The sequence below is a fragment of the Daucus carota genome, chromosome 7, assembly GCF_001625215.2.
Source record: "Daucus carota subsp. sativus chromosome 7, DH1 v3.0, whole genome shotgun sequence".
Classification (NCBI taxonomy): domain Eukaryota; kingdom Viridiplantae; phylum Streptophyta; class Magnoliopsida; order Apiales; family Apiaceae; genus Daucus; species Daucus carota.
The window spans coordinates 9,577,577-9,649,665 of NC_030387.2; the positions used below are offsets into that span (position 1 = coordinate 9,577,577).

Sequence of the window (72,089 nt, forward strand, 5' to 3'; positions counted from 1 at the left end):
CCCAGTGGCATGCCATTGCAATATATGTACTCAAATTGTAGAAGTTGTCATGATTTGTTCCGGTTGCATTGTATCTTTTTGACAATCAAGAGAAAGGCAGTTCTGCCTATATCATATTTCTTTTGTGCTTAAAGTTGTATGTTTTTTTTACTTTCTGGTTTAATATAGTTGGACATCTTTCATTTTTATGTATGAGCTGAGATTTACTTAATGTTTTATTTAGAATTGTATTTCCAGTAATCGTAATTGCATGTATGAGTTCTTTTATTGCCCATTAGATATTGTAAGCTACAAAGTGATGACGTTAGAGAAGCCATCAGGCAGATTACTATTGATGCAAAAGAAAAAAGATGCAAGTTCACCGAAACTATTGAACTTCGGATCGGACATGATCCTCAGAAAGACAAGCGTTTCAGTGGTTCGTTTAAATTACCTCACATCCCTAGACCTAATATGAAGGTTTGCATGCTTGGTGATGCTCAACACGTGGGAGATGTATGTGTCTGTATTAATTGTGCTTGAATTTGCATCTCTGCAATCTAAATGTATTGCTAATACAACTTTAATTTTTGCAGCCTTATATATTGCCATGTAGTGAAAATTATAACTAAATCTCAAATTATTGTTTGTTGTTTTGCAAAAATTAAAGTTGTGACTATATTCTGCAAAAGGTGTTAACATTTTATATCTACACCCAGGTGTCATGAAAATAAATGCCCTGTTGTATGGATCAAATGACGTGAAGAAAATAACCCTTCCACTTTATCAGTATAAGTGATATGTCCAGTATCAGGTTATGGTGGCAAGATCAGGATCAGGGTACGAAGACAAAGGAGAGGAGATGTGGTGCATCCTTTAACAGTTTCTCTTCAGAATTTATATAGTTGTATTACAAAGAAGCTGTTATTATCCTGAAATATGATTTGCTCGAAGGGAAATGAATGATTTAATTACTTTTGATTCTATAACTGGCTATTGTAATTTGATTTTTATGTATGTGTTATTAATATGTGTTCATGACTCTAATGTCATTTTTATTCTTGACAACAATGGATCAAAATCCGGAATTTCCATAAAGTGTACAGATACTCAAGAATTTAGAATGAAAGTATTAATCAGGCATCCGAGATCCTCTAATTTATCAGATACATCCTTACATTTTAAAATTTGAGTTCAATACTACTCATGTGTGTAAAGAAGAGTTAGCTTCCAAATCAATAATGTTTTAGTGAGCTATACATGTAGTCAATATGTACCAAATCCAAAAAATATAATTTGTCAGCGTATTAGATTAAATTGTAATATTGAGAAAAAACATAATCCTAATAGTTTGTTCCTTACAAGCAAACATTTTTATTTTGATATAACGATGATCGTAAAAAATATATCTCACAGCTTTATTTATTGGTCTTACAGCCATCTGTTTATTTTTTAGGAAAAATTTTGGATCAATGGTTCGAATAAATAAAGATATTTATTTTTTCGGACCACTACAGATATATGTGAATTCTTCGTAACAAGGAAGTATTCATGGTCATCCTCTCTTATGCAATTGCTGATTGCTGGTATTAATATTATTAATTCACATATTTTTAAAACATATTCAGAATGCTTGATTTTATTTATTTTAAACAATTTTAACGGGAGCTCGCGAAACTCTGGCATAATTCAGAAGTTCAAACCAAACTTCCGAATCAGAAAGAAAAATTGAAGCCCAATAAAATCCTTAACATTGTAAATTAAAACCAAACCACTTTGAAAGCCCAAAAACCCCTTTTAAACCCTAAACTTTCCTTACAAAACCCTCCACTTAACTCCCGCCGGATCCCAGCAGCGCCTCCGCCTCCCAAGATGCAGATCTTCGTGAAAACCCTCACCGGCAAAACTATCACCCTGGAGGTGGAATCCTCCGACACAATCGACAATGTCAAAGCCAAGATTCAAGACAAAGAAGGCATCCCGCCGGACCAGCAGCGCCTCATCTTCGCCGGCAAGCAGCTCGAGGACGGCAGAACCCTAGCCGACTACAACATCCAGAAGGAGTCCACTCTCCACCTCGTTCTCCGCCTCCGCGGCGGCGGCAAGAAGCGCAAGAAGAAGACCTACACCAAGCCCAAGAAGATCAAGCACAAGCACAGGAAAGTCAAGCTCGCGGTGCTGCAGTTCTATAAGGTGGATGAGAGTGGTAAAGTGCAGAGGCTCAGGAAGGAGTGCCCTAATGGAGAGTGTGGGGCCGGGACCTTCATGGCCAATCATTTTGATAGGCATTATTGTGGAAAATGTGGCCTTACTTATGTCTACCAGAAGGCTGCCGGTGGTGATTGATGTATTCGACATCGAATTGCATTCGGGGTTCTATAGTTGTTATTTTCTCATTTACATAATTTGGATTTTGTTTTCGTAAAATTAATTACCATAACCTGTTATGAATTCATATTTTAGAGGTTTTGGGTTTACAGATACTTTGTTTTTTTTTTTTTAATGTTGAAATGTAGGTGCATTGTGATAATTGCGGTGGTGAACTTGATAATTAGAATTGGAAGACATGATTGCTTGCTTAGTTTTGTACTAACTGGATAATACTAAATACAGCTGAACATTAGTTAGTCTGCTTAGGAGAACAGGACAATTATCATCTTTGTATGACTTTTAGCTCAATGTTGTTTTGATCAGTGTTTTTGTTTTGATTGCGTGTTACTAGTTACGCCCACATAAAGTGAATTTGTTGGTTAATTGTTTTGACTTGTATGTCTGAAAAGTTTTGCATTTTAAGTTCAAACGCTGCATTTCCGTGATTACTTGGATGAGTGGTTATTGGTCTTTCATGAAAGGTATTTACACAGTAGTTGATTAACTTGTTCCATTGCTTATGACTGAGGAAGTAAGTTCTTGTGGTCTCTGTGTACAACTATATGTAGTAATGGGTCGATGGTTGAATAATCAAATTGTTATATGATGACTAGGACAAATTATCTGTTACCAATAGTTTATGAGTTGTTAAGAGTTTTAAGTAAATGATATATAATAATTTGCTGTGCCTTGGACAATTGGGTTCATCTATTTGAAGTGTATTCATTTTTGAAGCCTCTTTTCTATGCTATGTTAGATTGTAGCAAGGACAGTTTGCTGAATGGTTTTTTTGCTAGTTATAGTGTTATCAATGTTATACTTCGTTTTTCAATTTATTGTTTTGTTCGTCTCAATTTATATTTATAGCTTCCTTTTAAAGTTCGAATGAAGCTTATACTTGTTATCTTGATTTTTACCAAGGATATCTATGTGATTTAGGTGCAGAACTGTATTTGATAATAGTGGACTAGTGGTACCTTGTGGTGGTATTAACACCAGTTGTTAGTAGTGCTGGTTTTGTCAAGTTTTCAAGTGTTGATTACAGATCTTATTATGAATTTGCCTTTTGTTTTGCTGTTCAATTGTGGGATGTGTGATGTTAGTGTCCAAAAATTTAGAGCCCAAAGTTTGGTGATAATAATCTTTAAAGACCATATGTGACAAGCTCGAAACTTACATCATGTTCCTTTAACTTGTTTTCACCCTTAAATGTTTAATTGGAGGAAGTTGTTGAATGTCTGTTTTAATTTGGCAGTCAGAATGGTTTTAGTTTACATGGGCACTTTGCTACAATCTTCTTTCAGCGATGATAGTTGTTACTTGAGTACTCTGCTCTTGTGGACGGTTGCCAGACTCTAGCTGTGCTTTCCATTCAGAAGAGTGCAACAACTTATCTCACTAGGCAATCCATGTTAGTTGTGTTCAGGGTAAGAAATCCAGAAGAGTAATTTCTTTGTCGCTGGTTATGCACTTAGAAAGTGATTTTTTGTCAATTAATTGAGTTCTTTGTCGAAAAGATTTTGGGGGTTTGTTATCAAAAGCTGCATTTGCATGATTACCTGTGCATTTGCATTTTCGCTGTTTTGATGCTTGTTCTTCTGCTTCTTTGGTAGTAAGATGATGTTTGTGAATTGCATGTATAACTGTGTTCGGTAATGGTGGTAACTTGTAAAATTAGATGCAGTTAATACTGGTGCTCAGGTCAAAATAAGATGCAACTGTTATATTGCTATATTAAAGGCCTGATTTTCTCAGTAAATGCTAGAAACAATCATAGCAGTAAAACTTGTTGTAGCTTAATCAACACATTTACAATAGAGAGTATGGTTTCTGGACGGTCGAGTCCTAAACATTTTGTTAAGTGGAACGCTTTCGCGGACAGTATGCATAGCAATCTGCAGCACCTGAAGCCTGTATAGTGCTCCTGCCATTGAAATAGATGGAAGAGAAAAGGAACGACTTATAGAACTGAATTACAAAGTCATTTGAAGTTGATTTTCAGAAAGCAATTGGGCATCTTATTCCAATCTTCAAAATATTTGAAAATCAACCCCGCCTTTTCTACGTTTCAAAGCAACAATCATAACAACCGACTTTTGTGCAAGCAAGTGCTAAGTGCTAACAAACATTGCATCGATTGCATGAATGATGAAACAAGAGATTGTTTGCTTCGGGAAAATCAGTAACTGCGTAAAAATGTTTGGTTTTACCTAAATTTGACAGCTAGAGAATTGGTCATGTCTAGCTTAGTCGAAAAAAAGATAGTGGTCGAATATAGACATAGTTAAATATGACTGGCTATATTCAACCAGCTGAATTCGATCGTTAGTAATCATTTTTATCCAAGTTAAATTCAAATTAAACCGAAAGGGGTCTCATTTTAAAAACAACCGCTTCAATTTTACTGGTTTTAAGTTTAACTGATTAATTTGGTCGGCCTTAAATTTAACCGATCTCGATCGTATTTATGTGTGACTAAAAATTTACTATGGAATTTAAAGTCGTTAGAACTTCATCGGTTATTTTTACCAGAAGTTTCTTGCTTTTACCAGAGGTTTCTTGCTCTCGAGATTAGATCAGAAACTTAAAATTCGGGAACGCATACAATTGAAAACTAGAATATCATTCTAAGAAAAGAAGATTATTAGAGCAGATGCAATAATGTCCTACTATATGTCTTATAAATATAATAAAATGTAGTGTGTTCTAGTGATTTAAAGCATTATTTTTGTATATTGACTCCAACAATATGACTTACAATTGTGTCTCATAATTAATATAATATTATATTTGAATTATAAATTTACAATTGGAGGGAATTGAAAAGATGAGAGAGAAGAGATGTATAAAATGTGACTGAACGAATTTTTTATTGACATAATTGAAATAGGGCATGTCTAATGAATAGTGATGCTTTAAAAATAAAACACTTGATGAATGTCCTAATGATTTAAAACGCTACCATGACACTGTTAGATCACTCATTTATATAAATATTTTAAATTTTAGTTTAGAACATTCGTCTAGAACAGTTTTGAACTTGCTCTCATGCCTCCGATGAATAGTTTTTCTGGTACCAAAGTGGAAAATATCATTGCATTACTACCTTGAAAGCATCAATTACGATCATTGGAAGTTATCAACGACTATGAGAAGCTTTCATCATGAATAGGTTCTGTGGTAGTGAGGACTGAGGTTAAGTGAGTTACTTTCTTCTGAGCATAAACTACAATGATTGGTCCTATCATTATCCTACATTAGTCATATCATTATCCTGCGGGGTGTAGGTACCACTTACCAGGTTTTAGATGAGTAGATTATTTAAAATCACATCATCCCATCCACCCGTTTAATTTAAGAGTAGTGCTACATGCACAAAATTGGGTATATAATTTTACACAAAATGACATGACAATCTAGATGGGAAGTTTTAATTGGTGCTATTAATGCATGTACAGGAGGCCCATTTCAATCACAAGTTGACACATACTCATTCTGTGAATGTTTTTGTATTCACTTCACTTGTATGTCCGGTTTCGTGGTTTGCTGTTTGTTTTTTACAATAAGTTTAAATGTACACAGTATTTTGTTTTCTTTGATCACAGACCCTATTAGAAAGACGTCAATAAACAGCAGGAGTGGATGCAACATTCATTTTTTGGAAATTTCACACAAATTTTCAAAAAATACTTATATACTTTCAAATTTTCTGAAAAATGTTCATAATTTTATAAAATTTAAAACGACGAAAAATTATTAAAATATTTTTCAGAAAAAACATATGTCCCGTGCCTTTTACGAGATCTGTTCCGGTAAAAATAGATGTTAAAAATGCACGCCAAAGAGAACCGGAAGATTGGAGTTACAAAGCAGCAGTGTCAATGAGAACACTTGATACACATCGACATATATGCATGAACAATGAATTACAGAATAATCTTAACCATTCTTATTGTCCTACCTAGCTAGTAGCTAACCTGACATATACGAGGAAACACAAATACACGCTCTAGGCTAACTGCCAGTCTGCAGCTGAGTACTGATGCAAATAGCAGCTGCATATATACCACTACCACCTCCCATATGAACATGTAAATGTATCATTCATCGTCTCACTTGTTCATCAGTAAGAAATTTCACCATCAGTCTGCACTTGCCCCTTCACTTCCAATAATTCTTTCTCCCAAATCGCGACACCCTCCGTAGATAATTACCTGAATTTAAGAAGACGACATGAAAACTCAACATTAGCATTGAACACTCAGTCACTTCATTTCAAACATGTTCTTTTGTGTCTGTGTTCAGCTCAGAAGCTTACTTGTACGGGGCTTTGGAGAGTATGCATGGAAGAATTCTCTGTTCTCTTTTAGTAGCTCTCTCCATACTGAAATTCAAATATATGCCACATCTTTTAACGTGCATTACATAAATCAAACCTAAACTTAAACAAACTCTGCATGCATGGAAATCAAGACGGAAATTTGAGTTAAATTAACCTGTAAGAGTTACCAGAGGCCGAATGCCAGCGTGCCTGTATAAGGCATCCATGCATTCATCCCGGTCCATGCGAAGAATCAAACATTTTTCTATCAGGTGCTGAACCTGAATACATAATCGAATCAAGATTATGCATAAATCATCTAGCTAGTTATCAAAATTCAGATTCGGAGATTATAATGAAAACCAAGTAGCTACCATTCGAATGTAAGTACTAGGATGGCAATGGAGACAAGGGAAAGTCTGTTTATGATACATCTGATCTACTAAAACTTAGATAAAGGACAAAAAAAAGGAATGTAACTAATGTATTATATATAGAAAAGAGATCTAGCTAGTGAACTCATCAAAGGAAATGATTTAGTTTAATTGCGGAAAAGATGAAGAGAAGAAAGGGAGATATATGTAAGGAGAGGGAGAGGACGAGGGAGAGTGACTGTTATCCACAGCTATCTGAGTGAAGGGCTAAAAAACAAGTAGAAATCCAAGGAGGAGATTGACCTCATCTGGGAAGAGGATAAGAGAGTACTAGATGGAATTAAAGAACTGGTCATGCTCAGAAACTATTTGAGATGATGATGAGGGGGACTCTGTATTGTTCGTGGCCAATTCTAGAGCCACTTGAACCTCCCTCTCATCAATCCTCTAGGTTTAATTGCTATCTGTTGGGTCCCTCTTTCTCAAGTGTTGAAGACAATGACCCTTCTTTTAACGTATCAATGCTCGTAACATTTCATTTTGAGCAATTAACAATTGGAAATTTACCAAATATATTAATCTCTCTATTTTTTATTATTTGACATTTTGACTTTTGGCATACATTTTTAGGTGAGTTGACCGGATAATAAAAATTATTATTTTTGATTGAATTTTTTTGTGAATTAAAATTTTGATTATATATTTCTATTCAAAAAAAGAATTTAAAAATAATATTTTTAACTACTCGGTCAAAACACTTAAAAGTACGTGCTCAAAATCAAAGCGTTAAATATTAAAAAACAGACGGGATATTTTTTGAATCTTACTTATAAATGTATTATCTTATCTTATTTGCAAATATACTACCTTCTCTACTTCACCTTTTCATTTCCTTATTAATTATCTCTCCTCCTCTCTCACCTCACTCTCTCATTATCTCCCTTTGGACAAGACTCGATAACAAAAATAAAGGCAGCGAAAAGATACTTACAATAGGTAGAAGATTAATTTAATATGAGTCCTCTGCTTTCGATCACGGATCAAGCTAAGGCAAATCAAAATGCCGAAAACGAAGTCTTATGAGTCTTCGAAAGTCCATGCGTCTCCTGCTAAGAATAGTGCTAGAAGAAAAGGAGATCCTGATTTCGAGTTCAATTCAGCGATTGATAAATCTGTAAAAAATGCTTCAAACAACAATTCCTTGGCGAATGTTCTGTTTCCAATGGTCATCTCGTACCACAAGCAAACCAGTTACAAACTTATGAATCAGCGGAGCTAGAGTATGAGGTGAAAGGACATGGGGAAGGAAGGTGTTGTGAGTATAAATAATTTTTAGTTGGTTGCAATGTTTGTCGGCAGGGATATTTATTTTTCTGTCTTGGAATCAGTTGCAATTTATAATACAAATAAATATAATTTTTAATTTTTTTTCGAAGCATAAAGTTGCTAGCAGATGTAGATATATTTTACAAATATTTTCAGAAACATAATATTTAAAAAGTAACAACATCTTTATAAAAATTCTTCTAAACTTGATTATTTATAAAAAAAACCCGGAAACAATTCAACATATCAATGCTGGTAACATTTCAGTTTGAGTAACGATAGGTTCATGTAATCAAACAAATACATAAATATGAAATACGGATAGAATAACGTGGATTTTTATATTTTAGAATTTTTTAAATATATATTTTACTATTCATATGTGAATCTTAGCAACAAATTTATAATAAATAAAATATACTTATATTATGGAATCATAAAAATACTAATACTATTAGTTAGAAATTTGTAAACTTATTGATATTTATGCTACACAATGAAAGGAAACTTGTTGTGGTAAATAGCTAACGTTGAAATTTTTACTTGTAAAATATTAAAAAATCTTAATTTAAAAGTAATAAATGTCATTAAAAAGATTATAATAGCAAAAGAATATTTCATTTATAACAAATTTATTGTTAAATTTATATTTAAAATTTTCAAAATAAAAAAGTCCGGTATAAAAGTATAGTCAATAAATTATCTAATCTAATAGAAGAAAAAAAATATCAAATTATAAAGATAATTAATAATAGAAGTAAAAATAAAAATATCAAAAATATAATAAAAATAATAAAAAATGTCAAAAAAATGATTAAACATATAAAGTAGGTATATGACAAAAAGTAGCCGAACATAGCACAAAACTAAAAGGAAAGAAGAGGAGAGTTCTAATAACATGGAATATGGCAATAAGAATGATAGTAGAATCTATGTCATTATTTATATATTTATGTATATATTTTTGTGGACCTAACATTATTCTTTAATTTTCCTCTAAGAGCTGAGCTGATTTCAATAGAAGGAGAACTTTTTTTTTTTTTTTTGTAAATATTACTAATTAATAAGTATTTATATAGCATACAATAATTTTTGAGGAATTTTCATATTTACGAAAAAAAAATTATAAAACAATGACGACTACGGCGCACATACGTCATGTAAGTGTCTACTAACGCAACACTCCTTGATTTCACGTTATATTTTTCTTAATCTCACATTTCTCTATTAGTATGATAAATTTTCTTTATCTTTGTGATGGAAAACAAGTGATGCCATCTCTGAATCTAAAACCATTCCGTTGAACAAGGATTCTTTTGCTGCCCAATCTGCGTGGCGAACAGTGAACTGGGAGCCTCATGGAGATTCAAAGAATTCATCCTTTTTATAAAATGTTATAATATGTTCTTTAATAATATAATTTTCAATTAAAATTATTGTTTTAAGTCATAATATATATTATTTTTATTTTACATAATATTTTATGCACCATTTCCAATAGCATTTATTTATTATAAAAATAAAGGATAAAACTAAGTTTATTATAACTAATTTATGTTATAATATGAAAAGATTACATCAATACAGTTAAACCTCTTTAAAGTAATACTCCTCGGACCGGGAAAAAATATTATTTTACCGAATTTATTATTTTATCGATATATTAATATTTTATTACTTTATCGATAAAGTAATATTTTATTATTTTACCGAATTTCTATATGTTTATGAATTATAATTCATTATTTTTAAAAACAAGAATCAGTCAAATGCAATGTATTTGATTTAAAATTACTTTTATAATAATTAATCATATGTGAAAACTAAATTCATGCATGCACTAGATAGAGTATACATGTTATAACATGAGCAAAACATACCGGAGTTATTTATCCTTTACATAAAATCAAGGATGCGGTTAATTTTTACCTAGGTGGAAAGAAGAAATAAGCTCCTATAGATTCATATTTTAAAAAAGACTGAATTTTGAATTCATATACATTATATATATATATATATATATATATATATATATATATATATATATATTGGCTTACTCCACTAAAAACTAAATTAGCCTAGAAACTAGAAACTAGTATCTGACCAATCTTTTACCACTTTTATTAACTGCAAATATCACTCGTTTGTACATCACAAATCACTATTTCCTACACAAGAAATCTCAGAAATATTGATATATAAATATCCATATATACAACATATATCATCATCAGCTTCACTCATACCACATTGATGAACCTCCACGCATCATTATCAACCCATTTTACCGCTAACGCGGTCATCTATACCCACGATTGACCTACCACCGCTTGTCACCATAACTTGTCATTACTAGTGATTATTTACCACCACCACACAACTCATCTCATCATTTTTTACCATCATAGACCTCCTACAACTATAATTGATCATCAATAATCGATAACCAATAGTAAACACAAGTAAATTTTGTCAATTATCAACAATAAAAATTGCTAATTTAACTGCATAAAATAGTGATAAATAGCGTACAAACGAGTGATATTAGTAGTTATAAACAGTGATCATGGTAGTGGTTTCTAGTTTCTAGAATAATATTAGTTTCTATTTGATCAATTGCCTATATATATATATATATATATATATATATATATATATATATATATATATAGAGAGAGAGAGAGAGAGAGAGAGAGAGAGAGAGAGAGAGAGAGAGTGAGTGAGTTGGGCTCAATGTAGACCAGAAACTTTGGAGGCTTTAGAGATTACAAGATCTACCGTTAAAATAATCTGGCAATTAATGGACATGATTAAATATTTTTTGTCCTGCATTTCTAGTAATGTATTATTGATATTTTTGTCCTGCTTTTCTTGTTTTAATATTAATTCAAAATGATATATATAATTTACACTATTTTTGTCCTGCATTTCTAATAATGTAATATTAATAATTTGTCCCGCATACTTTTGATATATCTAAGTGTTATTTTGTCTTGTAACAAATTCAATTCGTTGCAGGACAATGAGTTCAGTGCCAATCATAGTAATGTCCAACTACATCTTTGTTTTGTATGCAATTATCATTTTTATTTGTTAGGATTTCGATGATTGAACACCAATATTATGAAATTATTATTTTATGTTATGCAGAATTTAGAAATTCTACTTGTTGTTCACCGATTAAGAAGTGCAAGACAGGATAGGGTGAGAAAACGAATGTGCATGACAAATATCTGCAGCCCTTGGATGGGTAAGAAATGGATGCCTGTGATTAAGTCTCTAAAGCCTCCACAAAAACCAGTCTCCATAGAACTTTTCTATATATATATATATATATATATATATATATATATATAATTTATGAATTATTATTTTACATATTACCTGGACCTTTAATGAATTTCTAAATTTTTATTATCTTATGCTTTTAGCGAAAATATTACTTTACGATATTGGCTCAAGTTGGGACCGACAAAATTTATTACTTACGTGAGATTATTACTTTATCGGATATTACTTAATCGAGGTTTAAATGTACAGTGATGAGGATTATTTAAATTATACATATATTATATATATTTATATATTTATCATTAACATTTTATAATAGGCTTAAATACCTTCTTGCCATTCAAGTTTGGTTGGTTATACACACTTACCATCAAAGTATGAAAATATACGGTTCGACCATTTAACTTTGAAGAGACGTACTCTCGGACCATAACTCACAAAATAAACCAAACCCACGGTCGTTTGTTATGCACCTGCGTGAAAAGAGAGTGAGTTGACTGAGTGGTAGGTGGGTGTTTAGAACCACCTGTGCTTACTTCTCTGTTCTCTCCATACTGTCTTTCTTTTTTGTAGCCTTATACTCCCTCCGTCCCCCTGAGTTGTATACATTGGGGGACGGAGACGCGGCACGGACTTTAATGCTCCTGTAAAGTGTAGTTGTGTAATTTATTTTTAAATTTTTTTTTCTGAATTAAAGTTTGTATGTTATATTTTTATTCAGAAAAAGAAAATCTCAAAAATAAGTTACGGAACTATATTTTATAAGAGCATTGAAATGCGTGTCGAGCAGTTGAAAAGAAACGTATACAATTAAATGGGACAGAGGGAGTAAGTTTTAAGAGTTCTTATATTTTAAATATATTTGATTACTATGTAAGTCCAAAAATATTAACAAATTTTAAAATTTAATGATTGGTATTTTTTTGTTATATCATATAAAATAATAAAAATTATTATATTTATCTTTATTATATGCAAGGATATAATATTGCGTAACACACAATATTTATACATACTCGAATAAATTTATCAAAAAATTAGATAAATTTAAACTCGAAAATTAGTAATAACATATTTGAGTTTTAACAAAAAAAAGTAACAATCTAGCTCGATCGAATAATAATTATTTTGATCTTTAGTTGTGTCAAATTGTAGTGTTTGAAGTACTCAAATTACAAAGCATATTTTATTATTAATAACATATTTTATTACTTTCATGTAGCAAGCATATCTATACTATACTATTAAATCCAAAATATTAAAAATTTGGTCGGTCGGTATTTGGACTCAATTATGGGCTTTTTATATAATCAATTATTAAAAGTTTGGTCGGTCGGTAACTGGGCCCAATTATGGATTTTTTATATAATCAATTATCCTTTTTAACTAAAATTATTATCTTTTTCATATTTTCTAACTAAAAAATTCAAAATTTTAAAAATAACATTAGACAACATAGCAACTATCCTTTTTAACTAAAACCCGTTATCTTTTTCAGATTTCTAACTAAAAAACCGAATACTATTAAAACCGAGACATTTAAAGTTTGTTTGGTCGGTACTTGGGTCGAATAATGAGCCTTTTTATATAATCAATTATCTTTTTTAATTAAAACAATTATCTTTTTTATATTTTCTAACTAAAAAAACTCAAAATTCTAAAAACAATATTAGACAACATAGCAACTACCCTAACCAAAACACGTTATCTTTTTCAGATATTAATTAACTGAAAAACCGATTTTCTAAAAAATAACACATGCAACATACATGTAAAAAAAATATTATTATAATCTATACTATACTATTAAAGTCGGAAATCAGAAATTTGATCGGTCGGTATTGGGCCTAAATACGCGTCTATCTATATAACTAATTATTCTTTTTAACTAAAATATATTATTTCTTATTCCGTCAAAAAAAAAAAAATTATTTCTTTTATGTTTTATACTAAAAAAACTCAATATTCTGAAATAACATCAAGCAATGTAATAATTACTTTTTTTTAACTAAAACACACTATATCTTTTAGATTTTCAAACTAAAAAAAACCAATTTTCTACAATTAACACGGGTGAACAATGTTGTAAAAAGCGGGAATCGGATTTAATCGGTAAACACACCAAACAAGGATTAATCGAGGATTAATTTTATTGATCGGGGATTAATAGAATGATTAATAGAATAATCAGATATTTAATCAGTTCGGCGAGCTACGGAATAAGGATTAATCGTTATTAATCACCGAGTTTTAGAACAGAGCGGGCGACATATTTATAAAAATATAATATCATTATATATAGAGAAAATAGATTTTTTTGCCACTTAACTTATAGTGTTTTTAGAAACTTACCACCCAACTAATTTTTTTATTCTTTTAGTCACTTATATTAGGTTTGGTTTTATTTTTAGTCACCAACTTAGGTTTGGATTTGATTACCAGCATTATGATAATTTTTTTGTCACTAAACTTATTGCGTTTTTAGAAACTAACCACTGAACTATAATTTTTTTATTTTACTCACTAGTGTTAGATTTAGCTCTTTTTTTGTCAATGAAGTTAGGTTCAGATTTGATTATTAGCATTACATTTTATGTGTATCATTATTAAAATATAGTGGTAGTCGATAATATTTTGATGATTTGATATATGTTTGTATTTTTATATGTAGTACTTTTTATGTCTTCAAGGTCGCTTACCTTGGATGATAAGAATTTTACACGCACTATATGACCTTTAAAAGATGTAGTTTCATATATAACATTATTTTTTTTCTTCTGAATGAAAATTCAGCGTTCGAATTTTTACACACAAAAATAAGTTATGAAACTATGTTTTATAAGAATCTTAAATACATGCTAAGCACTAGAGAAAATTTGTAAACTAATGAGAGGGACGGAGGGAGTAATAATAATATAAAATGATGTATTATATATAGAGGACAATCATCAAAAATTAAGTTTTCCTCGCTTTATTTATTTATCTCGAAAATTGTAATAAGATAAAGTTATTAAAATTTTTGAAGATAAATTTAAGAAAGATCTTAGACTGAGCTAGTCCATTGAAAGTTTAATAGCGAAAGATGATGCGTCATATCACTCAATTACACTTTATCTTATGAGAGAGGGTGAATTGTTTGAAGTCATTGATTTCATATTCATGATTTTATTGAATTTTTAGAATCTAATTACTATTATTCCTGATTTTAATTTTTCATCGGCTCATTTTATATTACTATTGCTATATATAAGGATATAAACATACGACACATCATCAAAATATTAGATACTATCACTATGTATAAATGATGATACAAAAAATTATTATAATGGTAGTAATAAAATCCAAACCTAAGCTGGTGGCTAAAAACAAAACCAAACCTAACATTAGTGACTAAAAGAATAAAAAAATTAGTTGGGTGGTAAGTTTCTAAAAACACTATAAGTTGAGTGGCAAAAAAATTTATTTTCCCTTATATATAATTAATAATAAACCGGTGATACTTTTCCACTAAATTACATTAGCATTATTTTTAAATACTCTAATGGTCTCGGTTTAAAAGTAATATTATAAACCTATACTATAATGTATATTATTATTATACTATTAAAGCTCGGTCGAGTTTGGTGATCCGGTTAATATTCGACCCATAAACCTTCTTAATTTTTAACATGTTATGATATACTTTTCATTATCTATTAAACCAAACCATTAAAAATTAGATTAGTATGATCTGTCGGTATTTGGGTTTACTTGTCTTTTTAACTTATAATATGTTCTATATTAAATTATTAATTTTTAACATTTATATTAAAATATAAATGTTCGAACTAATTTTTAATTAATCTTCTGACGGACCTAACTATTAAGAATTCATTCTGTCAAAAAAAATCTATTAAGAATTCATTCAACCGTTAAATAAAAAATTTATTTAACCACATTTTTCTATCATAATTTTATTTTTACAATAAAATTAGTTAAATTTAAAATATATACGGTAAAAATAACAAATATCATACCCGCCCATGCTTTGCACGGGTTATAAGCTAGTTTATTTCTTAATTCTAAACAACGATTTCATTGATATTAAACAGAACTGAAGAGCCTTGCTATGTAGCCAATCTGGGGCACCCCCGCAGACATAAAATTTGAGAAATATTATATCCAGAACAAAGTTTTATATCCAGAGTTAAAAAAACATGAAAAGATGAAATTACCCCACACGTTATTTTTTTTCATTTGTTGTTGTTGTGTATGCACAAGCCAGTTTTGTATTTTCATACTTGTTTGCTCTGAAAATTAAAACTTTGCTGTGCTTATAACATTTTTCTAAAATTTTGGGACGACTTGGATAAACTTAAAAAGCGCTTTTTACTTAAATTAAAGAAATCTATAAGTAAGTAAGTCTATCCGGAAGACTGGAACACAATACCAGTACAAGTACTTACCAATACTTCTCTCTCGAATTAGGGTTTTGAGAGTCGACTCCCAAAACTAGCCGTCACTTCTCCATTCTTCACCTTCATCCTCTTCATCCACCAAATCAGTTTCGCTCTCCCATCTTCTCCACTATTTACCAGTTTTTTGTTTTTCAATAAAATCGAGTGTTGCTTAAACCTCGAAGATTCCAATCGAATTTTATTCTCGGATCTGTTTCGGATTTGAGTTTGGGCTTGATTGTTTTCTGAATAAATCAGATCTTTTGAATTCAAAGGTCCGATTGTGTTTTCCCGTCTCGCCTTTTGGCGTGTGTTGATTTAGTACCCCATTCTTGGGTGATTCTGCGTTGTTATGTCTTTTTGTGTTATCAATGAGAATGATTGTGATGGAGTTTTGGGAGATCTGGGTTATCGCATCATTATTACTTTCGGCATGTCTATAGCTGGCTCCCGGCATGTAGATAGCTGGGGTATGCATGGAACGGTGGCGATCGCATGTGCTCACCTTTCACAAATTATAGTTGTTCATTATTCGAGGACCCTTGTTCCTCATTGCTTAGTTTTTATAACTGAGTCGTCTGAACACCGCAACAGCCATGGAACTATTGTGAAGGTCAATTGTGAAGCTACCATTTTCGGGATTGATGTAGGCTGGATTACTCGAGAAGCTTTTGTATTCATTTTCAATTTCAAGAATCTTTGGATTCAGTTTGTTAAGCAGTCTGGAAACAATGCGGCTATTTGTTTGGCTCGTTTTATTGTTTATCAACCTGATTGCATTGTTAGTTGGGGATTTGTCCCGACTAGACTTGTTTTAATTTAATGGAATGAATTTGCATTTTGTCAAAACAAAAGAAATCTATAAGTGGCCTAGAAGAAGTGAGAATTGAATAATTTTCAGATTTTAAAAATAATGAATAAATAATTTGTAATATTTAGTAAAAAGTCAATTTGACAACTTGAAAATTAAAATGTACATGTAAAAAAGGACGGAGGAAGTATTTGGTTAAGCATATAAATGAATTTGTTTAATTGAAAATAGTATTATATTTATTGAATGAATTTAGCAATTATGTTATATCAAAATTTAAAATATTTTTTTATTTTTATCATGACATATAAATATTTTTCCTATTATAAATATAATTTTTAATATTTGGTTAAGCGTAGAGATGAATCTGTTTAATATAAATATTATTATATTTATTGAATAATTTAGTAATTATGTTATATAAAAATCTTAAATAAATATTACTGATAATAACACGTATCACGTATGTAGTGAAGGTTTCACTTCGAGAGTGCTATTAAATTCTAGAGGTAATTGCATATCGCACCTTGTAAGTATCGTTCAAAAATGATAGAGTACTTATACTTTAAAAAACTCAACTCGCATCCCTTATCTTTACTTCTCGAAACCGAGATGCACCCCCTGCCGTTAACTTTCGTTAACTCAGTGCACTCCGTTAAGTCACTATATATATAATTGGAATTTAGACCCCCTAACTTACTGTTAGATATAATTGATGATTACTAATGTTCTTAAAGTTTGTTTTAGAACAGGAGTGATCAGAGTTTAAGCTGTAAGCTGATCAGAGTTTAATAAAGTCTGACCAGAGTTTAATAAAGTCTGATCAGAGTTTACATAGTCAAGACTCGTCAGAGTTTACACGTGGAAAGAGCTCAGAAGCGGATATACTTCAAAGAAGGATAGAAGCGGAGGAGTGATTTGCTGACTATGGAAACCAAACAGAAAACAGTAGCAATCTTTGATTGATAGGATACATAGCTGATTTATAGGATATCAAATCAGAGATTGATTTTGTAACTGTGTATATATAGACACAGATTAGGGTTACTCTAGATGAGTTGAGTTATCGAGTATATTTTACAGAACCCTAGCAGCTCTTAGTGATAATATATAAATCACTGAGAGAGTTTTTGTAAACTGATTAAGCTTTGTGAATAAGAGTTTATTGCTTTCAATCTCTTATATTGTCATTCTGTGTGATTGATTGTGTTCATTATATTAATCTATATAGTGAGTTTATAGGACCTAACACTTACGTTCAAAAACGATATTGTACCCAAATTTTTGAAAACTCGAATCGCACCACCTATTTTTACATCTCAGGAACGATACGCACACCCTTCGTTGAATTTCATTAACTTCCGTTAAAATACTCCTCCGTCTCAATTTACATATCCCTTTTGCTTTTTGAGGAGTTAAATTAACTAATTTTTGACCAACTATTTGAAAATATGTATTTATTATTTTAGAAAATAGAAAGTTACATATTAAAATAGACTAAATTTAATTTTTGATGATATTTTTTTAAATTTTTTTGATCAATTTTTCCAAACAAAATAATTAAAATTTATATATTTTAATCAATAGATAAATTTATGTATTATTTATAATAAATATGGCATAATATTTATCTTTTATATTTAAAATAATGTATATTTTAAGTACCTAATACATATGTCACTAAAAATTTAAAATCATTCAATATGTAAAATCATTTTGACGTAGGGATAACTTAATTAAACAAAAATTTAAAAAAAAATATCAACAAAAAGTAAATCTAGTCTATTTGTTTTCGCAAATAATAGAGGGTCCGAATTTCGCAAATAATAGAGGTAATTGCAATTCGGACCCCCTATTATTTACCTCTATTAAAATAGGCTAGATTTACTTTTTGATGATTTTTTTAAAACAAAATCTAGTATATTTTAATATGTAACTTCCTATTTCCTAAAATAATAAATATATATATTTTTAATAGTTGGTCAAAAATTAGTGTAAATTGAGACGGAGGAGTATTTTAACGGAAGGTAACGAAATTCAACGGAGGGGGTGCGTATCATTCTTGAAATGTAAAGATAGGTGGTGCGATTTGGGTTTTCAAAAGTACGGGTACAATATCGTTTTTGAACGTAAGTTAGGGGGTCCGAATTGCAATTATATATATAGTGAGTTAACGGAGTGCACTGAGTTGACGGAAGTTAATGGTAGGGGGTGCATCTCGGTTTTGAGAAGTAAAGATAAAGGGTGCGAGTTAAGTTTCTTAAAGTATAGATACTCTATCGTTCTTGAACGATACTTAGGAGCTGAGATATGCAATTACCTCTAAATTCTACGCCTATGAAATGATTAAAAGAGTTATGGACTCTGGACCTGCTACAGTAACTTACAAGTGTATTGTGACTGCAGTGAACCGCAACTGCGTATCAAACGAGCACTGATTCGGTTTATTTGGTGAATTATGGTCGGGGAGTTTGTTTGTCCAAAAGTGGATGGTCGAACCGTATATTTTCATACTTAGATGGCAAGTGTGTATAATAGACTTAACTTGGATGGCAAGAAGGTATTTGAGCCTTTATAATATTAATAGAGAACTATAATATATCAATATTGGGGAATTTTGGGCGGAAGATACTAAATTTCAAACCCATCCCGATCCCCAAATTTTTTACCAGTCTTTTCTCATCTCTGCTCGGTACCCGGAGAAATCCCGATTCCTAATCCACGATGAGCAGATCTGATCAGAGCGAAGTGGTAGGGGAAGAATGCCCATCCCCATATGAGGCTCAATTGGCACATAAACCTACAACAAGACCATTTCCAACCCATCACCAAAACTTTCAAATGTTGTTAAGATTACACCTAATATATATTGTGACACCAAATTTTGATGTCAAATCTTCATTTAGTTGTGATTTTTATATCATTATATAGTTTTTCAAAATTTCAAGTACATCTTTATTTTGTTAAATAAAATAAGTTTTTCATCTATGTCTTATTTATATCTTATTACGCCTTCTCAAAATAAATATTCACAGAGAGTTGCAACATTCAAGTATGTCGGATTAGATGCTATCTATCAAACTCATGGCAGATATATATCTATACCAGCCACAAAAGCTCAACTAACTAAAAAATTATCAACTCATATATGGGAACTTAGAATTTCTTACATATTCTTATATCTATAAAAAAAAATTCAAGAATCCAATCATTTGTGCTTATAATTTAAATCTTTAAATGACAACATCCTTCAATCATCACATATCATATAATTTTAAACAAGGATAGCCTTTAACTCGTCTGGGTTGGTCTCGATGCCAAATCTAGAGATCATCAAACCTAGAAACTTTCTAGATCCAACTCCGTAGGCACACTTGACTGGATTTAACATCATTTTATGTGTCTTCGGGACTTCAAATGCCTCTCTCGGGTGCTCGAGATGATTAGCTTTATGTAAGATCGTCACTAATATAAAATCAACATAGACATCCATGATCTTTCCAATCAGATGCTTAAACATCTATTTAGGATTAAATGGCGTTTTGGTCACTCAACTAATCAGAAACTTGCAATTGGGTCATCCAACTCAAAAATCATTCATTCATTTCATTGTACTCTTAAAAATATTCATTCAGGTCACTGGCCGTTACACTCCTTTAAAAATTTGACGGAAAGTTGACTAAGCTTCGTGACTTGGCTTAAATAAATCCACTGTGGCATGTACACTCAGCTGAAGGGGCATTTTGGTCACTTAACTGACTACAAACTCGCAATCGGGTCATCAAATTTAAAAAACTTTCATTTAGGTCATAATATAGATTAAGTTTTTATGCGTGAAACTATTGAGTTTATGTGTATGTATTTGTTTCATTTTTTAATAAATTTCGAAATCTTTAAGAGAGGAAAAAAGGTGCTGCATGATAGCTTTTAATTCTTTTTTATTTTCAATATTTAACGAATATTATGATAAATGACCTAAATGGAAGTTTTTTGAGTTTGATGACCTGATTGCAAGTTTGTAGTCAGTTAAGTGACCAAAATGCCGTTTCAGCTGATTGTACATGCCACAGTGGATTTATTTAAGCTGATTGTACATGTGCATGCCACAGCGGATTTATTTAAGCTAAGTCACGAAACTTAGTCAGCTTTCCGTCAAATTTTTAACGGAGTGTAACGGTTAGTGGCCTGAATGAAAACTTTTAAGAGTATAATGATGTGACTGAAAGTTTTTTGAGTTGGATGACCCAATTGCAAGTTTCCGGTCAGTTGAGTGACCAAAACTCCATTTAACCCTTTATTTTCTAGGCGCTGATACGTGGCTCCTGCATTCTTAATACTGAACGGCATAACAAAATATACTAAAGCCAGTGAAGAACGGTACCTTAGAGACGTCATCAACGTGCATTTGGATCTGGTTGTATCCACTAAAGCCATTCATAAAGCTCAACATCTCGTGCCCAGCGTGACATTAATCAAAGTATTTATCCTTGGAAGAGGAAAACAATCCTTTGGACAAAAATCATTCAAGTCGGTGAAGTCTACACACATCTTCTACTTTCTATTGGCCTTTTTGACCATGACTGGGCTGGCTAACCATTCCAAATTGAATTTTCTCGATAAAACATGCTTCCAACAGCTTATTGATCTCTTGTCTTATGGCTTCTTGCCTTTTAGGAGCGAAGTTTCTCTTCTTTTGTTTTCGAGTTTCCTCTCTAGAATCATATTCAGCATGTGTGTCATGAAAAGGGGATCAATCCCTGGCATATCAGCGGCTGTCCAAGAAAAAACATACGGTTGTTCCTCAAGAATTTCACAAACTCAGATTTCAAATCCCCGGTGAATGACGCCCCTACATAGGTAACCTTATCCGGCTCCTCTGAATACAGGGAGATGGGAACCAAATCCTCAACAGGCTTTCCTCTTCTTCTCGGGCATCCAAGTCCTCAATAGGTAAACCCTGACCCCGACTCCCACGGGTCTCAACGCTTCAACGTAACAACTCCTAGCCATCTTCTGGTCTCATCTTTCTTCACCAACTCCGTTCCTCGGAAAATTTGATTTTCAGGTGATAAATGGATGCTATGACTTTGAAAGCATGCATCCCTGTCCTTTCTAGGATAATGTTGTAGGTAGACGAAGCCTTAATGACCAGAAAGTTTAACATATAAGTGGCTTGTCATGGCTCCACTCCCATCATTACTAGAAGTTGAATCATTCCTTCAATATTAGACTCCACTCTGTTGAAACCATAAATCGGCATGTGGAATGGTGTCAATTGTGAATCAGCATATCCCATCTTCTCATAGTGTCGTAGAAGAGGATGTTTACAGATGCTCGATTATCAACGAGAACTCCCTTGATAGAAGAGTTCTCAATTAAGAGAGTAAATACTAGTGAATGGTCATGTGGGTACTTCACTCCTTCCAGGTCAGAATTATTAAAGGTTAAAGCAACCTATATTTTTGTCTTCTTCAGGGGTTCACCAACGATGCTCTTCACCTCTCGAGCATAAGCCTTCCTTTAATTATTAGAAGTACCTGCAGTGGTCGGTCCTCCAAAGATAAAATTGATCACAGGCCCTCGTGGATGAGTTCTCTTATCTCGATCATCACAGTCCCTTCTTCGATTATCATTATCATGGGTGTTCTTCTCTCCATCCTTGGAATACCTGGACAACTTGCCTTTTCAGATCAAGACTTCAATCACGTCCTTCAACTGATGACAATCATCAGTCTTATGTCCCGTATCTTGGTAAAACCTGCACTATAGGTCCTTGTTTCTCTTTTCAGGGTTAGTCCTTATTAGCTTCGGCCATCGAACTCCTCTCTCCTTCTCAATTTCCATTAAGATTTGACTTCTAGGGCATTCAACCTTGCATACTTGGTGAACCTCGGCCCTGTTTTCTTTTCAGGTGGTGATCCTTCACCATCGTCGGTTTTCGAGTACTTGGTATCTACATTGTATTCTGTAACATTTCCACGTTTCTTTGAGCTGGTGGATGGTCCTCGGAAGTTCTAGGACTTCCTTAAACGCTCTTTTACCTTAATATACTTCCCTGCTCTTTTCTGGGGCTTATTCATATTATCAAGGGCCTCTTTTCTAGTGAGCGATTGAAATTTTCATATGTCGGTCCTTGTTGAAGGGCGATCATAGCTACCTTTTGGTCCAAATCTGGGACCTTGAGTGCCTTTTTGGTGAATCTGTTAATATACTCTCGAAAGGACTCATTCCTGTCTTGGTGTAGGTTCATCAATGAGGCTGAACTCTCGGTGTGTGTTTTGCTTCCAATGAACTGGCCTGTAAAAGCCCTGCTTAAGTCTGCAAATGAGGATATAAATTTTGGAGGTAATTTACTATGATAGTGTTGTGCCATCCCACACAAGGTTTGGGGAAAAGCTCGAGACTTGATGGTCTTTATGACTAGTTGAAACAACGAAGCATTCATGAACGTTCGAACATGATTGGTGGGATTACCTGTTTCATCATATGCCTTATGTTAGGCCGTTTAAAAAATGTTACGTAGGAAGATTCATTTATACATCAGGAGATCATCACAATGAAGCGACAAGGAACAATACAATTGACAGAAACGGATGGCCGCATCAGCAACTGATGGAACCACATCAATAAGCGGTTACTTGATCAATATCGAGTATAATCAGTATCTGGAGATTGAGTTTGAGAAGGAAAGAAAGAAAATTGATACGATATAGCTTATTTATAGATATATACTTCTGTTTGAGTAAATCAGGTTAGTAATTGTAGAAGCTGTGTACTATATAAACACAGATTATTAGGTCTTACGTAGAGAAGAGTAAGAAACACAACACGAGTAATATTTGTGTAACCTAACAGCTCTTGAGAACTTTTTTTTCTTGAGAGAGTATTTTAAAATTTCTTATAGTGATTAATAAGAGCTGAGTTTATTTGGATCTTGTTTGTTGTCTAATCAAGCTTATCCGACATTTGATTGATCAATAGATAAAATTCCGCTAAAAGTTTATTGATCAAATCAAGGCCTAACAAGTGGTATTAGAGCCAGGATGGTTATTTACTACCAGTAAAGATCGAATCATGTCAACAACCAAACAAGAATCACTCAAAATTCCAGTCCTTAACAAAGATGATTATCCGACCTGTAAAGTCAAGATAATATTGTATCTCGAATCCATATCCTGACTTCATCGAGAGGATTACTGATGGTCCTCATGTCCCAAAGAAACTGGTACCCAAAGAAGAAACAACACCAGAACACTATGTGGATAAGACTAAATTAAAGATGTCACGGGAATAAAAACTCGAAGTTCTCAAAGATTCAAAGGTAAAAAAATCCATTCTCCATAATAGTTTGGATTCTGTCATGTCCAATAGAATAATTGCATGTAAAACCTCTAAAGAAATATGGGATACATCAGAAGTTCAATGTCAAGGAACAGAAGCGATTAAAAAGAATCGAAGAGCACTACTTGTTCAAGAATATGAAATATAAGAGACAAATCCTGATGAAAAATCTTACTAACTCATATGAACAAATATAAAACGTAGTATAATTAAGATTCAATAACAACTTTCATTAATCACAAATAAAAGTGTTACAAAACTCTCTCAAGCAAAACCAGACGTCCTTGAGAGCTGCTAGGTTAACCAATACTCGAGTGAATTAATTACATCGTATGTAAACCTAATACCGTGTTTATATATAACACAACTACTCTATCAATTACAAGATATGCTTTAACTGATTTCTGTCCGTTTCCATACATATCTTAATTGGTAGTTACGATCCTATAAATCAGCAAAGTAAATAAATCCATCAGATGGTGTCCGTCTGGAGAATAAACTCTGTTCTTCGTTTCTGATACGCATCAATTCCTGACCAAGTCAGTTGCTGACCAGCTGCTAATACTGATCATCTAATACTGGTCAGCGGCTATCCTAACCATCTTTGAATCAGTATTCGTAACACCTTAATAGCGGGTAACTTGAATTTTCTTGAGATCCTTGCAGCCATGAACTCCTCCGTGAATGGTGGAATTGTGTTATCTAAATCACCTGTAGGCAATAAATGAATTCTATTCAAACTTGAGTTTCGAGGGTTGTTAGACCTCGTGTGAGTTGGTTCAAAATTCACGAACAGTGGGTCTTTCCCTTCATGTCCGAGCATATCTCTCCTTAATTGATCAATCTACTCTACAAAAGCTTGAATTCTGTCCAAGTAGCTTTAAATACCCATGGGCTGCCCCCTAATTGTTGTCCCTCGGGGCACGGGGTTGTCTCGTCCAGTATTGCTTTGAGCACGTCCGTGGTTATCATCGCTTCTCCTATATGGGGGAATATCATCATCCATATCCGAGTCATCAGAGGAGTCTTTGTTTGTAACCCATGCATCATACACATTCGTCTGACAAGGATTGCTTCTGTTGAGTCTACTTCTTTCAGGAGCATATGACCCAGTTTTCCACCCTAGGTTGAAGATGGGTTGAGTTACAACGACGGTTGAATAATGAAATCCTATGGAGGTGGTTGTTGCCAAGATATTGGTTAGAGGGGGCAAACTGCCAAAGATCATCGGAATTGAGGTTTGAGGTTCGGTCGTGCGGCTAGTTCTGGTGAGGGTCAACGTTACTGGTGGTATAGTGGTGAATGAATTTGAGGATATAGCCTCTTGGGTGGTGAGTGGAGGAATCGTTCCTATAGAGGTCGTAGTAGGGACTTGGCTGATGGGTGGATCCTGAGTTTCGTTTTCTTCTCCGATTGATGGAACATGAATTTCTGAGCGTAGTGTTCTTCGTAGTCTCGCCATGGTTGTTTTCTTATCCCCACAGTCGGCGCCAAATATTATGGATTAAAAAACGAGGGGTGAGCTTCGTGCTTTATGACTAATCTCGTGTGTCAGAACTCGAACCAGGTCGTTACGAGATACCTGCGTATCTTCACCGGAGTAAAGAATCAAATGAAAAATGTAGTTCTAGTTTTGAGGGGTAAAGCCCTTTATATAGAGATCTCAAGTGTTAGAAGTTCATATTTCTGTTTGGGATAGGTGATCTTTCATCATTATCCTGAGTTGTTCATAGTTATATAGGATCTTAGATAGTCATCTCCAAGAGTTAGAATCCAGGTAGAATTATGAAGTTCTGGATCTCTTAGTTGACTCCTAATTAGACTAGAATTCCAAATTCGGGTTTTGACGGGGTTGGGAGCTCAGGCTTTGAAATTCGACAGCAACATACCTCGAATATGGATATCTAGTGGTATTTTACTTAGCCTATATTAATTAATTATGAATTTAATTAATAAATAATATGTGAAATCTTTATTAACTAGGCTTTATTCTTCCTAGGCCTTTCCATAATCTAATTATTGATAACGCCAGATCCCGTTCCGGTGCTTCCGGCGCCGTGTACTGGTGTCTCGATGTGCAGCTGCTGGAAGGGTAACTGCAAAACAACGCCGGAGGGGGGTTTGAGCCCCGCGGCGCCTCCGGCGTGAGAGTATGTACAGATTTTGGAGATAAAGGGACGAAATAAGTGTTATATAAAAGTGTGGAAGGGTGGTGTATGGTGGCTGAGTATGGTGGCTGGGTGGCTTTGTGTTTATGTATTTTGGCTGAGTGCTCAGGTGTGTGCAAAATATAAGTGTGTAGGAGAATGTAACCCTTGAACCCTTCTTCCTTGGTCTATTTATAGGCCAAGGATTAGGGTTTAAAGCACGTACCTAGGATCCTAGTCCACCACGTGTAGAGGTTTGATCCCCTACACGCGTCCAGGTGTCAGCGTGGGAATAATCTTTTGGAACGTTCTTTTATTTGTCTCCATCTCTCAGTAGTTGACCGTTGTGAGTGGTCTCTATCATGTCAGTCTGAGACTTGTGCAGCAAGTGTCGGTTTGGCTTTATGCGGACTCCAGGCGAGGGGTAGGTCAAACGGTACCCGAGTCCAGGATCCTGCCCGGGTTGTGTACCCTGGCAGGCTGGGAATTGTCTGATGTGGCTTGTAGCTTTCCGGGGCTAGAGTCTTCGTGCGGGTTCGGGTATGGTGAACCCGGATTACACCCTATCCATTATAATAAAAATTTATTTCGGACCTCCATCAAACTGGTTGCTAATCAAGGTTCAAGTATATTAACTTCAGAAAATATGTGAAAAATTGAGTTGCAAAAGTCAACTAGTTTTTAATAAGACTGATGGGCTGAGTGGAGGAGCATGAACTAATACTTGCCAACAAACTTATATACTGCGCAACCACCTGCACCTATGACATACCTAACACTTGCCCTCCATCCATGCAATGCACCTGCCACCTGGCACCTGCACTCACCGATTCTCCCACTCCTTTTAGTTGTGTCATTAGATTTTGTTTTCCTGTAAAAAAAAAAATCATTTCATTTTGTTTACATATTTTGATACGCAAAAATTTGTTCTTACAAGTTTTACTTTGAGAAGTTTTTGTTAGTACTTAACAATTAAGTATCTAGAAACTTCTGAAAAAAGGTTGACTTCGAAGATGCAATTTTCGGATTATTTTATACATATAAAGTCTATCTTCAAGGAGCTCATCATGAAAATTGCAAAATTTTGATATTTGCTCCACCAAGAATCGGGAAGATTTGGAAATGGTATATTAAATTTTTATTGACTATTCAAAATCGGTCATAATTTACATGGAAGAACTAATTAATTTTTGGCGATGAAAATAACTAAAAATCATAAAATGTTTTCAATTTTATAACTAAGAATAAAATATCTCATCAAGTTTGCTTATAAATTAATTAAAAAGATATTTGTATCATGTGTGAGGATGAGAGTCTCTAAATGTATTATATGATTTGAAAATGAGAACGACTTACAATTATATTAAAATGTGAAAGAATGAGTTTTTTTTTTCTAAAAAACGTGAAAGAATGAGTTTATTTAACAGAAATTTTGATTTACACACTAAAATACATATAAAGATGCAGTTTTGAATTTTTGTTAACCGAACTTATTAACATAACATAAATTAACCCGTCCTAAAATTTCTAATTTTTACATTCGTACTTTATGCTAAATACAGTAACTTTCTTTTTTTCACTACAAGAAAGCAATGGATAACTAGATGCAACCCAATGACACAATGCAGGTAACCTCATACATGAAAACGACAACTAGACTTGGAGGGCAATTCACACGATAAACTTTGGCCGCAAGCAAACAACTGCATTAAGCAAAGTAAGATACGTCAAACATCACAATAATTTTCTTGCATATTCAATAATATTATCTTCTCAAAATTTAATATCTTAAAATTGAATATATATATTCATTCAAGACCAATCACAAATTTACACGTGCAAAATTAATAATTACTATCATGAGCCAACAATAATAAAAGTGAAATTTAATATAAATTTACAGATACAACGAATAAGAATCATCAACAATTTTACGTAATCAATGTTGTCATTTTCACTCGCCTACTTCCGTCTATAAATTGACAAATAATCTCAACTTACATCAATATATATCAATAGATTTCTCCAGTTGATACTTATCTTAAAACCTCACACGATAAAACATAAGAGATGAGCTACGATAACAACGCCGAGATGGATTCAAAACAAGCTCAATTGAGAAGAAAGGAAGTTCACGAAGAAGATAATAAAGATGAAGACTTTACGTTCGCGATCAGCGGCGGAGATTCGTCGCCGATCTCCGCCGATGACGCGTTCGAGCACGGGAAGATCCGGCCGATTTATCCGTTATTTGATCAGAATTTATTGTTAAATGACGGAGAATTGAGTTTACCTGCTCGGCCGCCGGTGGAGCACGTGTTTATGGAGTCTCCGGCAAGAAAGTCCGACGAAATGGAGAGAATCGCCACCGGACCGTACTGCGCGTGGTCGAAATCGCCGGAGATGTCGAGGAAGAGCAATTCCACGGGTTTCTCGAAGCTCTGGAGATTCAAGGAGTATATGCAGAGGAGTAACAGTGATGGACGCGACGCGTACGTGTTTTATAATCAGAATTCGACCGGAGAGGCCTCGTCGGAGAAGAAGATTATCGCCAAAAAAAGCGCGTCGGAGAAGAAGGCGGTAGTTGAGGAAAAGAAAAAGGCGAAGAAAGGAGATAAAACGATGTCGTCTCATGAGGTTTATTTGAAGAAGAAAGGTTATAATCCCGAGGAGAAACGGAAGTCGTATTTACCTTACCGGCCGGAGTTGGTTGGGTTTTTTACTAATGTTAATGGCGGTGGGTTGAGTAAAAATGTTCATCCATACTAACTGTTTATTGCGAGGATGTAAATAGTTATTAATGCTGTAAATTATGGTCGCTGACTCGCTGTAAATTTTGCAACTCTACTATTCCCTCCGTTTCATAATACATATCCACTTTTGAACAAATTACGCATATTAAGAAAAACTAGGGGTGTAAATGAGTCGAGCCGAGCCGAACTCTAGAGTGCTCGTGTATCGTTTGTTAAAAAATTAGCGAACTCGAACTCGAGCTTGGATCGAGCCAAAAATATTGTTTGAGAATCGACTCATTAATGAATAACTCTGTTCACGAACGGCTCGCGAACCGCTCATTAACCGCTCATTAACTTACGCTCACGAATTTTTGCTCACCAACCGCTCATTAATTTTGTTCACGAGCTTGTTTAATAAACTTTGCTAACGAGTTAGCTTATGCTCATAAATTTATTTACCAACTTGTTTGTTATTTAATTTAACTAAAAAAAAATTTCAAATTCAAACAATATTTTAATTTATGTTCTAAGAAATCATAAATTCATAATAAATCATGTTCACGAGCTAGTTCACGAACTATGCTCACAAGCCAAGTTCACGAATCATGTACACGAACTCATAATTCAAACTTGTTCGCGAACTATCGAGTCGAACTGTACTGTGCTCAAGTTCAGCTCGTTTATTAAACGAAACTTAAAATTTTGCTCAAGATCGACTCGTTTATGAATCGAACCGAGCTCGAACCGAGTTTTTTTTCAAACCGAACACCGAGCGGTTATCGAGCGTATCAACTCATTTACGACTCTAAGAAAAACTAACTTTTGTAGAAATTTATCATTTATTATTGTATTTATTGCATTGACCAAGTATAATATGTACTCCCTCCGTTTCAATTTAGATGTCCACTTTAAAAAAAACACACAGTTTAAGAAAAGTGGTTGTTCACAAATTAATTGCATTAAATGATCAAAATATGTGGAGTGAGATTGATCTAGGAAATATAAACAAGAGATATGTGGAGTAGAATCGACTTTGAAATATGATTTTGCATTGAAAGTTGAAGTGGACAACTAATTTGAAACAAAAAAATTTCTTGAAAGTGGACATGTAAATTGAAACGGAGGGAGTAACATATATTTGATCTAGGAAATATAATTTAGTAAGGTTTGGTATAAAACTCATCTTGGAAATACAAATATTGCCTACACTCCATTGAAAGTTAAAAAGGACAAGTAATTTGAAATAATTTTTTGTTCTCAATAGTGGACATGTAATATGAAACAGATGGAGTAACTTTAAAGAGTCATGTATGTCTACGTGTAGTTGTATACTTTCTCCGTTCCAACCATTTTTTTTATAATTTCGTTTTTTGGATGTTTCGTCCAATTTTTTATATTTCAAAAATTATCAAAAATAATCAATAGGTCACATCAATTTCTCACTTTTCTCTTCTTCACCCTACTTTTACTTCACTATCTTTATTTTATACATTGAAACGTAGTCCAGTAGTGGCTAGACACTTATCACTTCACCAACTTTTATTTTTCTTTTTCACCACATTATATATATTTTTTAACTTTCGTGCACAAACCAAACATAAGGTATTGGTTGAGATAGAGGGAATACTTAGTAGGTGAGAGAAAAAAATCGAATTGAAATCGAAACTGAACCCAAAATCATCAAAAATTAAAGAAAATTGAACCGTATAAAACTGAATCGAATCGAAACCGCAAATCAAAAAACTAAACCGATTCTAATGATTGTGGTTCCGGTTTTAGATTAAAACCGCATCGGACCGATTATTTAAAATAAATAAATAAATATTTTTAATAAATTATAATACATATATATTAAGATAATATATACATTAATATATCATAAACTATAACTAAATAATATATAAAATTTAGATTATAATTTGGTATAGATTGGAAGATACTTGAATTAGGTTCATTTTTTTCTACCTATCTTAGCATTCATCCAAAAGAGTACTATAAAATATAGACCTGGCAATTCGTGTCGTATCAGTGTACTTTTTGTGTCGTGTACCTAGTACACGTACACGAACACGACACAAAATGAATTCAAGTACCTCAAATCCAAACACGAACACGACACGGAAAAAAACGAAATAACACGACCCGACACGAAGTACTCAAATTTTTTGTGTGCTTGGAAATACACGACACGAATTGAACACGAAAAGTATAAGAAATGTACACGAAATAAAATATACACGACAAGTACATGACACTAAATGTATACGAAAAGTACACAAAATGTAAAAATAGAATATTAAATTATATTTTAATATTTTAAAAATTGATATTTAATTAAGTTTTATATATTATTTGATATTATACCTATGTTATTTATAAAACTACTATTACAATTAAATTAGATATGATAAATCATGTTATTAGTATTTACTATTAACTATCTATTATTATAATTAATTAATTATATCGTGTACTTCGTGTCGTGTCGTGTACCCAATGGGTAAACCTAAAACCGACATGAAATTAAGTCGTGTACTTTCGTGTTTGTGTATTTTCGTGTCGTGTACTTAAAATGTAAACACACACACGAATTTTTCGTGTCGTTCAATCATGCCGTACACAAAATTGTCGGGTCTAATAAAACATACTATCACAGTCATAGACTCACAACGTTGACTCTTTCATTGATCTTACACCATAAAGATACAAAGAGATAACTTTTAATGTTACAAAATAATTTTTAAATATTTTAATACGTAATATTTTTTCTTTTTCTCATTTCTTGCGAATATTCGTTTTTGTTTTCAGTCCAATTTTAAGTGTCGTTTTCTACTTTCAAGACACCTGTCTATATCACCTAACCTAATCTTATTTAATTTTATTTATATTTTCAAGTTCTGTATTAATTATCACGTTTAGCACCTTTACCCTGTTTACAACTTTTCAGTTTTTTTAGCTCTATATAACTACAAACTCATACTGTTATATACACAAAAGAACCGAATTACCGCATGATAAAATGGCGGGTGAGGATGACAACAAAAATGTGCAAAGTGAGATTAATCACATAATCATCCAAGAGAGGAGTCTGATTTTGATATTAATTTGAATGACTTCCCTGAAGCTCAGCAAGACCTTTGCCCCAAGAATCTATGTTTCAAGTTGTTTATATGATATGGAGTATCTTCTTTCCTAATGTTTTAAAATTATTTCAAAAGCAATTTTTATTATATTTGTAATTTTTATGTGATGTATTTCTATTTCAATTTAAATGTTTAACCACATGTAATGTATCTGGAGTTTCAATTCTAAGCTACTGTGAAATTGGCTCTGTTGATTGTTATTTTCGTATTGCATGAGATTTATATTGTTAGGTCCTATAAACTCACTATATAAGTTAATATAGTGAACACAATCAATAACCCAGTATGACAATATAAGAGATTGAAAGCAGTAAACTCTTATTCACAAAGCTCAGTAGGTTACAAAAACTCTCTCAGTGATTTATATATTATCACTAAGAGCTGCTAGGGTTCTTCTAAGAATATACTCGATAACTTAACTCCTATAGAGTAACCCTAATCTGTGTTTATATAGACACAGTTACAAAATCAATCTCTGATTTGATATCCTATAAATCAGCTATGTATTCTATCAATCAAAGATTGCTACTGTTTTCTGTTTAGTTTCCATAGTCTGCAAATCACTCCTCCGCTTCTATCCTTCCTTGAAGTATATCCGCTTCTGAGCTCTTTCCACGTGTAAACTCTGATGAGTCTTGACTATGTAAACTCTGATCAGACTTTATCAAACTCTGGTCAGACTTTATTAAACTCTGATCAGCTTCCAGCTTAAACTCTGATCACTCCTGTTCTAAAACAAACTTTAAGAACATTAGTAATCATCAATTATATCTAACAATCTCCCCCAACTTGTGCATAAATATGTTATGTGCAAGTTAACAGATAATTGATGATGTCAAAACAAATAAGTCAAATGCAACAGAGTTTAGCTATATAACAGAAAACTTTTAAAACTTACAGATACTTTTACTCCTTAGCTTCATAGACACCATTGGCTATCTTTAAGTATTCTCTGAGGAGTTCTCTTTCAGCTTCTGCAAGTGCTGTGATCATCTGTCTCTTGATCTCCCTTAGTTCTGGATCTGAAACTCCAGTTTGATAGATTGCAGCTCTAAGATCATAGATCTTGTTTCTTCTCATGTCTTTATCCAGCCTGATGTAATAACCTTTGTCAGATTCTTCATTGAAACTAAGAGTACTGATTCCAGCTATTGTTTCTATTTTTGCTGAATTCTTCTTCATCTCAACTAGCTGACCTTGATAATTGAAGTACTTTGGAACAAAAGGTCCAGCATTCTTATTTCCAGTTATACCCATCTTTCTCTTGATTTGATCTTTGATCAGATTTGAGATGTGTTGACATGACTTGTTCTTCACTTGAAATATGTGTGAGACATATCTCAATTCCTCCCAGTGTTTAGCATAGAGATCAGCTTCAATAACTCTAAACACTGTCCCATCAGACATAAAGTAGATAAGAATGTTATCACTTCTGTCATTCTTTACCAGTTGGACTGAATCAAGTTTGTCCATTCTTTCTTGCAATGCTCCAGTCTTGGGTGCACAGAGAGATGAGGGGTCTGTTGACATTGATCCTATACTCTGATCAAATTTTTCATATTTAGATCCTAATCCTCCTTTATCTCTTCCTGCCTTTCGATGAGAGATTGGTTGAATTGAGCCTTTGTCGAAATTTATCTCAGTCATCAGACTTGGCTTTGCAAATCCTGGCAATGGGGTTGTTGTTGGTTTAAACACAGCTTGAGCCTTGTCAGAGGTTGTGTCTTTCTTTGCTTCCTCATTAACTTGAGCTGTGTCAGAGGTTAATTTTTCTTCTTGTGATTCTGCAATATGCTTTGTCAGAGATTGCAGCTTCTGATTTCTTTCCCTTTACAACTTGATCTTTGTCAGAGGTTGTAGGCTTCTTCTGAATCAAACCTTTCTCTAGGTGTTCATCTACTTTGCTTTTTCCCTTGGATGTATACTCATCTTCAGAGTATACCTTTTTGATTGGTAAACTCTGATCAGCAATAGTAGTTTCCTTGATCAGTATCCCTTTTTCTTTTGGTCTGGCAGTTGATTTTGCAGGTTTCTGGATTTTGCCTGAATTTATAGCATCAACATATTCTTTCTTCAGTTCAGCTTCCTCTGCAGCAATCAACTCCAAATCCAATTTAGCTTCTGGATTTTCTTGTTCAAATAACAGTCTAGCATATTCTTCATCAGTCATTGGTTTATCTGATCCAGCCACTGGTCTTTGCTTTGATCCAGATGTGACATTGTGTGTTGGAGCAGATTTAGAACTTTGCTTAGACTGTTTTGCACTGTCAGAGTTTGAAACTCTTCCACCAGTTGCAGCTTGAAATCTCTTGTTCTTTGTAAAGTCATCCACATCATCATCATCATCATTTTTCTTTCTTTTCAGAGTTTGAGAAGTAGACTTGCATTTGACTTGTGCTACTCTCTCCCCCTTTTTGACATCATCCTCATCAGGAATCAGTACTGAGGTTATCAGAGAAAGTGAGGATTGGATGGCTTCAAGCTGTTTAGACATTGTCTCTTGAGTGGACTCAATGGTTGACATCCTCTGTTCCAGAGATTGATTTGCAGATACCAGCTTCTTCATGTCTTCCTTCAGAGGTAGTAAATGCCTTTTCTTATCCATATTCTGAGTTTCCTTAAAGTTAGCTACCTCTGTTCTAAGACCATCTACTGACTTAGATGTCTGAGCATGAGCAGTATGAAATGTCTTCAGATATAGAACTGTGGCTTTGAGGCTTGACATGACATCAGAGTTTGTAATTTTATTCTCTGCCATAGATAAGAATTCTTCAGCCTTTACTGGCTCCAGAGAATGCTGGTGACTCAGCCAGAGTTTATCCCATACTTCATTTGGTGGATCAACCTGAAGATCCCTGGGAAGAGGCTCAGAGTTTGGCTTCAGAGTCTGCAGTCTGGCATTGTATTGACTGGTAGACTCCCACTTCTGTTGTTGAAGAGACATGGGGACTTCATCCTCATTTTCATCATCTTCATTGTCATCATCCTCAGCATCATCAGATGCAGGATCAACAGCATCTTTAACAGAATCTGGAACAACATTCTCTTTATCTGCAGATTTTGATTTGCTGGGCTCCTCATCAGCTTTGGCAAGAGACTGCAATGCTTCCAGTACTACCTTGTCAGAGTCTTCAATTACAGCATCTGACTTGTAATTTTCTGGAGCTGTATCATGAATAATGGCACCCTCAGGAAATTTCAATGGAGAATGAGGAATTGGAGTGGAGGGTCCATGATCAGAGATTGGAGTGTGAGGATCAGACACAGCTTCAGTTGTAACTGGTTCCTTGCAGATTATTTCCTCATCTACTTCAGATGAAGTAGAAGATGCTGTAGCAGTAGAGAGTGGAACAGCTTGAAGAGGATGCACCATCAGAGCTTGAGATAAATCAGGAGTAGTAGTAGATGGTGCTTGCTCTTCCTCAAGAGTGAAATCAGTTATCTCAGTGATGGGAACCTTTGCCTTCTTAGGCTTGTTTGCCCTTGCTTTAAATCTGACTTTTCTTGACTGAGGGCTAGCCTGAGGAGGTTCAGAGTTTGTTGCAGGAGAGGCTTCCAGATCATCATAATCATAAGCTGCAACAAGTCTCCTTCTTTTCTGCTTTGGTGGAGAAGCAGCTTCAGAGTTTAAAGTCTTAGAGACTGTGTCAGAGTTTATTGTTGGAACTGTATCAGAGTTTGTTGGCACATCAGACTTTGTCTTCAGAACTTGTGTAGCAACAGAGGTTCTGGTTTTCACAGTGGAAGGGGCTGCATCAGACTTTGTAGCCCTTGTTGTCTTTGATGCAGAAGATCTGCTTGCTGTGGGAGTTCTGGAGGGTTGAGATTGTTGTTGTTGGACTGGGGGCAAATCCATACTAGCTCTAACTGGAGCTGGAATTAGGAGGGGCCTCTGGATTGGATACTTATCATCTTTTGAGATGAGGTCCTTGAACACCCTTTTATGAAGCCTAAAGGGCTTGATCTCATCATCAGCAGCAAAATCCACCTCACCAACAGTGGCATTAAACAATAATTGACAGAATCTTGAGAAATATATGACTTGTCTATTTTCATGCATTCTTTCACCAATATTTCTAAGAACTAATCTACCAAAATCAAAATTAGTAGAGTAGATCAGAGAATACCCAATTTGTAGCATATCCATGGGTATAGCATCCCAGTTGGTGCTCTTCTTCTGAAACGCCCTTGTGATACAGTCAAAGAAGAAGCTCCATTCCCTTCTTAGTCCTGGACGTTTCAATTGTCCCAGTTTATCAAGCGATTCACTGTAGCCCAGAGCATTCATCATGCCCCTGAGATTGGTATCTCCATTTGTGATGTAAGCTGCATTCTCTGGCAAGTTGAATGCTTGACGAACTGTGGCTGGAGTAACAGCATACTCCTCCCCTTCATATGCGAACACAATAGATGGTGATCCATCTGCACCACCATTATCATATTGCCCTGTCCTCCAAAAATTGATGATTTGGCTTCCAGAGAGTCTGGCAGGAGCGGTAAGAGCAGTAGCCAGGGCACTCTGTGCCAAGAATTGCTGGATTGGATGATAATCTCTTGGAGCATCTGCTGTGTTAAGAATGGCCGCGTGGTTGTTGGGAACAAATTCCACACCTGCATGAATAAACGCTGAAGTCGCCATTAGAACAGAGTTTGTGAAGGAAGAAAGGTGTTTGAGAAAGTGTGTAAGAGAAGATTTGAGTTGCAGAGGGAAAAACTTAAGAGTTTGTTGAGAGAGTGTGTGTAAAGATGAAGTGTATAGGCAATAAAATCTGATGTGATAAACTCTTCAGATTTTGTTTAGCTGTACACGCTTGGGCTCTTGTTCAGCTGTACACCTGTCAGATTTTAACTGGTAGATGAGTGTTAGTGGCATGGAGAAAAGAAAATAGTAATCATGAGCGCAGTAAAACTTGTGCAGTTATAAATGCTGATTACACGTTCTCCTATTAAAATGTTTTACATGTAAGCCCACTAACAATACAGCCGTTTGGTACACTCTCTTCACATTCTCTGAATATTTAAACTCCTGAGATATACAAGATTAAAAAAATCAAGATAAAATCCCTCGAATTTTAAACTCTGAGATTTAAAATAAATTTCTAAGTACCTCAGAATAAGACATGATGTTTAGAAAATTTATCAGAAAATCAGATTTTGTCATAAAATCCATAGCTCAATAATGTGCTTGTGAAATAATGTGTGTGATTTAACATATTAATCAGAGACTAAAGAATTTCATAATTTCTTCAGAATAAGGAAGACAAATATAATCTGTTCAAACTCTCAAGACATAGAGAAGTGACATACTCTGATGAAGAATTATGCAATTAAATACCCCCTATATATACATATATAAATATATTTTTTTCTAGGACGCTTCTCAGGGCAAATGAGGCACGACCTTTACATATAATATTGCATCAGTATTTCTCCAGTAATCAGAGATTGTGACTGGTCACCATAGATTATAAAATCTTAGCAATTACTTAATACCAGCAAATGTTTGGGTCTTCCCAGTCACTGTCATATAGACATCTAAGATCTCAAAGGAGTACCATGCTTTTCATCTGGGGTGTATTGGCTTAGATATAAAGTCATCAGAGTTTATAACCACTGTGCATCTCTAATTGAATGAGAGAAAATTCAAATTAATCAGTCTCACTTATACTTAAGATATGTGAAGTAAAAGAGTCTCAATGATATTAACATGCTTCTTGTGTAATACAGTTGCACAAAATTGAGATCAAGATTGAAGAACTTAACTGAGATTCATGATTACTAATTCAGATCATGCTTCATATTATCTTCACAGGTTGTTTGTCTCAAAGAAATAAAATGAGATCATTTATCAAGATTCAGAGTTTACAAACATCAGAGAATATCGTCAGAGAATGACAATCAGAGTATAACAGACAGAGTATATCATCAGAGAATATCATCAGAGTTTAACAATCAGAGTATATCATGGCAAATTTGTGAGCAATACATATGGTAATTAAACTTGAAAGATCTGACCATTATGTTTACTCAGTTCCTGATATCATTCCTAGCTCATTCACCAGCCTAGTAAAGGTTGCTTCACATAGTGGTTTGGTGAATATGTCTGCTAGCTGCTGTTCAGTGGGAACAAAGTGAAGTTCAATGGTTCCTTCCAGCACATGCTCCCTTATAAAATGATATCTTATACTGATGTGCTTTGTCAGAGAATGTTGAACTGGGTTTCCTGTCATAGCAATAGCACTTTGGTTATCACAATAAATAGGAATTTTAGAAAAGGATAACCCATAGTCCAACAATTGATTCTTCATCCAAAGAATTTGAGCACAGCAGCTGCCTGCAGCTATATACTCTGACTCTGCTGTTGATGTTGATATTGACTTTTGCTTCTTGCTGTACCAAGAAACAAGTCTTCCACCCAGAAATTGACAACTCCCACTTGTGCTTTTCCTGTCAATTTTGCAACCTGCAAAATCTGCATCAGAGTATCCAATTAGACTAAAATCTGATTCTCTAGGATACCATAATCCCAATGATGTGGTTCCCTTGAGATATCTGAATATCCTCTTTACTGCAATCAGATGAGGCTCTCTTGGATCTGCCTGAAATCTTGCACATAGACATGTGGCATACATTATGTCTGGTCTACTTGTATCTTTGTCTAGCTTGGTTGCTGTTGCCATAGGAGTAGTTGCAGCTGAACTGTCTTGCATACCAAATTTCTTCAAGAGATTTCTGGTATACTTGGCTTGATTGATAAAGATCCCATCTTCAGTCTGTTTAACTTGTAAACCCAGAAAATAACTGAGTTCCCCCATCATGCTCATTTGGTACCTAGACTGCATGAGCTTGGCAAATCTTTGACAGAGTTTAGCATTAGTGGAACCAAAAATGATATCATCAACATAGATTTGAACTAAAAGCAGATCATTACCATGATTCAAATAGAACAAGGTTTTATCTATGGTACCTCTAGTAAATCCACTTTCAAGAAGAAATTGAGCCAGAGTTTCATACCATGCCCTTGGAGCCTGCTTTAGTCCATAGAGTGCTTTGTCCAATCTATAAACATAGTCTGGATGCTTTGGATCCACAAAGCCTGGAGGTTGTTCAACATATACCTCTTCATCTAGTTTCCCATTAAGAAAAGCACTTTTGACATCCATCTGAAATACCTTGAATTTCTTGTGTGCAGCATAGGCCAGAAAGATTCTAATTGCCTCCAATCTTGCAACTGGAGCAAATGTCTCATCATAATCAATACCTTCCTGTTGTGAATACCCTTTTGCCACAAGTCTTGCTTTATTCCTTGTAATGACACCTTCACTATCTGTTTTGTTTCTGAAAACCCATTTTGTACCAACTATGGATCTATCTTTAGGTCTTGGTACTAGGGTCCAGACTTTATTTCTCTCAAACTCATTTAGCTCTTCTTGCATTGCTTGAATCCAGTCAGCATCTTGAAGAGCTTCCTCCACCTTTTTAGGTTCTGTTTGTGACAGAAAGCAATGATGTAAACACTCATTTGCTGTAGCTGTCCTTGTTTGCACACCTGCTTCTGGATTTCCAATTATTAAATCAGGTGTATGAGATTTTGTCCACTTCCTAGCATGTGGAAGTTGGCTACTTTCATCATTGGATCCTCCCCCTTGATCCATGCTCTCTTGATTCTGTTGATCTTCCTCTGTAGCTCCCCCTGAATTTGTGCTTTCAGAGTTTGAATCAGTATTCTCTGATGAGTTTGAGTTAGCATTCTCTGATGAGTTTGAGTCTTGGGTAGAGTCTGAAACATTCTGATGCTCCCCCTCAACATATGTTTCATCATCATGAACTTGTAAATTTTCACCAGAGTTTGCTGTATTTTGCTCACAGTCAGAGTTTGACTGTTCATCAGAGTTTGTCGAATCAGAGAATATTTCTTCATTTTCAAAATGCAGTTTTTCATGATCATCCATGTCTGCTAAACCCATAATTCTTTTGTCATCAAATGACACATGTATGGATTCCATGATCACCTTGGTTCTTAGATTATAGACTCTGAAGGCCTTTGTTGTCAGAGGATAACCTACAAAAATGCCTTCATCAGCTTTTAAATCAAACTTGGTAAGCTGTTCTTGATTTTCCGTACGATTAGGATCCTGATTTGTATATCAATCAGCCTGCTCTGATACCAATTGTTAGGTCCAAAGTATCGTAGAAGGGGGGGTTGAATACGATACTCACTATAATTTAAAATTCTTTCGAATTTTGCGGATAAATAAATTGTAGTCCTGTAATGGGTTTCGTGTTCCGAATATATATCGGGTCAGTTTCTGAGGATATGAAAATATTAAACCAACACACAATATTTTCCAAGGTATATCTGTATATTGATAAATACCTCGAAGGTGCTATAAATCCAAACCCGAAGGTTGGCTGCAGAGACTACAATACACTCTACACACAAACGCCTATCAAAACAGATGTTCAATCTAAGCTCTCGTATGTGTGTAGTGTGTGCCCTTTACAAAGTGTGTAATGTGGGTAGTTGTAGTTGTGTGTTCAAAATGAAACACAAAGCCTCTATTTATAGACTTTTGGAGACAAACTCAGCTGGTGCTTGCTCTTGGCGCAAGGAAGGTTTCAACCAATCAGAACAAAGCTTCCTCGTTCCTTGTATTAGCTTCCTTGCTCCAAGCTACCTTGCTCTTCCTTCAACTTGCGCCAAAACAATTCAGAAGAATTGTTTAAATCAATTTATGTGGCGCAAGGAGGAAATTGGAAACAGAATTTCCTTCCTCGTTCCAACAATTCAAAAGAATTGTTATAAAAAGAAATTGGCGCAAGGAACAATTCTTTCCTTGTTCCATTCTTGGCGCAAGGAAAAGAATTGTTTCCTTGTTCCATTTGGCGCAAGGAGAAATGGCTGGCTGATGAATTTGGAGCAAGGAAGAATTATAATAAATAATTCTTTCCTTGTTCCACTCTTGGCGCAAGGAAGAATTAATATTAATTCCTTCCTTGTTCCAATCTTGGCGCAAGGAAGAATTAATAATTAATTCCTTCCTTGTTCCAATCTTGGCGCAAGGAGAAATTAAAATTATTAATTCCTTCCTTGTTCCATTCCTTCCTTGTTCTTTTCTAGCTTGCTCCATTTCTTCCTTGTTCCTCTCTAGCTTGCTCCATTTCTTCCTTGTTCCTCTCTAGCTTGCTCCATTTCTTCCTTGTTCTAACTTAGAACAATCTAACACACTTATATATATACATATATGTTACACATATATACATATAAGTGTTTACTAGTTAATTTGGAGGTCGCTTTGCCTTGACTTGATTAAGTTATTCTTGATTGAATCCTTCGAATCCAATTCACACGTACTGACGTCCTGTGCACTGGTCTGGTTCACTAACGACTAATACAGAATTGATTCTCCGTCTTCTTTTCTTGACAACGTACTTAATCAGTCACACCAGATTTGAGTATTGCTTCAATTTGTTGATTATAAAATAACCAACCAAGATATCCTGAAATATCTTGCTTCAGGGGTTGCACTGAAATCTTTCGAGTGCTTGGACAACATCTTCATTGCTTCTACAATCTTGAATACTTCAATCTTTATTCTTCACTGAGGCATGAACATATTAATGAACTTCTTCCAGTGAACTTATTCCTTCAAGACTGTAGATGGCTTCTTCAACCTTTGTCTTCGTATCTTCCGATTTCGGTGCAGGCGTAGTGTTATTTACTTGTCCTGTTCTATTGTTGTCATCCCTATGTAACAGATAGGGTTGTCTTTACATTTAGACTTACAATCTCCCCCTATTTGTTTGTTAATCATAACAAGCAAATCCTCTGGAGGATAACTCAACTAACACTAGAAAAAGTAAAGTCCTGGACTAGTAAATAATGCTACAATGTTTCTGGATCATATAATACATTTCCAGATTTCATGAACAGAAATAACAGATGTGCATATCACCTTTATTTCTCTGGTTCTTGCTTACCTACCAGATAATCCTCATAGTCTGTCTTGAAGAGAATTCAAAACATTCCATTATGCAAAGAACAATCAGCAGCTTCTTTAAATTCTTCAGTGGTGATGAATAAGTTCCTGTGTACCACTTTCTGAAGAATAAATGTATCACCATGATTCCTCAAAAGTAAAGAAACAAGTCTTTGCTTATGCTTCTCCCTCTGTCAGAGATAGTAGTGAACTAATACCACTACTTTCTAGGAATCATACCACGTACCACCTAAATAAGAATGCAATACAGTGGTGAGGTGTACATGAGTTGTTATTACTTCTCCTCCCATTACCTTGATCAAGTACCCCTTGGTGATAAGTAGCTATCTCCCCTTAGATGAAAGATCAATCCTCCTCCTTAGTTGAAAGATGAATCTCCTCCTCCGTATTACACAGCTAAAGAGTAGTTTACTCCCCCTTAGTTGTAGACAGCAGAAGAAAGCTAACTTACTTTTTCTTCCCCCTTTCATATATTCTCCCCCTAAATATATTCTCCCCCTTAGTTGTGGAATCCTCCGAGGATATGTGGTATCAAATATGGTCAAGGAATGTGTACAATACTTCCTGTACCAAAAGATAATCTCCCCATAGAGAACTAAACAACGCTAAAGCTGGGGTCGAAGAAAGAGTTCAGAAGAAGGGTTTACTTTGATTGGGTTGGTCCCTATGCTGAAAGAATAGGTTCCAAACGGAAAAGTAATGAGTAAAATCTGACAACCGTGTCCCTTTGTTGTTACCAAATGATAAAGCTTCCCGATATTTTTAGGTTGCAATACCAATTGTTAGATCCCTGATAAGGTTTCGATAACATCTTAAACATGGCTCCAACGGCAGTCAGTCGAACATTCCAGTGAAAGTATCCACTTTGTGTTTAGGTATGAATTTGGTATTCAGTGGGTGTCTCACAAAAATGTTCTGCAGGTGTATCACTCAACACTCAAATTTCTCTCGGTTTTTGGGTAAGGGTGTCACTCACGAGTTCTGTAAGTGTATCCCTCCACACAAATACTGAGCTTCCAAAATGCTGAGTACCTGCAAGAAAATCACCTTAGCCACCCTTAAAGGGGGTCACCGGTGGTGCAATGGGAGTTCGTAATTCCCAGTCCCTACAGACTCATCAGATAAATCCGAATCATGGTCCACAAGTTGCCAACCACTAAGTGGCTTATCCAATTAAGGATCCAGAGTTGTTTGCTCTGGGAGGTTAGACAAAGGCTTAATTATGGCAAAGGCCTAAGTCCTCCTCAATGTCTGTGAAGACAATTGATTCAAGAGAATCATCAACCATAAGTTCACACCATGAAATGGAATGAACCGTAGTTGCTTCCGTCAATTCTTTCAACAACTTGTGAGCTTTCAATACTAATTATTATATGTACCTCACAAGTGTTTCACTCTTCTCAAAATCCTATGTGTTTGCACTCACTCATGCTCACATATTTCTCATTCTGATGTCTCACTAGTTCTTCTCAGAATCTCACCAAGTGTTTAACTCTCAGTGTTTGGCTCACAGTGTTTCTCTCAGCACTCAAAGTATGGTCTTCTGTACCTGCATGAGAAAATCACCATAGCCCCTTCAAGAGAGGTCACTGGCGGTGCAATGGGGTTTCGTAAATCCCCGATCCTCAACCGACTCATCAATAAATTGACTCATAGTCAGAGAGTTGCCGATCTCCTATAAATAGGAAATCCATTCCGATTGGATCTAGATCTGTTCTTATCTGGGGAGGGAGACGAGAATCCTGAAGATTTGGCAATTGAGATCCTCGTTTCCTCCTTACACCTGTAAAGGCATCAACCATCTTATCTACCGTAAAATGGTAAATGAAGAAGTTGCTTCTGGAACAAAACCTTTAACCTTACTGTGCACTCTCTTGTATTGTGTCCATAAGATTTTTGTTTAGTCTCTTCATCAGAGTGATTACTGATGATGTGCTTGACTCAATACAAGATGCTCTGGCTGACGAGCGAATTTCAATGGACTCATCCTGTTGAGAGAATGATTCCAGAGACTGTTTTATTGCCTTTTCAGCTCTATATTCTTTTGAGAGAATACAGATGAGCAACAGTTACCTCAATTTCGAAAACACCTTTTCATCTTGAGAGGTAGAGCTGTGGGTACATTATCCCTCACATCCTTATTTGCTGCAACGAGTACAGTTTCTCCCTCATTGACCTTTTTGTTGAAAAGTTCCTTATTACTCCAGGGGGAAAGTTGGGATGTGTTCTGAATTTGGTTTTATAGTCTGGGATAAAGATTGTTGGTTTTCAACCTTATGACTATCTAGGAAAGCCAAGAGGCTGATTAAGTTCCGAAGAACAGAATGAGATGTAAATGCATTTTAGAAAATCTATGATTTTGAATGAAAGTAATTGCATTTAATCTTTTGAGGAAAAATGAATTAGTTGTGATTGTAAAAATGATTTTCATAAAGAATGACAATCACAACTGATGAAAGAATCAAAGTTTTTCCTTTACAAACTATTTGAGTACGAGAGTCTGAATCTATGCATAAAAGGTTTAAATGAATTTGTCTTTGAAAAAGACACAAACTCCTGTTTCTCACTACAATTTAAAAAGGGAAAAAGAAAATTTATGCGCTACGGTGTATAAAGCACTCACCACAATAATTAGTAAAAAGGCCTCATACTAGCACATCGTCAAAACAGACGCTGCAAGTGACAAAGATCACCGAGTACACAAATACAAGATAATCAATGTCTCGTCCTATGACGCTACATGTATAGATGCAAAATATTCTAAGAAATATTTATGAAATGGAGTAGTGGATACCAATTGTTGAAATCAATTGATAAGGAAATTTCTTTGAAGAAACTCACCACTCCAGAACATAAATATGAGACAGAATAAATATTATGTTGTCTCCCTTGTACTCAGAATATTAAGCACCTAAAATATATTAGCACTAGTGGTTTTAAGAAATATGCAACAATATTTCACCAGTGCCAATACATCACAATCAATTCACAAATAAAACATCAAAAATAGATACCAATTAAATATTTCAAAAATGAATTAATCATGCTTCTATTATTCTATCAAAGTTAATCATGAAACAAATAGCATATAATTGTGGATCACAATTTAACTAAGATAAAATAATAATTACCTACGCAATATCATATAATTATCAGATCATCATATAACAACAAAAATCATGACAATCATACAAAGATATTCGCAAGCCCGAGGGAAAGTTGAGGAAAAGTTCACAAGTCCTTATACATGTAAGCATTAAACACACGTGAACGCACACAACTCCTCGCAGAAAAATATTAACAATTAATATTAGTGATCTACATATAAGCATGCAATAATATCACTAACACTAAAAGTATCACAACTATATGCAGTTAGACATGAAATAAAATATCAATTAATAAATCATCAAATATCCAACACAAATAGTTATGCTTCAAGTATATACACTAATATAAATGGATTCAGCCTAGAGAGAATCTAAGTAACTCCACAAATACTAGTATATCATGACTAAATTCTAACTAGATTCTAACCACATACCAATTACTGATACAAGTTACAAGTCTAGAAACAAATAAGTCATGCAACAGATTTTATACCTATAAAAATGAATTCAACCTAGAAAATAATCCTAAGTATGTTCACAAATACAGATATATCGCAACTAGATTATGATAAGTTTCTCTACTAGATACCAATTCTTAAAGAGGTATAGATCAAGAAAAATAACATAACTAAGTCATGCTTCATGTCATCTCTAATCATTTAAATCATGAACAAATAAGTCACTTAATTGTCATGCACCATAATTTAAATAATTTGAAATAACAAACACTCATGCTAAAACACATAATCACCATCTAAGCATGCAAAGCAATAAACATGGTAATTACATATAATAGCAAAAAGCACGAGGTACTGGATTTTAAATAAATTCACAAGTCCTATGTATAGACAATTTAATACTCATGAATTCATTCAAGAAATACGATAGACATGCTCATGAAAGAAGTAATACCTTATGTCAACGAGCACTAGATCGAGCAGTAGGTCCTTAGGTTCCAATAGCAAGATCCTTAGGTTCCAGGGAGTAGAGAGTGCTTCACAGAGTTGCTGGAAATGGAGTTATTTCCTTGTTCTTGACATCTTCTTATTATAACAAGAAATCAACCTCCTTCCACGAATGACAGCTTCATGAGAGAATAAATCCCCTGTCTTTTTGACAATCTGTAAAACAATATCTATATAGTTGTACAGGTTAAGCACAGTATCTTTGAGGTACCATTCCAATAGATTAGGCAATCCCGAAAAATAACTATAAACCTCTTAACAACTAAATGGATATGTTCTCCAAAATCCACTCAGAACCATGAACATTGACATAACGAAAATATAACATGTGATCATTTTGCAGTTAAGTAAAGTGATGAGTTGAATACCTCTAAGACTTGACATTTCAGTTGATGTACCTTTCTTGTACTGATCAAGTTCAGTGGTTGTTGGCTTAAGTCTTGGCAGGTCTAGAATCTTCCAAAATGCGCATATTCAAAAGATCCTTGACTTCCTTTTATCGCCATCATTCTTTAGACTAGCTAGTAGACCATAAAGAATTGCAACTTTCTAACAAACTCATCATATCACCAATCTGCATTCACTTAGCAATTATCTTGCACAAGTGACGTTAGTCCACATATAACATAATCATGGTATCACAGCACATATAGTCATATGTGTGCCTTGTATCATGAGAGGTAATAATTTGGATACCAAATATGACTCTAGCAAACAGATATTAAAATAATATGCTAGTCAGAAGTCATACCATGTTTGTGACGATCATCAGGTGTTGGATAGCAACTCATAGAGAGCCGGTGAAGAAAGAGAATACAAATTCCGTTGGATCTACAATTGCAAAGTCCTTGAAATTGTATGAATCTTCATCTTCTAGCTCATTGTAATATCCTGAACCAGAGTCTCGTCAATGGTGCTTTAGTTCAATCATGAAGGTCGTTGAGTCCCCTAAGATGTAGAGTCCTGAACTTGAAGATTATATTTCCATTATCATCTTCATAACCTTCTCCTTTGAAGTAACTCTAAGCAACCAGATTTGGCTTGTTCCTCATAACAGAGCCAAAATTATCCAGTTGGAATCTGAATACCCGATAAGTACTGAATTGTCTTTAAGTTAGGGTATCAGAATCCGCACAGTCTGCTTTCAAACTGATTGAGATCATCTTGCTGTGCAATCACTCAATCTGGATCCCTTTAAGAGCTTCTGAATCTTCCTCAAGTTTCACTTCAGATTGAAACCCAAAGAAATAACATCCTTTCGCAGTAGCTCTCCCAGTCATCACTTCACCGTTAGAAACATTTAAGAACTAGAACCCGGGAATGATATTGAATCCAAACCCTTTGTCTAAGCAGATACGTTCTTGATATGTCCCGTTCATCTTCAATGTGGTGTTGAGTTTGACTAGTGGATCCACCAAATGCTCCCCCTAAGCTGTTGCTGAGATTTCTTTAATAATCCTTATCCTTGCAAAGAGATTCTGCTTGGATCTGAATCATTATTATACCAATAATATCACCTTTAACAGCTTGGAGCAAAGTGTCGTTCAATGTCCTGTCCAGACTTACAATCACCTTCTGTTGATTAATCATAATCACCCTGTAGACTGTAGACTCCATTGAGTAGCCGAGGAAAATATTCTTTGAGCTTTAGATGCAAGATTTGCAAAGATGCATTTTCTTCCAAACACATACCAAAAGATAGTGTTTGCTTCTGATTGGCCACTAACAAGAATGGTGCCTTTCGGGATTTATCAACAATCAGGGTTCATCTTGATCAACCTCTATTTGTGATGTCTTGTCCTTCGAACACATACGAACAACACGAATGCATCCAGAGTAGTCAATGATCATCGCAAAAAGATATCTGGCTTTGTTGTAGACATGACATTAACTGATCCGTAGAAATCCATACGTATCATCTCAAGCGGCTCAGTAATGTTGATCATATCTTTGCTTCTATGCGATGCTCCTTCGACTTCCCTATTAACATACCTCATAATCTTCATCCATAATGGATTTCAGATGAGGTAGCCCTCTCACCAATTCTCTTCTTACGAATAGAAAGAGCTCCTTGTTTTGACATACAAGTGTGAGAGCTTCAGATGCTATAGCTAACACTTATCTGATGAAGCTTTACTATCGAAACAGCTCACTCCATCTTTAGTTGAAGTTACATATTAGCTACGAGCAAATTCACATCCTTCCTGATTTGAGATAAAACACTATTCCTTGAACTGACATAATATCCTTTGTCAGAGAACCGTCTGATACTAGGAATGTGTGTTTTGACTCCTTGCAAGAAAGATATGCTTCCATGATGACATTCCAGGAAAACAGGCATGTCCCGCAAGAGAATCTTTGTTGTCATCTTTCAAAGATTATTGACGGAACTGCTCACATGATCACATTTGCTAACAGGGTACTTTTTGTGAATCATATGATTTCAGCTACTCAGCAAACAGAGTGCACCAAAAATCATATGGAACATATGTAACCTGTAATCACAAATGGAAAGAGTTCTATGGTCCCCAATCATAACTGGGTCCGGATGGATTAGAGATTTTTCTTTAACAGTGGTAACAACAGAATCAACCTTAACATGCTAATTCTTATTTAGACATTGCCCTAATGTGATTCTCAAACATGCTTTTCTAAAATCAATGCAAGTACAAAGACATGCATTCATGACATGAAAATAAGCAGACATGATGTTGAATACACATGGCAAACAATCAAAGATAAGACAAGAGCAAGACAGGCAGTTATGCAATTCAGAATATTCAGTACTCTCTACTTAAACCAATTAACACAAGTGCAACAGGTATCAAGTAGAATTACATATATTCAATAATCTTCTAAGAGCATAAGGATCTGATTCCAATCTGTTTTATATGGCATTATACTATCTCTATTACCTAAGTCAGTTTTAGATCTAACATGAAGTTCTAAAAGTTCTACTGACACAAGGTAGACATTCCATCATTGAACAAATAAATTCCTTAACAAACAATTCAGATAAATAAGCAAATCTAGTTGTACCAGGGAATCTGAAAGTAAATGTTTTAACAAAGTTATACATGCTAGGATCATAACCCCTAAAACTAAGAGTTGTTTTCCAAAGGAAAGCTTCTAATCTCACCATTGCAAATAATCAAATCCTAAATATTCATACACATGCTAAGAATCTGCTAAAGACACATGCACAATATTATCATCAAACCTAGTTACTAGAGAGGTCATCTAGCATACTACTTTAACATTATCTATTATGATGCTATCATGCTTGTGCTTGTGTGTTAAACAATTCTACTCAGAGATTTATAACATGCTTTGAATATAATGAAATAAGTATTGCAAAGTTAGAAAGAATTCATACTTGAGATGTGCAAAGTGAATCATCTTCAGAGAATGCTTGGATAGCCAGATAACCATAATCATCCTTCTCATCAGCAACTGATCCAGCTCACACCTTTCCTAAAATAGCATAAGAACTTGTTGTGATGTTTCTTTCAAAACATCCACTTGAATTTCAGACAAGCCTTATCATCCTTGTTTGTCGAGGCTTCAATATATATAGCAACCCTTCTTTGCTAAAAATACCAAACAATATTGTGTGTACTGACCAACTCAGTTTTGAAAAACAACCTCCTTGAACTGAACCCTGAAGAGTCACCACTTGAAACCAATAGATTTCATCTGAATCTCACATGACTAAACCTCTCAGACAGTGTTATGCTAATCCTTGAAGTTCTGTCCTCACATTCTTCAAAAGTGTTAACTTTCGTCGACTTGAGCTTCGTCAAATTCAGTAGTTACAAACTCTTCTGTTCAATCCTAAGGTTCTGACATAAATGCACGAAACTGATTTGGTGCGGTAGTAACTCGATAAATATCCATAAACCTCCACAGTTCTTTGTCTTTGGTTCAGTTAATTCTGGATGGATTTAGCATTGATACAATTCACTGTGTAATTGTATATCCCTGAATCACTGAGTTAGATTGAAATCCCTTGAAGATTCTTCTGCAAAAACTTCTCTTTTCCTACTACTAGTGGTGCCATTCAAAGTTGACATTCCGAGCCCTGGAAAGATGCTTCATTGCATATGTAGCAAATTCCCATCCTGATCTGGTGATCTGATAATCAAGTCGGAGTAATTTCTCAGATCAAGGCCTGAAGTACCTTCTTCAAAATCCACTGTTAGTAGTACCAAATTAGTCTTCAATAGAATCTTTTACGAATCACAATCATCTTTGTCGAACATAGAAAACTGCTTCTAATAATCCTTTGAGTAATCAATTGGATTGGGTCATCAATGTACTTCCATTATCGGTTCTGAGAATCTCGTATTTGAAAGCCCGATGTTTGTCTTGTAATCTGTCAGCCTGATCTGTCTCAACTAAATGTCAATCTGATTTGTCTTGGAGTAGAATAATCAAAAAGGTTACGGGACACTTGATTATTTAAACTAAGTTTAAATTATAAAGAAAATAAATTTAAAAATAAGTTTTAAAAGATGAAAGAAGATAAAGTATAAAATAAACTTAGTTAAATCTATAAAGTAAATTTAATTATATTTAAAAAATAAATTCAAATAAATTCATAATAAACTGAATAAGTTTAGAATAAATTTATTTCAAATTCATTTAGTAAATATATTAAAATTTATTAGATAAATTTAATTTTTGAAAATATTCAAGTGTCTCGTCTCCAATTAAATCATTGTTTCCAGAACAAACTAAATTGAACCCTTGAACTTATATCCATAATCAGTTAAATCCTCTTAAATTTATATTTTATATTTTAACTTAAATTTAAATCATAAACTATACAAATTTAAATAATAAATTTATAAAAATTTATGATAAACTTGATAAAGTCTAAGAGTAAAGTTTACAAGTCTAAAATAAATTTAAGCAAATTTATTAAATGAATTTAGTAAAGTTTATAAAGTAAATTTAATTAAGTTTATAAGATAAATTTAATTAATTCATAATAAACTCAATTAATAAGTTTAAAATAAATTAAGTCAAATTTATAAAATAAACTTTTTTTAAAATTTAAAGTATAAATTTATAAGTCCCAGTCCAAAGTTCAGTATCCAACAGATAATCCTTGCTTAGGCCTACGGACAAATTCAGCAACACAAACCGGAAGAACATTTCCCCTAATCAAATATCAAAAGCTAGGTTCTTGATTTTCCGTACGATTAGGATCCTGATTTGTATATCAATCAGCCTGCTCTGATACCAATTTTTAGGTCCAAAGTATCGTAGAAGGGGGGGTTGAATACGATACTCACTACAATTTAAAATTCTTTCGAATTTTGCGGATAAATAAATTGTAGTTCTGTAATGGGTTTCGTGTTCCGAATATATATCGGGTCAGTTTCTGAGGATATGAAAATATTAAACCAACACACAATATTTTCCAAGGTATATCTGTATATTGATAAATACCTCGAAGGTGCTATAAATCCAAACCCGAAGGTTGGCTGCAGAGACTACAATACACTCTACACACAAACGCCTATCAAAACAGATGTTCAATCTAAGCTCTCGTATGTGTGTAGTGTGTGCCCTTTACAAAGTGTGTAATGTGGGTAGTTGTAGTTGTGTGTTCAAAATGAAACACAAAGCCTCTATTTATAGACTTTTGGAGACAAACTCAGCTGGTGCTTGCTCTTGGCGCAAGGAAGGTTTCAACCAATCAGAACAAAGCTTCCTCGTTCCTTGTATTAGCTTCCTTGCTCCAAGCTACCTTGCTCTTCCTTCAACTTGCGCCAAAACAATTCAGAAGAATTGTTTAAATCAATTTATGTGGCACAAGGAGGAAATTGGAAACAGAATTTCCTTCCTCGTTCCAACAATTCAAAAGAATTGTTATAAAAAGAAATTGGCGCAAGGAACAATTCTTTCCTTGTTCCATTCTTGGCGCAAGGAAAAGAATTGTTTCCTTGTTCCATTTGGCGCAAGGAGAATTGGCTGGCTGATGAATTTGGAGCAAGGAAGAATTATAATAAATAATTCTTTCCTTGTTCCACTCTTGGCGCAAGGAAGAATTAATATTAATTCCTTCCTTGTTCCAATCTTGGCGCAAGGAAGAATTAATAATTAATTCCTTCCTTGTTCCAATCTTGGCGCAAGGAGAAATTAAAATTATTAATTCCTTCCTTGTTCCATTCCTTCCTTGTTCTTTTCTAGCTTGCTCCATTTCTTCCTTGTTCCTCTCTAGCTTGCTCCATTTCTTCCTTGTTCCTCTCTAGCTTGCTCCATTTCTTCCTTGTTCTAACTTAGAACAATCTAACACACTTATATATATACATATATGTTACACATATATACATATAAGTGTTTACTAGTTAATTTGGAGGTCGCTTTGCCTTGACTTGATTAAGTTATTCTTGATTGAATCCTTCGAATCCAATTCACACGTACTGACGTCCTGTGCACTGGTCTGGTTCACTAACGACTAATACAGAATTGATTCTCCGTCTTCTTTTCTTGACAACGTACTTAATCAGTCACACCAGATTTGAGTATTGCTTCAATTTGTTGATTATAAAATAACCAACCAAGATATCCTGAAATATCTTGCTTCAGGGGTTGCACTGAAATCTTTCGAGTACTTGGACAACATCTTCATTGCTTCCACAATCTTGAATACTTCAATCTTTATTCTTCACTGAGGCATGAACATATTAATGAACTTCTTCCAGTGAACTTATTCCTTCAAGACTGTAGATGGCTTCTTCAACCTTTGTCTTCGTATCTTCCGATTTCGGTGCAGGCGTAGTGTTATTTACTTGTCCTGTTCTATTGTTGAGTTATCATCCCTATGTAACAGATAGGGTTGTCTTTACATTTAGACTTACAAAATATACCCAATTAAGTGTATCTAGTATACTCATCAACAATGACAAGAGCATATTTCTTCCTTGCAATGGATGGTACATTAACTGGTCCAAATAGATCAACATGTAGAAGATGATATGGCTTCTTTATTGAGAATTCAGTCTTACTCTTGAAGGATGTCTTTCTCTGCTTGGCCTTTTGACATGAATCACATAGACCATCTGAAGTGAGTAGTGATTCAGGTAGTCCTCTCACAAGCTTTTTCTTTATAAGCTCATTTATGGAGTTGAAATTGAGATGTGAGAGCTTCTTATGCCACTTCCAACTTTCTTCTGCAGAGATTCTTGTTGATAAGCAAATTGCTTTTCCTTCAGAGTTTGTAGGCAAGTTGATTTCATAAATGTTTCCATGTCTGTGAGCAATCACTGCCACCTTGCCTGTTGACTTGCTTACTATCTCACTGTGTTCTTCATAGAAATCAACATGATATCCTCTGTCACAGATCTGACTGACAGAGAGTAAATTGTGTTTTAGCCCTTGAACAAGAGCTACATTTGAGATGATGACATTTCCAAGATTGATGTTGCCATATCCCAGAGTCATTCCTATGTTGCCATCTCCATAAGAAACACTTGGGCCAGCTTTCTCCACAAACTCTGACAGCAGGGCCTTATTTCCAGTCATGTGTCCTGAACATCCACTGTCCAAGACTAGGATATTCTTCCTGTTGCCCTGCAATCACAAAGACCACTAATTGTTAGTTTTAAGGACCCAGACTTGCTTGGATCCCTTGGCCTTATTAAGTTTGTTAGCTTTTGCAGCGGAATTATCATTATCAGAGTTTGAGCTAACAGACTTTGGAACATAGTTTGTACTAGAAACAGATTTTGTACTTGCAGAGTTTTTATTAACCTTTTTCAAAGAAGGTTTCAATTGATAATAATCATAATACAAACTATGATATTCTTTGCAAGTATAAATAGAATGCCATAAACTACCACAATGAAAACATGGATCTTGTGGTTTATATCTAATACTACTTTTTCTAACTCCAGACTTTGTAGGTAAGGAGTTAATGTCCTTGTTCTTCCTGCAAAAATTAGCAAGATGATTAGTATTTCCACAGTTATGGCATGTCTTCCTAGGTGCATTTGGAATAGGCATGTAGTTATTACTCTTGTCTATTCCAATCTTGCCATTTCTATTTTTCCTAGGCTCCTTATTTTTGTTATCAGACTTTACTTCTTTAAGCTTATGCTTAAGCTGTTTCTGAGTCATCAGTCCTATGTTAACCTGTTTGGGCTTATCAGATTTTAAATTGTTGTTAATCTCTGATTCTGGTCTACTCTGTTTAGACTTAGAGGATTCAGCAACAAATTTAACAGGTTTAATCTTAGGTTTTACAGTTTTAACAAACTCTGTTTTTGATGACTCAGCTTCTGAGTTATCAGTGTAACCTAGTCCCTTCTTCCAGTTTCCATTACCTAAGATCTCCTGAGTAGTTTTGCCTGAATTAGTCCATGTCTTAATAATATCCCTTTCCTTAGCAAGTTCTGATTGAAGAGATGCATACCTCTTTAATAGTTCATCTTTGACAATGACAACATCATCTCTCTCTTTCTGAACTTCTAACATCTAAACTAATTCTTTTTCTAGATAATCATTCCTTTTCTTTACACTTAGAGTTTCAGATTTTAATCTTTCATTTTCTAAAGTCTGATCTCTAAAGCTGATATGCAAAGTTTTAAGGAATAATCTTAACTCAGTTATATCTTCAGTATCAAAGGCAAGAGTAGAATGAGGTACCTTAGCAGTAGATTCAGAGTTGTTGTCAGTGTTTGCCATCAGAGCATAATTGACTTCTTCCTCTGAATCAGATGTATCTGTCCAGTTTCCTTTCTTGGTGATAAAGGCTTTTTCCTTTTCTTTTTTGGCTTTCTTGCATTCAGATGCAAAGTGACCCTTTTCACCACAGTTGAAACAGGTATACTTGTCAGCTTTTCCAGCTTTTCCTTCCTTGCCCTCATTCTTCCTGAAGTTCTTCTTATCATAAACTCTGTCAAAGTTTCTGTCTTTCCTTGAGAAACTTTTGCCTTTGTTGAACTTTTTGTAAGCCAACTTCTTGAAGCTTTTCACCATCAATGTTGCTAACTGCATCATCTCATCATCACTTTCTTCAGAGTCTGAGGGAACATCAGAGTTTGAGTCATCAGAGTTTGATGACTCAATGTCAGACTTTGTGACATGAGCTTTTCCTTTGCTCTTAGCAGCTTCCTCTTGAACTTTTAGAGCAACAGACTTTGATTTGCCTCCATGACGTTTGCTCCTCTGCTCCATCTCAAGTTCATGAGTCTTCAGTCTTCCAAAAACATCATCAAGAGACATTTCTCCAAGATCAAGATTGTCTCTTATTGTGGTGACTTTCAAATCCCATTTTTCAGGAAGAGCCAGAAGGAATTTGAGGTTTGAGTCTTCAAGATCATATTCCTTGTTCACTAGAAATAAGTCATTCAACAGTTTGACAAATCTGTCATACAGATCTGTCAAGGACTCACCAGATTTTGAGTCAAAGTGCTCATACTCCTGTGTAAGGATGGTTTTTCTGTTTTTCTTGATGGCTTGAGTTCCCTGACATCTAGTTTCCAGAGCATCCCAGATTTGTTTAGCAGTTTTGCACCCAATCACCCTATTAGACATTGCATTATCAAGGGCACTGTGCAGAAGGTGTTTCACCTTTGAGTCTTTACCAATTGACAAGATGTCCTCAGGAGTATAATCTTTCTTATCTTTTGGAATCATCTTCTGAGGCTCATCTGCAATCCCAACAGAGAGCTTGGTGGGCATATGTGGTCCATCATAGATCCTGTCAAGGTATTCTGGATCGACAGAGTCTAGAAATATAATCATTCTCTCTTTCCAGACTGGATATTCAGATGCCTTAAGGACTGGAACTCTAAAAGACGAAGCTTGTGATTTTTCAGACATGATTGTGATTAAGATCTCACTGTAGTTATCTTAACAGAGCTGGCTCTGATACCACTTGTTAGGTCCTATAAACTCACTATATAAGTTAATATAGTGAACACAATCAATAACCCAGTATGACAATATAAGAGATTGAAAGCAGTAAACTCTTATTCACAAAGCTCAGTAGGTTACAAAAACTCTCTCAGTGATTTATATATTATCACTAAGAGCTGCTAGAGTTCTTCTAAGAATATACTCGATAACTTAACTCCTATAGAGTAACCCTAATCTTTGTTTATATAGACACAGTTACAAAATCAATCTCTGATTTGATATCCTATAAATCAGCTATGTATTCTATCAATCAAAGATTGCTACTGTTTTCTGTTTAGTTTCCATAGTCTGCAAATCACTCCTCCGCTTCTATCCTTCCTTGAAGTATATCCGCTTCTGAGCTCTTTCCACGTGTAAACTCTGATGAGTCTTGACTATGTAAACTCTGATCAGACTTTATCAAACTCTGGTCAGACTTTATTAAACTCTGATCAGGTTCCAGCTTAAACTCTGATCACTCCTGTTCTAAAACAAACTTTAAGAACATTAGTGATCATCAATTATATCTAACAAATATCTTTGATGATAGTTTTAATTAAAAATGCGATTTTGTTATCATAAACAAGTTTATCCACGATTGACTCTTTTTTTTAGTCATTATGTTACCACATAATTGTGTCCATACTGTTATTTTCTACATGAGAATGAACTTTACAAATTTTATTAGAATAAGTGATTTTTAAAATAAGTGATTTTATTAAAATAATTGATTTTTAAAATAAGTGTTTCTATAAGGTTTGCAAAATTTATTAAAATAAGTGAATTTTAATATGTGATTGTAACTAAAATAAGTGATTTTAAAATAAATATTCATAAACTTTACATAATTTTAGTGAAATGAGTGATATTAAAATGTTTGTTTAACATCAACCACTTCATTGGAGGTCTCCTTTGCCCTTTTCCAGATACGTGAACACTATGTACGGAAACTGAAAATTCATTTGCAACTGTCTTTGTTGTTCCCCCTTTTAATTTTCCATTAACACATTTCTTTAACAAGGCCATGTAAATGGCACGACACTGATCATTGGAAAGATTTTTTCTTCTAGATCTCATCATTCTTCCTGAGTCATGCATATTCAGCAACTGTAAAAGTACATATATAAAAATATTTATTAGAAAGAGTACACCATCATATAAAGTGTATCATCCCTGAGAGAATCTGCATGATTTAAAACCTGAGTAAGTCTTAGGTATGCATTATAGGTTTTACGGGATGATGTCACACGTATTCTTGTTTGTCTGTGTTTTTTGGTTACTAATGATATGATTTTTTTTTTATTTTTTTAAGATTTTGACATTCATTTTAATTTGTAGAATTAATTGATTTCATTTTGAAACAAAAACAAATACTCCTATATTATTTTTTTAATTCCAAAAATTTTAATTCAAAATTTTAAAAAAAACAATTTTGTCCACTAGAATTTATAAATTGAATTTGACCAGAAAAATAATAAACATTAAATTTATAAATAGATCTTGCAACCGTAGGAGTTGGTTCATTTGTTCTTTTATAAGTGTAATATGCATATTCTTCTTGAGGAAAAATATTTTCGCCTAAAATGGATTACAACAAAACATACAGTAATAAATGTGTAGACAAAAGAAAGACAAAATAATAAGATAATATAAAATACTCTGAACGTGAAAGAAAAAAATATATGCAAGAAAGAATAATGAATACCTTCTGCTATAGTTTTTTCATATTCAACTAATAGGTACAAATCAATGTTCATCATTTACACCATTATTATATTTCCAATGACCACTTGAAAAGGTATACATGTTGTCTTTATTAATATATTTAGATTATTAATTGGAGGGAAATACACAGTTAAAAATTTTAAGTTAAAAGTTCAAATTTAGAATCTAAACTTCGGAGGGAGTAAAGGTCTTCAAGAACATCTAGGGATGTTAAAAAGATTAAAGAGACATAGTAGGTGCATGAAAATACAGTCATTATAGTTGAGAGCTTCAAGAATAAAATAAGTGTAGTGGTTAATGATTCTTAATATGTGTGTAGAACACAAAAACGTCTATTAAACTAGGCAAAGGGAGTATATAATAATATAATTTTTAAATATTTTTTCAATTATACAAAATATATATATATATATATATATATATATATATATATATATATATATATATATATATAATTCCGTCAAATTTCGATCAATTTAATCATTGAAAGTCAAAACTAGATAACTACGAGACAGAGGGAATAATATTTAATATGAGAATTATGTGTCCTAATTTATATTTTGTTCTATATTTTTAATTAATATGAAACATATATATTCTAGTTTATAGTTGCTTTTTTGGACCAGGCTACGAATACGGTAAGTGATTTTTTATTTATTACCGGTTTAACGTATACATTTTTCGTCAACAAAACTATGATGAAATTTTATGATATAAGTATGAAACAATCGTAACTTTTGTGTCATGTTATTGTCATGCAGCAGATAATGGTCATAAAACTATTTCAAATATTTACTAACAACACAAATTATATAAATTTGTATACATACAAACACTAATTATTAGAAATTAAGCTGAATATGCAGATGATAAATCTTTCATAAAGGGATAAAGTCATCGTTTAGCCAACTTTCAAAAGCACTCAAATTTTCTAGGAAAACCAAACAAGATTAAATAATATGGAAATTTGATTAGTTTGGACCAAATCAATTATAGGTCAACCAGTTTTATTTTCTTTGAAGTGTAATTAGCGGAAATTGGAGTGACATGATTAACGAACAAATCAATCAAACTTTCATGAAAATTGATTGTAAGATACGCAATACAAATACAAATTATCTAAGCAGCCTTTGTGACCTGGGGTTAGAGTTCTGGAGCCACTAACCAAATTAAAACACAAATCTGAAGTTTATCTAGCAAATATTATTAAGTTCACACAATTACCCCAACAACAGGATCTTTATCAGGTTAAGTATGTCACGGATTTAAAACTTATAACAGAAAGCTAGTTGATATGACTCCAACCGCCTGGAGCTACTTGAGAGCTACTGAGCCAGAACGAAGAACTTAGAGGAACGTCCTGGGCTAATCCTACGGCAAGAAGGGCGGTTTTGATATATCTGAAAAGGATTAGTAATAAACAAAACAAGGATGAGCTCAGGAATGCTCAGCAAGTGCTAGAATAATCACATGAACGGTAAACAGTATGAAAATGTGATGTAAACAAATCAGTAAGTAAAGCTGTATAGTAAAACGAGTATGGAAGCAGCATAGTAAAACGTAACAGTTCAAAAATAGTTTAAAATCAACTACTATCTGCTTTTCAAATCAAGTTGAAGCCTCCGCTTCTAAATCAAAAGCTTTTCAAATCAATTTGGAAGTAACCCTTCCTCTAAAAGCTTTTCAATTCAAATAGGAAGTCCCCCTTCCTTTAAAACCAAAATCTCGAACTACATATTGAATTTAGATAAGACGCAATGGTCTGCGAAAGATGATCAGTCCTTCACAGGCCCCAACAATACCTAAACACATTAGATAACGTTGAACAATAATATCCATGGATTCACATATACAACCAGGTCTGTTAAAACTTGGGACTGGCGCTTCAGCCACTTATTAACCGTACCAAATGCCTCACAAAGTTCGAGTAGTTCCCAGCTTTACATTTTCAAGAAAAGGTTTATTCCCTCAGAAGTATACTTATAACATATAAGCCTGAGAGGAACTAAATCGAGCTGTGAAAATCATTTATAAATATTTTGAAACCATGTGTACCAATTTGGAAAATTCAACCTTTCAAATCCAAACCGTACTTATATCATGCATTTAAAATAAGTAAAAATTATAACGAAAGTACACTTGCCTGAGCTGAGTAAAAGACACAAGGTGTGAATACTACTGCTTTCGGAAACCTACATAATTTAAAAGACTATATCTCAATCGAAAGTCTTATTTTCAATATCCTCAACTAATAGGCTACCCTTCGTCACATAATAGTTTTACATTAGCACGTAATACCAAATTTTATGACATAGCACAAAATCCTAAACTAAAATTTTGGCAGCATTTCCCCTGTACATAGGTCTTTACCAAAATAACCAAACACAACAATCAAGCCAAAAATTCAATCTCCAACCAAAATGTATCAACCAAACTCCATTTCCCCTTTCTCCTTTTATAAAATTCGAATACTCATAAATGATTATTATTACCATTGAAAAATTAAAATATCAAAATACTCCATAAATTTGATTGTAACATCTTAATCAATTCCCTTCTTTTAAATTAACAAAAATTCGAACATTTATATAATATTAATAATTTGAATTTTTTTTTCGAATTAATATCATAAAATCGAAATCATGCAAATTTAAATATACATTAGCCTCTAATCACAACACATTTACCATGTAATCACATAAAAAGGCTTAGCAATTCCTCCTCCATTTTTTTATAAAAGCCGAATATATACACATATATAAAAGTAGTTTAAATTTTGAATTTAAATTTCCGATAACCACGTAATCAATATTCCATGCAAATAATTCAAAATCAAGTACCACAATTAGAATATCATAATTAAAATTAATTTGATAATAATCTACTCACGCTTATCATTAATCATGTATGTAATCACATATTCACATGAATCACAAATCAAACTGAAAAAAATTAAAGAAAAGGGTTCGAATATATACACCCTTTGAACCGAAAGTGCTTGAAAGTCAAAAGTGGGATTTGTCTAACTACTCTCCAAATTAGCCGCACTTAATTAACTTGCAAAGATAAATATTTTTTTAAGGTATTTGATTTGTAAATTAAAAAGAGAAAAAACAAAAAAAAAGGGGGTAGGGGATTGTGGAACAGGAGAGGGGAAATGGGTGTGCGGAGAGGGAGGGAGCAGACGGCAGAGTGGTGAGAGACAGAGTGATCTGAGAGAATGAGAGAAAGGAGTGTACATGTGTGTGCAGTTCTTTTCGTTTTTTTTTTTTAAATCTCATGGACACATGGCACACATACACTCACCCTTGGGGTGAGTCATGCCCATCATATCCCAGCTGATGCCACTTGGCAAACATGCACAAAACTAGCCCCTATAAGGATGCCAAGTGTCTCTTGGTTCGTGTTTTATTATTTTGTTTCGGTTTTAACGTAACAATTACGATATAAAATTTATTCGAAAAATCATCTAAAAATCACGAAACATTTACCACAGCTAGATAGTATTACTAGAAGATTAGAAATAAACTTTCAGAATTATTAAATCATTTTTGGATATTTTTCGAATTTTTAACTGTAATACAAAAATATTTCACGAAAAATCCAATTTTTATCAAAACGAATATTTCATAATTTTTAAAAGTCTTAAAAATAATTATTATCATTATGTAACCTTAAAATGAATATTTGAAAGTTGTTTTGTCTTTTACATAATTCATTCTCTAAAATATCAGTTTTTCGGAAATTCACAAATAATTATTAAATAATTAAAACAAAATACTACAAATGTATTTATCCACATAAACACATACAAGTAACATGTTAAGATCGCATAACACATAATTTTCACTCTTAACAAATAATCACATAATTATCATTTATTATTTAATAATCTAGCGCAAAATTACGAGTCGTTATAGCCTTTTTAATTATAATTAATTTTCTTTTGCGTTTAACTTAATTCCCCAACGGTTGAAGTAGAATAAATTTCTTGACTACGAAGAACTTTGAACGCTAGGATCATATGCATCTATCACCGAGCATAAAAAACTCTTTGACCACAAGTTATCATATGAGAATATTAATTTAAGCCTGAGTACCTTTCCGGATAGAGCCCCTGATCTTCGCAGGTAATACATCGACAGTGAATATAAATTTTAAGCGTAAGAACCATGATGCAAAGGTGAAAGATATCTTCACAACATTCAAGAAGACACACACAAATCTACATGAATATCATGAAGTGCTGAATGATATCGTAACATTTGTGAGCATTGGTGTCGTGTCTAAACGTGGATATATGGATAGTACATATAACCTTCGAGATCAAGCACCTAAGTCATAAGTATAGACATGTATCCTGTAAGCTACTCAAGAGTCACTCTCTCACTGAGCTCTTTATTGTGTAAAAAAAGGTAATCTCCACGGGCAAGAAAATTAGTAAAACCTTCAGAGATAAAGTAGAGGAGTGGATTATAAATATTGGACTTGAAGTGCATAACAATCCACATGCAATCAAGTACTTCAGAGATGGTATAATACAAAATTTTAGCCCGAAGGATGAAAACTTATCTAGCTGCAATCCTAGCACAGTGAAGTATTTGGAAGGATAGCTTAGGATGAAAGGCTCTAATACTCAACAAGGAAAAAAGGCGGATGAGTTCCTTCATGCATATAAGTTGAATCATGTAGCTGTCAGAATCAAGATTTGAAGAACATCAAAAGAAAGAATCCTTGTCCACTGCCTCCACTTGATCCATCAAAGCATCCAACTCAAGAAGTGGTTGCTGTGTCTTTTGATCCACTCAGGGTCACTTTCCGAATGAATAAGCAAACTAAAGCCTCTACTCTAACTTTGAGGAGATAGGATATCTTCCTTTAAAGGATATTATGAAAACTGTAAAAAGAGTGAAGGTTTCTATTATTAAGGAGGACAAATAGGTGCTGAGAGAGTTGCTGGAATTACTAAAACTAAAGGAAATAATGGAAACCATGCATGATAAAAAAAGAGTACGTGGTCATCCGTCAAGGATCATGATCACTATAAAAGGTATGGAATTGAAATTATGCGATCTCTTGCCATGTTGAAGGAAAGTTTTTGGAATCCTGCACCTGTAAATGCCTTAGAGCAAGCTGCTTTGAACACCATAATTTCAAGAGCAGAAGATCTTCTGAAGAAGCAAGTTATGCTTAAAGAGGAGAAAGCTGTAAAGAGGAAAGCTGAGGAAGCAGTGCTGATTGCAAAGGACAAGAAATCAAGGAAGAACAGTTCAGGCTATAAGAACACTTCAAGGCCTTTGTATTTTTGTTTAGAAATTTGGACCTTGTAATATGTGATCTAGATTGTACTTATTATTATACCATGTCTTAAAGTACTATGCTTTTACTTGTGTCATTTGAGTTATCCTCTTAAATGATTTGTTTGTTGAACTCTAACAAACAAATAGGTGGAGATTATAAAGCATAATGTAACCTAATTTATAATAGCGATAACTCAACACTATAATCAAGATAAGAAACAATAAATAAGTATGACACAGGAAACTACAGACTAGAGATTATGTGGATACAGAATTAGACAAACAAGCAAACTGAAGCATTCACATGTCACTAGAAGAAGTTCATTAAAATGTTCAGGCCTTAGTGAATAATAAAGTCCAAAATGTTTTAGAGATCAAAAGATGTCTATAGATTCAGTATTAAGTGCCAGTAGATTCTACTATCTTTATATTGATTATTCATAATCATTATTTGAAGCATGCTTAACGCGGAATGAAATTATCAAGATATTTATCAAGGACAATACGAAGTTTAGAATTAGTGTTAGTCGGTTGTAAACCAGACTAGTGCACTAAATGTCAACACGTACGGAGCTGTTCATCGTATTTATTGAACAAAGAATTGATCAAATCAATTCATACAAGTCAAATCAAGCCTTTAGGATATTACAGGGATTGATAGTTGCTAAAAGACGAATCTAAAAGCGGTGTCAAAATACTGTATTTATATATATATTCATATATTATACGGGGCCAAGTTCTTATTACTTAGTAAAATAACTAAGTAGTAGCACCTGGTGCCAAAAGAGTATATATACTTATGTATGAAGATGTTAGGTGATAGAAGGGAGAAATCTGCTAAGGCATGAAGGACAAGGCACCATACATTATGTAACCCCTATGTAGTCATCAGATGGTGACAAGTAAAGATCCTGCCAAGTACTAAGGACCTGGCACTCTTCACAGTATATATACTGTAGGACACCCCATTGACACCCCACTTTTATAATAGGCTAAACAATTAGACAAGTCTAAATTTCAATTCAAAATGAAATAAACTAACAACCCAAATATTCAGATAAATAATAAGGTCTGTAACTCCATAATAACAACTGCAACAAAGTCTAGAATCAACATAAATATAAGTTCTCAAATTTTATTAAAGTCTGTAATAAAGAAAGAAACTAAGACTGGGTGACACTCATCACACTCCCCGCTACCCTTGATTATCTACGGAAAGGAAACAAACCAGAGTGAGCCAATGCCCAGTACAGATATAACAATAGAATAATGCAAGTGCGAACAAAATTAGGAGCATGAATAATCTCGAAGAAATAAACCGGTACCAGTAAGTAGCTCAAGTCATAATACTCCCTCCATCCAAAACTTGATGAGCTCGTGGACTTCGGACACATAATTTAAGGTTTGTTGATGGCATAACTACATTACTTATTTTTAAATATTTTTTTGCAAAAAAAAAAGAAATTAAAATATGAAATTTTCATTTACAAAAGAAAAACTAAAACAATAAATTTCGAAACTAGACGGTCAATGCACCTTATGTTACGTCTCCAAAGTCAACTAGCTCATCTAATTTAGGAGGAGGGAGTAATAGAGATAAGAAAATTATATATTAATTAGCAATTACAATGATAAAATAATGAATATGAAAGTTACACCTAGAGGGAGAGGGGGTGAACAGGTGTAAATGGCTGACTATATTAGTTTTAAATTTTTACCGAATATTTCAACTTACTGTTTTCAGTTAAGAAGTGATTATAGCAGTATCCTGCTATTATGCAAGAAGTTGTAAAAACCGTAAGGAGCGGAAATGTAAATCAGACACAAGCAATTTTAGCCAGGTTTGACCCCTATATCTAATGGGTTACATCCTGGTCTCTTACCAACTTGGTAAGAGAATATATTATTACTGAAAATATCAACAATTACAGAATAGTAATATATCTCCCCTTTCCCAGTCATTGAAATAGCTTGTTGTTACCCCTTTAACCTTGAGCTGACTGTAATTAGCTCCTCACTGACTTCTCTTTACAATCCGTTCCTTGAACCTCTGAATTCTTGAGCTTCCTCTCCTTGAATTCCTTCGTTCCTGAACCCTTTTCAACTGAGAAATAATGTGACTAACTACCTAGCTCTCCCTGTTCTAACACTAAGAACTCTTTGCCAATTTCAGCGACTAAACACTATAATCAATTACAAAAATAATGAATACAACTCAAAATATATCCTCTAAATAGTATATAAATTCAATGAACACTTAAGCTCGTGTTTAGAGAAATTGTTTTGCTTTCCAAGTGCGAGTTGCGTAGAATATATGAAAAGCATATAAACCGTATATATACTGAAAGAATATAACGGCTAGAATCTAATTTCTTCCATTAACATTCATATGAACGTTGTTCTTAACATTAATGAAAGTCATACGCATAAGTATAGGAGTGTTGGTATAGGAAAAACGTTTATAAATCAACTCCTAAATTTATGGGATATGGTAGAAGTTGTTAAGAGATAAAGACTTTGAATCCTTCTTAACTTCTCCCTTTGTTTTAGAAAACATTTTATAGATTTTAAAACGAGCTTCAACGTTAACTAAAAACATATATTATACAGAGAATTTACAACAAAGAAGTCCTAACCCTTGTAGATGTTTCGAGATAAAATCTGGAAAGAATTCAACTTCTGTTCGATCTCTATAACAGCTTGCTGTTATCACATAACAGCTTACTATTATGCTGATATATTAACTTCTTGCAAAACTGAGTTTGAACATGTAACATGGCAGGCTATTATTAACTGCATATAATAAAACAAGCTAACATATCGAAGTGGCTTGATATTATGCGTGATCATCAAAACTTGGGATTTACAATCTCCCTCTTTTTTATGATTACACATATTTCAGGAAAACTCAACTTCCCCTGAATCCCATGATCAAAGGGACTAAAAACTCACCCTGATTCTAATAATTCCTGTAGACAAGGTTAGTAACAATCATAATTCTAATAGAGATTATACTTGAACAAATTATGCTATAATAGAGTACTTTAATAAACAACCATCTTAAACACCCACGAGTTCACAACAAAACTTGTCCAAACAAAATAAAAACCCATAAACAAAGTACTTGTTGTTAACACAGCACAAAATAACCACAATTCAAGTCAAGTTAAGCCATATAACCACATAAAGCAAATATTGTCTACACATTAAAAGAACCAAGAACCCCCGAGCCAAATCATCCCTGAAATGCTCTCCCCTTTAATCACCAAAAAGGGTGTCCAAGTCATCATCGTTCTAAGTATCCTTGTCGACGGGAGCATCTTTATCCTTCCTAGAAGCATCAGCTGGTGCAGTAGAGGATCCATCTTTCGCAGGAGACAGAACAGTAGCATTGGAGGCAAGTGGATTATTGGTAAAGAAGTGCAAATATGAACCAGATGTGAGAGAAAGTCCTGATTCATAGACTTGATTTCACTGTTCATGGACTTTAACTCAGCAACTTCTTACATAACCCCAGCCATCTCAAGCTTAATTTCAGTAGACATAGACTTGAGTACGGAGAACAATAGAAACAACCCAGGGTTTGTGGATGAGGAGGCAGGTTGGCTGGATGTAGACACCTGAATTAGAGGTGGGAGTAATATCTTTTTTAGTTCACCCAAAGCATTATCTTGAAGACTGGATTGAGTTAAGCTGACAGCATCGAATAACTCAGAAGTCTCCACCTTGTCCTTATTATCCAATTTAACACCAGAATACCTAAATATCTGTGTAAGAAGCAACCCATAAGGAAGGGCCTTATGTTTCTTTTTAATACAATCAACCATGTTTGTTAAGATCAACCTAGAAACATCAAACTTTCTACCTTTAAGCAACAGTGACATAATATCCATATCTTCCCAAGTTAACATTGAGCGATTTCCAACATGGAGACAAATGTTTGTGCGACAAACTTTAAATAGTTGATGGGCCATAGGATTAATTAAGTACAGCGGTAGTGGGTAGAGATAAATCAGTGTTGTGAAAATTTCCCCTAATAAGACCTTGCTGATCTAACTCAAACAAATCATCAAATAGTTGAGACACACCTTCTTAGTAACTAGAATGATTAAGTCATCAACTAAACCCTTAAATTTTAACATTCCATTTAAAATCCCACCGTTCAAACGAATATTCTAATCACGAACCCGGCTCACATAATCCCCATCAAAATCCAAATGCAAATTACCATAAAATTCCTATACTAAAGCCGAGTAACACGCACCGGGTAAATAATCAATAAAAGGAAGCATGCCACTAGACTAAAAAATCTTTAAAAACCAGAATGCAGTGAACTCAGAGCCGACATGATGGCCGATATTATAGCTTTGGTAGCGAGATTCCAGAGCCTTGTTCAAGAACTTGAGATACAAGTGAGGTTTCTTCGAGACCGGGACCGTTGAATCGTCGTAGTCTCTAAGAGCCAGATCAGTGGTGGGATTGGATGATTCTTGATCATCGAGGGTTGCGTCAAGATCGACGGTCTCAGTCTGCATGGCTTAAGATCATTTCTTAGAGACAACCACAATATCGCGCACTGGAAGTTGAGGGAATTTTATACGCCACCCCACGAATCACAATTTATTATTTCAAAAATATGACTAACTCTACTATCACTGATCGAAAAACTATCACGTGATTATTTTGCTTGAGGACAAACATCACATGCTTTATTCAATATTTTCTTAAAAGAACTAGTACTCACAGCAGGAATTGACTTAATCACTCTATCTGAAGAATACCCCATCCTCCTATGCCATAGCTCAGATTTTGATATCTTTAGAACCTGCACTGCACATACTGTAAGAATTTGCCAAAATAATAGAGTCCGTCCTTTCATATAGCACATAAGGAATCAGTGAATCACACATAACAGTGGAAATCAACAATCATCTGGGGCACTGATATTATATTGCAATATAATTTAGGGACAAGTAAAACATGTTCCAAAATTAGCACATCAGCTAAAAAGACACAACCATCTTTTATAGCCAATGCTTGTTCATAGTCGGGAAGTCCAACAATGCGATGCGAGATCGATTGTACATTTGTTAAACAATTTTTATTTCCAGTAACATGATGAGAAACACCAATATTAATGATCCAAAATAAGAGGAAGACTCACCAATCATTTTATCTTGTTGTTTCCGGTTAATCATACTTAACAAGATTTGAACTTGCTCGGGGCTTAAGGCAGCCAACAGAGAATTTATACCATTGTCTGGAGTTGCATCACTATTATTGACGACCTCACCACTTATCCTGATCACAAAATTGGCACGCACAACGGCTGCTTTACTGCTATCATGTGTTGTACTAGGACTATATGCAGGAAGAACGCGAGAGAATTTGCACCTCCTTTTCCGCTGCGAGATTTGTCTGGCCACCACTTTGGGTATTAATGAATTTTGAAACATGTCCCATTATCATGTCTAGATTTTTAACAGTGAGAACAAGTTAATTTGGTTTTATCTTTGTGTTCGGTGTTTTCTTTCCAACGATCAAATGGCAACGCAAAGATGTGAGTCTCATCCTTCTCTGCCTTACCTTTTGCAATTCCTCGAGAGTGTTCTTCCAGAAATAGCTTCTAATGATTTCTCTAAATTGGTTGGTGGTTGTTGCGACAATAGATTTGTCATTATTATGATGTATAGTTCAACATCAAAACCAATCAGAATTTGATGCAACTGATCTCCTCATCTTTGTCTTTTGCATATTCCTCTACAAGATTACAAGTACACTTCCCACACTTACAGCCATGTTGAGGTTTAAGTTGATTAAGATCATCAAATTATCCCATCAACGTATGTAATAATCTTCAACGGACATATGTTTAGTTTGCTTACAACCCACTATTTTTGCCCTTAGTTGTTGTATACGAGGACCCGTGGACACACAAACCCTTTTCTCTAGGCAATCCCAAAGCTTCTTTGCCTCTTCCATGTACGTAACTGATGCTGCAAATTTAGGATCTATGATCTGCAAAATCCATGAAACCAACATAAAGTTGTTGGTCTCCCAGTCAAGCAACTTCTTGCTCTCAATTGGCTTGGTGATAGTTCCATTAACCCAAATTTTCGACGAGATTTGAAGGACAAAGTAATTTTCATCGACCAGGTGAGATAATCATCACCCATCAGGATAACATGAGTAATCAAGTTTCTGGGTTGATCTCCAACACCTAGATAATATGGAGAAGAAACATCAATCTTCCTTTCTTCGACCAATGCAAAGAACTCAGCATACTAGTTTGTTTACGTTTTAGATTTTGTTGGTGTTGTATGGCTCTAATACCATGTCAGGAATTGATTTTCCTTAGCTGTATTACTAGAAAGTCTTTTTTATATACAAGATTACAAGCTTGGTTACACAACTAATATTACAGCTAATATGGCCTGAAAATCAGCCTATAAACCATAGAAAGTAAACCTAAATATTAACCTCTAAATCATAACAATATCACCTATATCACCAGTAAATCTGAATAATATCAACTGTAACATCAATTATGGCTTAACATTGATGTATTCAACCTCCTTTGGCGTCAACTTGGGACTAACAAAATTATATTTTAAATGTATTTTAAAATACGTCTCAAACAATGTAAAAGAAAAGTATAAAAAATTGGAGGAACTAAAGAGTAAAATATAATTATCCTCAATTTTTCCTATATTCTGAACTCTATTGTATCGTCCAAAAGATAAGAATTTATCATTAATCATTCCCAAATTTCCGGAAGTCATATTACAATGAATGCCAAATTTATAATCTAGTCGAGAAAATGGATTTACATAATGTCTAGGATAGTACTAGAGCGGACTCCCAAAGAAAACAAATGGGTTAAATATCAAACAACTCATTAAACTGGTCTTTAGGTATCAAATAACTCACCTATCTCAAAGTGGACTCATTTAACTCATTAAACACACGTAAAATGTCATTCCGTCAATTGTAAAACCTGATGTTACTCCCAGTAACAATAAATTTTGACTGGTGTAAGATTAGACACTTAACGTTACTAAAAAAAGAAGAGACTCATTCAGTTATATACATATTTTTCTTGAGTATCTGAGGAAAACCTATATCTATAACAAGTATTTCCTCTTATACCCAAATCACGGCCATACAATTTCACCCATGAATTAATACTTGGAATCAAGAACAAAGGGTTGCTCTATTCTTTGATCAGGTATCTATATGTGACGTGTAAAAATTTTAGTTCCTTTTTTTTTGTTCATTATTGATGTATATATCACTGATTTATATTCTTTTTTAACAGGATGGAAAGCAGAATGAATATATACGTGCATCATCATGGCGAGCTTAATTATGATACTATCAACAGCTATAATGGAGGTATTGTTGACGTTATTCCAAAATTTGATACTGATTTGCTAAGTTTCCGGGACTTGTTAGAATTCGCCAGAGATTACAAATATGATCTTAATAGTTTAGATTATTATCAGTATGATGGTCATAGTTTTGTAGAGGGTGTTATGCTTTTGTACGATGATGACTCTGTTAGATGTATGGTCACTAAATGTCAAGCTTATGGTGAGATACACTTGTTTGTGGATCATTCAGGACTAGATTCCTTAAATAACACCACAAAATTTTCTAAAGTTCAAAACACTAATGACCTTGAAGAAGAGAATTTTGACGAGGGAGATGCATATAGGGAATGAGATGATGAGAAAAATGACTCTTATCAAAATTCAGAGTTTAAGGAATCGGATTTTGATAGCGAGGATATTTGGTCAGAATGTGATTCAAGCGAAGATGAGAATATGAAGACAGGTTATGTGGGGCCTCTGGTAAAAAAAAGAAGAGAATAAAATCAAGAATTTATAAACCAAACAATACTGAAAGGATCAAATTTAGTATTGAATGCAGTTTGTTACAATGGAAGAGTTTAGAATGGTAATGAGAGATTATGCACTTAAGGAGAGAAGAGCTATAGTATTTGTAACTATTGATCTTGTAAGGTGTCAAGTGAAGTATGAAAATGGGTGTCCATTCCATGTGTGGGTTAGCAAATTACAAGATTCTGGTGCAGTGGAAATAAGGGCATTACGCGACGATTATTTACGCACAAAGCCTTACAAAAATAGACTTGCAAGTGTGAAGTACCTGACTGATATTTATGGTGAAAGGTTAAGAAAAAAAATCCACAATGGAAGATTAAAGATATGATCGACACTGTGAGAGAGGATTTAGAAATAGAGGTGCCTAGAATAAAAATTTTGCGGGTGAGAAAAGCTGCACTTGAAGGGATACATGATAAATTAAAGGACATGTATTCTAGAATATGGGATTTTGGTGTAGAAATACTAAAAAATAATCCCTTAAACAAAGTAAACATAGAAACAACAAGGCTTAATGAGGATGACCCAAATAAATTTAAAAGGATATATATAAGTTATCACTCTCTGAAATATGGCTGGAAAGTTGGGTGTATACCACTTATAGGGTTGGATGGTTGTTTTTCAAAAACGGTAACTGGAGGACAACTTTTGCGGTTGGTAGAGACGGAAATAATCAAATGCTCCCACTTGCATACGCTGTGGTTGAGGGTGAAAATGCTAGTAGTTGGAGATGGTTTATAAACTTGTTAAAAGCTGATCTAGAACTTGGGGATGGGACAGGATATTCAATTATCAGTGACCAACAAAAAGGTCTGAAACTTGCGGTTAGTGAGCATTTACCTTATGTGGAACATAGATTTTGCGCGAGGCACATCTATTCCAACTTCAGAAAAAA

General features: G+C 34.1%; 4 protein-coding genes across 4 annotated transcripts; 2 read left to right on the forward strand and 2 right to left on the reverse strand.

Moving 5' to 3' along the window:
* The first annotated feature begins 1,744 nt into the window (after positions 1–1,744).
* LOC108193964 (ubiquitin-ribosomal protein eS31 fusion protein) lies at positions 1,745–2,462 on the forward strand. The gene has a single exon (XM_017360826.2). It carries the CDS (start codon positions 1,852–1,854, stop codon positions 2,323–2,325), a length of 474 nt encoding a protein of 157 aa, XP_017216315.1. The 5' UTR covers positions 1,745–1,851; the 3' UTR covers positions 2,326–2,462.
* Positions 2,463–6,194: 3,732 nt separating this feature from the next.
* LOC108195263 (uncharacterized) lies at positions 6,195–7,434 on the reverse strand. The gene is made up of 4 exons (XM_017362217.2): positions 7,045–7,434; positions 6,846–6,951; positions 6,668–6,733; positions 6,195–6,563 (listed from the first exon to the last, which is right to left on the reverse strand). Exons 1-4 carry the CDS (start codon positions 7,102–7,104, stop codon positions 6,511–6,513), a joined length of 285 nt encoding a protein of 94 aa, XP_017217706.1. The 5' UTR covers positions 7,105–7,434; the 3' UTR covers positions 6,195–6,510.
* Positions 7,435–28,493: 21,059 nt separating this feature from the next.
* LOC108194682 (uncharacterized) lies at positions 28,494–29,168 on the forward strand. Its single transcript, XM_017361633.1, has one exon. It carries the CDS (start codon positions 28,494–28,496, stop codon positions 29,166–29,168), a length of 675 nt encoding a protein of 224 aa, XP_017217122.1.
* Positions 29,169–31,790: 2,622 nt separating this feature from the next.
* LOC135147882 (uncharacterized) lies at positions 31,791–36,133 on the reverse strand. Its single transcript, XM_064081919.1, has 5 exons — positions 35,921–36,133; positions 35,648–35,797; positions 35,228–35,464; positions 34,832–34,942; positions 31,791–31,823 (listed from the first exon to the last, which is right to left on the reverse strand). Exons 1-5 carry the CDS (start codon positions 36,131–36,133, stop codon positions 31,791–31,793), a joined length of 744 nt encoding a protein of 247 aa, XP_063937989.1.
* Positions 36,134–72,089: the final 35,956 nt, after the last annotated feature.

Coding starts and splice junctions, on each gene's coding strand:
- LOC135147882 (XM_064081919.1), bottom strand. CDS start 36,133: ATGGATTTGCCCCCAGTCCAACAACAACAATCTCAACCCTCCAGAACT. Junction 35,798..35,920: donor CAACAATAAACTCTGACACA/GTCTCTAAGACT, acceptor GAACCTCCTCAG/GCTAGCCCTCAGTCAAGAAA. Junction 31,824..34,831: donor AGGAAGACATGAAGAAGCTG/GTATCTGCAAAT, acceptor TTATGGTGTAAG/ATCAATGAAAGAGTCAACGT.
- LOC108194682 (XM_017361633.1), top strand. CDS start 28,494: ATGGATTCAAAACAAGCTCAATTGAGAAGAAAGGAAGTTCACGAAGAA.
- LOC108193964 (XM_017360826.2), top strand. CDS start 1,852: ATGCAGATCTTCGTGAAAACCCTCACCGGCAAAACTATCACCCTGGAG.
- LOC108195263 (XM_017362217.2), bottom strand. CDS start 7,104: ATGTATCATAAACAGACTTTCCCTTGTCTCCATTGCCATCCTAGTACT. Junction 6,952..7,044: donor CTAGTACTTACATTCGAATG/GTAGCTACTTGG, acceptor TTATGTATTCAG/GTTCAGCACCTGATAGAAAA. Junction 6,734..6,845: donor GCCTCTGGTAACTCTTACAG/GTTAATTTAACT, acceptor TTTGAATTTCAG/TATGGAGAGAGCTACTAAAA.